This window comes from Myotis brandtii, unplaced genomic scaffold (assembly GCF_000412655.1).
Source record: "Myotis brandtii unplaced genomic scaffold, ASM41265v1 scaffold273, whole genome shotgun sequence".
In the NCBI taxonomy this organism is placed as follows: Eukaryota; Metazoa; Chordata; class Mammalia; order Chiroptera; family Vespertilionidae; genus Myotis; species Myotis brandtii.
The window spans coordinates 706,134-770,951 of NW_005360391.1; the positions used below are offsets into that span (position 1 = coordinate 706,134).

The 64,818-nt window shown below is 41.1% G+C and overlaps 1 protein-coding gene across 1 annotated transcript; it reads right to left on the reverse strand.

Annotated features, from left to right (window-relative positions):
• Positions 1–4,655: 4,655 nt before the first annotated feature.
• VRK1 (vaccinia related kinase 1) lies at positions 4,656–50,430 on the reverse strand. The gene is made up of 12 exons (XM_014541471.1): positions 50,295–50,430; positions 43,694–43,858; positions 37,900–37,955; positions 29,037–29,153; positions 22,490–22,618; positions 22,282–22,374; positions 20,230–20,362; positions 19,379–19,499; positions 18,790–18,848; positions 16,339–16,517; positions 10,134–10,224; positions 4,656–5,067 (listed from the first exon to the last, which is right to left on the reverse strand). Exons 2-12 carry the CDS (start codon positions 43,851–43,853, stop codon positions 5,036–5,038), a joined length of 1,170 nt encoding a protein of 389 aa, XP_014396957.1. The 5' UTR covers positions 43,854–43,858; positions 50,295–50,430; the 3' UTR covers positions 4,656–5,035.
• Positions 50,431–64,818: the final 14,388 nt, after the last annotated feature.

The following is a 64,818-nucleotide window of genomic DNA, read 5'->3' on the forward strand; positions in this document are numbered from 1 at the left end:
CTGGAGAGCCTAGTGGGGACGGGCGGGAGGAGGGGGGCACAGACCCGCCCCCGTCCCGCGCACAGAAGTAGATGCTCCTTAGGCAGGCGGGATTGAGGACCAGTGATGCCTGCGGGAAAGCTGAGGTGGAGGGGCCGCTCCACTCGGGGCCTCAGCACAGACGCCCTCCGTCCCGCGCCTGGGAGCACGTGCCGTGCGGTGGCCAGGCAGCGGAGGCACTGGAGTCTTTAACATCCCCTCGTCAAGTGCTCCCTGCTGCGCCTGTAAATGTCAGTCCGGTTCTTGCACGGCTGCGCGCACAGATTAGAAACAGCAGGAGAGCGGGGACTGCGGCGACAACACCAGGAAGGACACTTGTCTTCGTGGCACTGCTCAAGTGGTTCTTGGAATGCGGGGCCCCGCTGTTTTCTAATATTTACACACAACTGGAGTCGAGAGCAGCAAATGCAGTCTCCAGGCAGCGCTTCTTTTGTTAGGGACTCTTCATTCAAATGGGGAGAGCAACAGTAACACCGGGAAAAAACACCATTTTTTAAGTTTCCTATTTCCCCCCAATTTTGCTGCTAAAAACCAACCGGGTATTAGGGCGGCTGCTCACTTAGCTTGACCCCCCTGCACACATTTCTGGGTGCAGCTCGCTGGGAGCAGCAGGGGCCTGGGATCCCTGGCCTCGCCCTGGGCTCTCCTGGCTGTGGCTTCTCTGACCCCCACAGGACAGAGCCCGGGAAACCACGTGATGGAACTGCGGCCACCTCTGCCTCCTGAGCACTTTGCATGACATAGCAAAGGCTTCCCTGCAACTGCAGCACCTGGAACAGACAACTTCTGCCGAAAACCTGGTTAGAAACTTTAAAAGGGGGGGTGAGACCACTGGGACTATATGCGTGTCTTTCAAAACGTCTGCATGATCCTTCTTTAAATTACACACGGTGGGATAAATGACATATTTTTATCCTAAGCCTTTACAAATCTGCCAAGGCTGTTGGACTAGAGCCCGTGGGGCTGCGGGAGGAGAGCTGTTGGGAGGGAGCAGGTCCTACCTCTGCAGGTGCTGCCCAGGAAGGACACACAGTCCTTCTCCAGGGGTGACTGGCGCATGAGCACCAATGTGTTCGGGGGAGTTCATCACATAAAAAAGGCAGAGCTTTTACTTGGGGCGAGCAGGGGGGAGGAGAGGGGAACTAAAATGCCCAAAACACAACGGTCCTTTCTTAAGGGTCTGGAACGCGCATTTCTCCATCCAGGAAAGTTCAAGTGACCGGCCCTCTCCCCTCTGCTCACCACGCTGTGTGCAGAGCTTCACAAACAAGGGCACAGAGCAGCCTGTGCACTGAAGAAAAACACAAAACCCACAAAACTTCACCCACGCAACCGCCTGAACTGTGAAATGTAAGTCGGCGTGAAGCAGGACTCAAAACAGCACAGCCACAGGACCAGAGTTTGACTTTTTACTTTTGACGAGATTATGTGTAAACTTTTCTTTCATTTTGATTATTAATGTACATTGGTCAATAAATAAGAATTAGTAAGTTAAATGGCATTAATTAAATCAGTGTGGTGTGGGCATAAGAACAGACAGATCAATGAAACTGAACACTCAGTCCAGAAACAGACCCCGGCGTAAGAACGTAATATGTAACACAACAGACATCCCAAACCAGGGCGGGGAAGAGAATCTATTTAACAAATGAACTGAAACCACTGGTTAGCTATTTGGAAAAAAATCCGTTGTGAGTCTTACCTCATGGCATACACACACCAAAGTAAATTTCACACGGATTAAAAATTTGGACGTATTAAAACAAAAAAACCTAGAAAAAGTTATGGTACATATTTCTGATTCCAAGATGGGAAAATTTCAAAACAGTGGCAGAATTTATCATGAAAAAGATCAATAGATTATGCCATAAAAATCAAGCTTCATAAGAAAATATAATAAAAAAATAAAACAGAAAAAGTTAGCAACGAACATGACAAAGGGTTAAGATGATTACTATACAAACAGTACAGCCACTCCAAAGAGAGAGAGAAGAGAATGAGCAGATTACACATAAGAACTGCTCAGGTTTACCAGCCATTAAGAGAATTTGTTATCAAATTATGAAAACTAGTACTACTCGGGATGACAGGAACGTGAGCTGAGCACGCTGATGTACCGGGCAAGTAAGGGTCCGGGGACAGATTTTACAAGGCAATTGGATAACAGGCATCAGCAACCTTCTTCCATTCTTCTAGTCTTTGGCAAAGAAATACTTGTCCATGTGGGTAAAGGTTTCTGCCCACGTTTACTAAAGAGTATTGCTTATACTATTCCATACTGAAAACAACTTGAATGTCCAATATTAGGGAAATGGCCATGACGGTATCATAAATCCATAAGAAAAAAAATTACACTTATTACACTTATCTGTAATAACATAGAAAATATTAAAATTCGCTTTAAAAAGCAGAATATAAAGCTGTCTATCAAGTCTGGTAATTATTTCAAGATAAAAGTGCCTGAACAGACTAGAAGAAACTCACGTCCACAGTGGTTGTCGGGGGTGGTGCGGTAGTGGCGTGGCCCATTTGTCTTTGCACAGTTTCTTTCTGTATGTTCTCAATTTTCTACAATGACCATGTATTATTAATACTTCTTGATAATCAGACTAATAAAGGCCACTAAAAATAGAAGTTGAAAGGATAAACAAGCGTACAATGCTCAACTGCATATACAGACACACACCGAATGCATTCATTTACTTCTATTTCCACTGTATCACTGCTGTATCACTGCAGCTCAGGTCTCTACAGGCAGTGAACCTCGTAACTCAGAGGAAGCAGCGGGCTGGTCTGTCTCAGAGGTGACCCCTGCAGAGCACCTGGACGCTCCCTTCCTGCAGGGCTCGGGCAGCTGCACAGGCTGCCTGGCTGCTGCCCGGGACCCGTGGCGCACGGCTCCAGTGCGCGAAGGCCAGGAGCGGCACAGGTGTCGGTCCTCCACAGACCTGAGAGAATGGCCAAGCAGGTGACAAAATGTGCGAGGAGCACACGTCAGATATGGAAGCCCAACTGTGAAGGGGGAACAAAGAATGGCGAGCCCCACTGACTGCGGGGACTGGAAAGAAAACAGAAACAACGCAAGATGCACAGAGTTAGCGCAGAACTGGAAATGGCAAAAAACACGGAAGCATAACTCCGATGGCAGGGAGATTATTCACCCTTTATTTATTTATTTTTTTTAACACAGGGGGTAAGAAAAACCAGCCCAAGGCGGGGAAAGAAAACCAGCAGCAGAATCAGACTGGCTACTATGGCTACTAGCTCTCCATTTCTGCAGTCCTGCCAACAGAGGAACATTCGAGAAAATGCCAGCACTTGTAAAAACAATATGTGAGGAAATATTTGTTTTCTTAATATTTAACCAACAGGTTTTGCTATGTTTTTGTGTTTTGAAAAACAAAAAAGGCTAAGGCATATACACAAAAACACACCACACACATTTGATCCTATTTTAGGCGTCAATGTGTTTGAAACAGAACTTGAGAGTTGATTTAAGTGTTACAAATAAACTTGGGACCATAGCACTGGCGAGGACTAAATCCAACATTCTCCAGAAAGCAGAAGTCTCTGCCCAGAGCCGAGTTCCCTCTTCTGGAAAGACACAGGGCCCTACAACTTCGCGAGGCTTTTGAGACTGACTAACCTCACAGGAAAGTCTGCCGTCTGTTCCACACTCGTCAGTGTCTGACCACGTCAGGGGCACCTGCTCCAGAGGCACCTGCTGCAGGGACAGCTGAATATCCGCATCAGGGAGTGCAAGTTCCAGGCTTTGTGTTGGTCCAGAGCTGCTCACACTTGGTACAACCTGGTCCATTTTTAGCTGAAGACATCCCACCGCACTTAATATTTTCTTCCGATCAAGGCCCTTTTAAAAAACTAAAGTCCCTAAATGAGGCTTGTCCTAAGCAGTACAGAAAATCACCAGTTTAACATGCTACTCAGATTTTGAATATGTATTAGAAATAAATGCTTACAGACTTAAATAAAAGTGTGTCTCTACACCATCTGAAAACCCTGGACATGACACAGCTGGTAAGGTGTGCCAACAATTAGCAACGCCAATCCAGCCCCAGGTTCTCTAACAAAGCAAATCTTGAATCTGTTCATAAACGTTTAAATTACAAGTGTTAGTTTCCAGGGCAACTATAAAAAGTCCACATCTTAAAATTTCTAATCACCAAAACTCTCAACTGCTTGCTCTACTATACAAATATGATATGCTACAAAAAATGAAACTTTTAAGAAAAATAATCTGTGAATGAACAATCAGACATAGAGATAGACCCATCAAACAGACAGACAGACAGACAGACAGAAAGCTATAGAGACTTATTTCACAGCGTTTCCTTATGGAAGTGTCTATATATAAACGCTGTGACCGCGCCATCACTTGGCAATTACCCCATCTTCTTCCCACAGAGCCTGCCCATTTACATAATCCTTACATAACTTCGCTTTCAAGCATGTGTACTCGACCAGCCCCATGTGCTCATGACCCACCTTTTCTTTCACCTCCTTCCCCTTCTCTGTATCTCCTGCCTCATACAGCAGGTGCTTACATACCTGTGGGACTGAACAAAATCAATAAAAACCAAACATGGCCACAACAAACCGAACTTGTATCAAGCAAAAAGACCCCTTTATTTGAAGTTTCACATTTCCTTAAGAGGAAGGACTCGGCCAAACATTGGACCCTCTGGGAAATACACACAACTGGAAAGTGCACCTCACAGCAGTTCTTCTAAGTACCCAGACCTTTCCCACAGCCGGGCAGCTTAAAGAGTACATGCAACCTAAACATTCTGAAATTTTATAAGTTAGCCTTTAATAAACTGTACAAAGCATTTATTCCAGTAAAAAATTTGTTTTTCAAAGACATAGGTATTTCCCTGTTACCCCCACCCACAAGACCCACATGAAAACACGCAAAATAGAAAATGAAGAAAAAGCCGAATGACAGGAAGAAAAGAAAAACTGGCTCACAGCATGTGGTTTACTTCTGGACTCTCTTTCTCCTTTTTGAACCTTGAAGAGAAAACAAAGAAAGTTCAAACAGTAATCATTAACTTACAAAAGCAAAAGAACAGAAATGTAAGTATTTCCACACATTGTTATTAATATTTTAAATTTTATTAACCATGCTGATTAGTGGAGATGAAATTCATGCACAAAAGTGTAACTGTTAATGCCCTGAAAATGGCAAAAATATGCTAACAAAGTCTCTCTCCAAGTTCCATCGGCTCTCCCACTGGCAAAACAGTGACTTCCTGAAGTGCATCTCCCAAAGTGTATGTGCAGCAGGAACATGAAGCTCACGTACGGCAGAGCAGAACGTAAGGACTGTCTCCGTGGGCACTGACGGGTTAGGCACACTAAGGGAAGCAGGAAGGCTTATTCTAAAGGTGTTGCCTTTGACACCTGCCACCCGTGCTCTCAGGCAGGCGAGCACGGACTCCTCAACAGCTTTCCACCAGGAATGACACAGGGGCCACTGAGCAGCCTCGAGGAAAGCATCACACCTGACACGGCTAAGGGACTTCTGACAGTTCCGCCCGACCGCTCCCGGTGGCATAAACCAGCGATTCTTTACCGAGGGCAGGGAGTGCTGCTCCCCAAGGATGTTGTTCCCAGCCACCCCACGCCACCCCGACGCGAGCACGGCAGTCAGAGGGACGGGGCTGAGGCTGATCTCGATGCCTAGGACGCCTAATGTTGGGCTCTGCCAGGAAGCAGCAATGGCCCCTGTGAGGGCAGCGGGTGGCTCACGATCAATCAATGCCCGCAACGAGCAACGAAGAGATCAATACTTCCTTTCTGACAGGGACAAACACTGTGAACCTAGGACAAAGTGTCTATCACACATGACTAATAATGAATAGTGCCTAAAGGTTTTCTGATTACAGATTTATTTAGTCCCTTAACTGGAAGATCAGCAATTTAAAAATCAGTGTGTTATTTTTATTTTTCCAAATTCTAGTTTCTAGTCAATTGCCATACACTAAATCAGCGACTTCCAACTGGTGGGCCGCAAGAATTTTTAAAACATGTAGCACCTGACTAGTTAGGGGCACTGACTTCTTTTCCCTTAGATCAGTGGTTCTCAACCTTCTGGCCCTTTAAAAACAGTTCCTCATGTTGTGACCCAACCATAAAATTTTTTCGTTGCTACTTCATAACTGTAATGTTGCTACTGTTATGAATCATAATGTAAATATCTGATATGCAGGATGGTCTTAGGCGACCCCTGTGAAAGGGTCGTTCGACCGCCAAAGGGGTCTCGACCCACAGGTTGAATACCGCTGCCTTAGATTGTCAAATAAAAAAAGGACAACAGCCAACCCCACAGTAGCCATCCGGTGTGAATAAATCAAAATTATACCTATTTCTTGGTCAGATCATCAAAAATGTATTTTCTGGTGTGCTGCTGAACTTCAGTAATCAGTTTATGTGTGCTGTGAGATGAAAAAGGTTGAAAATCGCTACACTAAATTAAAGCAAATTTCAAAGGTATATGAATATCTTTTTTTTTCTGCCACTCAAATACATAATCTGTAACTATGGTTAGTTTAAACTGAGTTTTTTCTTCAATGTTTGTGATACAACCTTCTTTTAAAAGTATCCTGTGGTAGATTTTTAGGTTTATAGTTTGAGAATTTCAAAATTAATTTGGCATAGAAAACCGAGAGTGCTGTGACTCTGGGACTGGTGAAACGGCGATCCCAAGATCCAGGCCAGAGTCAGCACTGGGCACAGCAGCCACACACTAAGCACGCCGAAGCGCACACGGTTACAGCCGTGTTCAAGCAGTACTGTCCCACTAACGTCCTAGTTTGACAGGTCACTCTTAAACACCATTGCTGCTCACCCTCTTCCATCTAGATTTAAAGTTCAATGCCACCACCACCTGGAATTTACTATATAATCAGTATATGCAACTTAGATACTTTGCTGCACGTATCAATTCCATAGTTTCCTAATAATCAATTCTGATTGCTGCAGAGAAAAGTCAATTTCTCGTCTCTTTAAAAAATATACTCATTTTCATAATACACTACTAGTGGTAAAAGTTCTAATCACAAAACAAGTATGTGTGAGATTTAATATTTGAAAAATAAAATATACAAGTTTGAGATACCCTCCTATGATTTTAATAATGAAGGAAAAAACAAGTGGGAAATGTCCATGTATGTAGGGTGCCTTTAAAAATACCTCTATTTTACTAGAATATAGATATTCAAGAGGTAAATAAAAACCATGTTTTCATCAAAGAATCCTCAAGAATGATCCAAAATGCAAGGCACTTCAAACCTAAAACTAAAAAGCACCCATAAGACTTCTGTTGTGTACTGACCATTCTATGAACAGTAGGGACAAAGGACACTAGCCATAAATATCATGGTGACATTAACTAATTTTTAGTCCAATTCTGAAATCCTGGCATGGTTTTGAAATGCCAGAATACACATGGTTTTTATAAGGCTTATCATTTTGTGCAGGAAAGAAATTACTTGCAGCAAATAACCAAATTTTCTCAATTGGTAAAAATTATGCCTTGCATAAAAATAAAAGGATTAGGGCCTCTGTTCTTCTTGAAAATCGCCCGTCACCCCCTCTCCGTCTTTGAGAAAACCCACACAATACACACTTTGAAAGCTTTCAGAATGTGTTCGTACACAATAGACCCCCAACTAGTCTAAATGAGTTTAGGTGTATCAAGAAAATTATACACGTTTTAAAATGGTCTAAATAGATATTAAAGGAAAGCTGCTCCCATTTTGCTAGGCACAGCATTCTGAAAGATCACACAGTGAGAAAAATCTCTCACCATATTGTAAACCATAAATTGTGTTTGAAAATAAAATTGTTAATGAAGAAACTGACATTTCTAAAGCTGCTGTTGGAGGTAACCATTCTTCAAACACATTTATGACACAAAATCTTAAAGCTCTAAAACAGTATTCAGTGAATTGGATTACTTTTTTCTTTAAATCAAATGTAATAATGTGCCTTCTTCAAGTTTCTTTAAACTGATGAATACAAATATATATACATTTTCCTATGCCCTTAGTTTGTGTGTGTGTGTGGGGGGCGGGGGGGTTGTTTTGTTTTTGGCTAGAAGCAGTAATATTTCACCATCTCAGGTGATATTTCTCTCATTTTGAATATTTAGATTGTGAAATACCTTAACAAGCCTTTTACTTTAGAGAGAAAATGAATTACAATGGGAAAGTAGACAGCATTTAAGTAAAGCAATTCCAAGTTTATGTGAATAAAGCAGAATCTGATTATTCTTTATCTGCTTTTTTATACCAAAAAGATAGCTGGATTGCTCTCCTTAAATTAGCAATGGGATTTACTCTCTTCTTTTGTCATTATTAAATAAAACAAAAAAACTAATATATTTTCTCACAGTAAAAAGTATCAGTATAAGGACCTCTGATTAAAATTTTAGGTATAAAAAACTTATTTATAATTATACCCCAATTTAAAATCATTTAGGTTTCGAAACAAACCCCTCTGATGCCCAGCCAGCAGAGCCCAGGTAACAATGACGCCAGGCAGTGGAGAGAGGCCCGAGTCCCGGACCTAAATGGGTGTCAACCTTACTAACCCTGCAGGCCGTCTCCTAAACGAAAACCGCCAGGTTTAGAACCTGGGGGGTTTTAAAGAAAGACTCTTGCTCTACCTTTATAAACGCTGTTTAATTTTACTCCCACTCACTGCCGGCTGCTGCTCGCCTCTGGCTGAGACAGGCCTGGCTGTACTGCTCCTCAGGGCTCCTCACTTCCTAACAACACGAACACGGCGGGAGGAGGGAACCAACCGTGGAGAGCGGAGGCGGCGGCAGAGGGGAGACGGGCTATTCAGACCCAGGGACCCAGAGCGAAGGGACACTCACTCTCCAGACACCCCCGTGTTCTCCTGAGTAAATCCAGGTGGACCTCAGGATGCTCTACCCAGAACACAAGGTGAAGAAGAGGTGGATGGAAGGGGCAGAGCCGGCCCTCCTGGCAAGTCAAATGGCTGCCTCCGCAGTGCGCCCTGGGCCAGGGCAGAGGGGAGGTGCAGCACGCCCCGGACCTGGCCCAACAGAGCCTCGCGCCTCAGTGAGACGTGACCTAAAATAAGCCTTCCCATTAGAAACCAAGGGCAACGCAATACCAGCCCAAGGGCCAGGAGAGCAAGGGCACGTAGCCAGCGTGGAGTCAAAGAAACCTGGGACATGTTTCCCGTCCCTGGTCACCCTGGGCCTGCCTGCCCCTCAGAGGAAGCCCACCCGCCCGGCCTGTGGCCTCGCTCAGGTTAGCTCTGGACCCGCTCCGCCGGCAGCACAGCCTGTGAGGCACCCGGTGACTTTACACCGTGCTTTTTGGAAAATAACGATGCAAGGCTTTAATCCTTGCACCCTAAGTGTAGAGAGAGAAAGGCTGGCACTTTGTGGGAATGACCAGGCAAGCAGAGCGGGGCAGCTGAGGGAAGTGCAGGAACTAAGGACTGACCCCTGGTGCTGGACACGCGCTCCTCTCCATCCCACGCGTGGGAACGGAGAAAGGCTGAGAATCAGGAGTGCTGGTCTCCAAGGCCACCCCCTTCTCACCGACGCAGTCATCTTTGTTTAATCCTCACCTGAGGAGATGTTTGATTTTTTAGAGAGAGGAAGGAAGAGAGAGAAACATCTGTTGTTTGCCTCCCGTTTGTGCCCCCACCGAGGATCAAACCCACAACCTAGGTATGTGCCATGACTGGGAATCGGACCCGCAACCTTTAGGTGTACGGGACGACGCTCCAACCAACAGAGCCATCCGGCCAGGGCGCAACAACTCGGCCACCTGAACGCTCGGGGTCTTGGGCTCCATATCTGAAAAATGAGAGAAGCTCCCGGCGCCAACTTCATGATCACTGTGAACAGTAATAACACTCTGCGTGTACAAAGCCCCTGTGATACACACTGCACAGACGGAAGGCCTTCCCCTACGATATTGTATTATGAAGTCGAAATGTGACGACCTGAACAGCGGAGTCCTATTAGCGGAAGGAAAGGAAACCTCATTTACGCGTGGAGAGAGGTCGCAGCGAGACTGTCCACTTACGCGTCTGCATGGCTTCCTCCGTGTGCGCATCCGAGCACTCCATGTCTTCCACACCTGCTTCTGTGCTCTTCTCAGCCTCCTTCTTCCGCTTCTTACATGTGAAAATGTAAAGAGAGAAAGCTGTGGTCTAATGGTCCAAGAAGTAAATACTCAAACTCACTGTATATTAGTATACATATGAACCTATACAGGTGTGCTGTCAAAATACACAAAACACATACGAGGGCTTATGTTCCAAATCCTATATACAGTGCGCTACATTTCCCCACAAACACACACCTTTCCACTTAAAGGGAGCACCTGACGGCGTCTCCTTGGCACATCCGAATTGCCGGCACCACCACTCCTGCGTTTTGGGGCCATTAGTAAAATAACTGTGACCTGAGCGAGCACTGTGATACTGCGACAGCTGGTCCGACAACCCAGACGGCCACAGGGTGACTATCGGGTGGTGGAAATGCTGGCCGATGGGATGGCTCACGCTTTGGGCAGGATGGCAATAGTTCATGCTACTCAGAGCAGAGGGCAAGTTAAAGCTTAAGAATTGTTGATTTCTGAATTTTCCCATTTAATATTTTCAGGCCATGGCTGACTGCAGGTAACTGAACCGAGGAAAGAGAAATATGGATGGGGGCTACAATACACAACTTCAAGGTAGTGGGGGCCTAAGGGAAGGGGGGCAAAGACAATGGGATTAGAGAGCCTTCAACTATTCAGTGTGCCTGAAAGGTGGGTCTGTTTGCTGTTACCCACCTCTAACTTTTTATGCCTCACATAGTTCATTAGGAAAGCTGTGTTTTACCCTCAGGACTGGTGATACAGAAACTCTCTTAAAGCCCAGTGTTTTATAAACTTGGCATCACCCCTCTCTGAGGCCAATGATACTTATTCTCCAATTTTACAGTGTGTATCTGTGGGGGTATATTTCCTTCTGGAATGTTTTTATTAAAAGTTTAACAGGGCCGCCCTAACCGGTTTGGCTCAGTGGATAGAGCGTCGGCCTGGGGACTGAAGGGTCCCAGGTTCGATTCCGGTCAAGGGCATGTACCTTGGTTGCGGGCACATCCCCAGTAGGAGGTGTGCAGGAGGCAGCTGATCGATGTTTCTCTCTCATCGATGTTTCTAACTCTCTATCCTTCTCCCTTCCTCTCTGTAAAAAATCAATAAAATATATTAAAAAAAAAAAAAAAAGTTTAACAGGGCCAAAAACCTTGCTGTAAGGAAGGATCTTAAAAGTACACAGGTCTGCTAAAATCTCAGAAACGGTTGGTTTTCCCACCATTCTCTCAGGCCTTTCCTATTTTCTACTTATTTTTCCAGTTGAGTGTGACTTAGGAGAGTTAATGCTTATATTCTGTCACCATCCATTCTTCCCAACTGTTCATTCAATTCCTTATTATTATTTTCCAATACTATACTATTTTCTACCTAGTTCATTCCTGTGTAAAGTTTTTAAATCACCTAACATCTCTACATGCAACTATAACTATAGAAGGACCTTAGAGATAATTTAAAACTTTGCATTTTGCATGTAACTTTATCCCATGTAGTCTCAAATTTAAATGTGTTAAAATGCAAATTAAAAGTCAAAGCTTCTCTAGGTTGCCTAAAATAAGTGTGTGTCATGTAGGGAATCATCTGATACTTCGCAAGTTTCACAGATTCACATCGCATCAGAATGTCCTCATTTATATTTCCTAACAATTAACATTAAGTTGAACCTCATCTGAGAACCTTCCTTGCTTCGGGCCATTGTGCGTGTGGCTATAAGAGTGTAATACCTGCTGACAGCACATTGTTCTTCCTCCTAATGGCAACCATGGCTCTGTTCCGAAGAGAGCTGCGCAGGGAGGCCCAGCTCCGCTCAGACCACATTATCTTAACCCTCCAAACGGTCAGAACTGCTATTATCTCTGTGTAACAATTAATCCCACTGTTTCCAATGATGCTTAAGGCAGCTGTGAAAGATCAGGACTCAGATACCAGGCTCCTAAAGATAAGGCTCCACAAATACAGACCTGAGGACTGCACTGAGCTTAGGAAACCTCAGAAGCAGCATTTGCTGAGCAGCTTTGGGGAAGGAGGGACCCCTTCTCAAAGAGAGCTGCCCGAGAGGCTGCGACTTCCTACAACGGAGGAGAGAAGGGGCAGTGCCTCCCACCCTCCCTTTCCAAAGTGTCGCTCCATGATTGCCATCCCAGCCCTGCTGGGCTGAACAGATTGGTTCGATAATTACATACAATAACTGCAGTGGGCAGGTAACCCTCAGCTGGCACGGGCAGCTCCCCTGTGAGGGCTTCCATATGCAAACGGCACTGATGGAGTGCATTAGGTGCCTCCTCCCTCCGGCGCGCAGGCCTGATTAACGCCGGCCAAGACTCCAAGGTTAGCATGTCAGCAGATTCGTGATGCATTAGGCAGGAATAAACACAGACACTTTTGTTCGTCCGGGCCAAAATTAAGGAGGAATATTTCAGTACTATATTGCTTTCCACACAGGAGAAAATGCTTTCTGCAGGTTTAGGAGGGCAGATTTCTACATGCTCATCATACAGGGAGCCATCCAATACATTCTACCCAAGAGCCTAGTGCATTCATCTTGTTTCAAGCTTATTTAATAAAAAGGAGCTTCCTTCATCTCCGTGCAGGTAAATGACGCAGGAATGAAAATCAGACAGTATTCAACCGACAAGAGAAACACCTGTGATTTCAGCAGGGGCACCAGGTTAGGCCCCAACTTCCATTCACCTGCCTTCAGCTGGCGTCTCCTGCCCAACTTTCCTGACAATGCATGCCATCTGGATAGGAAGAACCAATGGTCTACAGACTATGATCTATTTTTTTTTCAAAAACAAAAACCTTCAAAAACAAAAACAAAAAAATCTTCAAGTTTAATAGTATCTAAGTACGAATTGCCAGTTACAAAAACAGCCACAGGGATGTGAAGTACAGCATGGGGAAGAAAGTCAGTACAATGCAGTGACTACCAGTGTGCACGGTGTCAGAGAAAAACTGGATAGAAACCTTGCTTCCTGCCATTGTTGATCAATTCTTATAGGTGTTACCATAACGGATACTGCTAGGAACATAGAGAAACATGTACTGAACTTATTACACCTGCCCCTTTCCAAAAGAGATTTGAGACTGAGAAATAAAAAGAACATATACATTTTTTCTTAAACTTACTGTGGTAGTTATTTCACAATATATTTAAGTCAAAGCATTATGCTGTACCCCTTAAACTTATACAGTGCTGAATGCCAATTATATCTCAATAAGACTGGAAAGACTAAAAATAAAAAATAAGGCATGAGCAAAGATTTCTATAAACGTAAATGCTGTCAGACAAAATCAGCTGAGTTGCAGGAAGCAGTGTGTAATGAAAAGAGTCAAGACACTTCAGTTCTGAAGCTTCACTGCGTAAGTCACATGACCTCTAAGGCCCTTAGAAATCTAAAAATGGATTTTCAAGAAATGAATAAGTTCCAAAGCAAAACTACAGTTAGACATGGATTATCTGAATAATAATCTGAAAAAAACTAAAAATTATGACAAAAAGAGTAGTGAGAAAATCTGCTAATTATAAAGATTAACACTATAGTTTCCATAATCAGAGAATCCTATTTAGCTGTGAGCTTCCTGGTAACCAGAGCAGAGAACGCCATCCTGATTGCATACCCCTTGCGAAGGAGGAAAGGGAATTCTAATTTCTCAAAAGAGAAGCTTTTCCTTCTAGAGAGCCCCCGCTTCTCAGCCAGTGCAGCGCTGCTTTTGCCAGTTTTAGACATGTGGCATTTACAATTTATTTGGGAAAACTGTTCTAGGGCTTAACAAAGAAGAAGAAAAAGAAAAGTTTAAAAAAAAACTGGTCTGGTGCAGTTTTTTCACTTTTATAAACAAAAAGACAAAGGGCCAACACATTGAATAACTCACCTATATAGTTACATGGCTATCAAGCAGCTTCATGATCTTACCTAATCCTAGCTGTTATTAATTTCATTTTAATACCAAGAATAGCCCTGTGTCAGCCATGAAGACAAGAATAAAATAAAATATAAAATGAAGCAGTAAACTAATAAAGGAAACCTAACAGTTCAACTTGGTATTCATATATTCCCCCTACGTGAAGCTTCAGGCATGTAGGGCATGATCCGACAGGACTTGTCCAGCCTTCTGAACTACCCAAGGACACAGGGGATCAGGCACAGATGTTAGCTCTGCAGCAGACTGACCTACTCAGCTGTAAAGTCAGCCAACCTGCAGAAACCAAATTTCTCCAGCACACAGGTCCAAACAGCATTTTGCAAAGAAGGGGGATGGCACTGAACAAGTTCTCACTGCAGCAGAGATCTTTACTTCTCAATCAGCTAAATTTTAGGAAAAACACTCTAGAAGCGAGCTATAAATATAATGTAAAGAAATCTGTCCGGCACACGAGGATGCACGCTGTGTGTTTACCCATGTATGCAAACTGTAAGTTACTGCCTCACTGAAAATTCCATCAGGCTTCCAGTCCATCCCTTCATTTCAAAGCCGAATGTAGCTGTTAGCACACTTGTTGACCACAAAACTGAGCAGATGCAATTAACACAAAACTTGCAGGGGGAAAATGCCTATGTAGATGAAATGTATAATTTTCAATTCCGTGATGAAATTAGAGACCTACTATTTGCCAAAAAGTCAAATTCATGATCCAATTTCAAAATTTCAATCTAGGAAGAATTATAAAAATCTTTTAATTTGCTGTTTCTTGTTTTAAAGAGGTAATTTGTTTTAACCCTTTTCCTCATAGTTTGGAATACACAATTCCCAAAGGAAGCTGCTGGAGCTTTCAGAATTAACGACTGTAAGACTGGTCACTAATATAAAAAATATATTTATTCTGAAAGTAGTTTTCCTTTTCCATATAAAAGCAGATGATACATTTTATTAAACGATTTCAAATTACAAAGGAAATCAATGTCAACAATTACTAGAAATAATCAATAAACCAAAAAGTTAATGCATACCTGTAAAATCTAAATATTAAAGTAATATCAGGAGTTATTTACATGGCTGCATAATACTTCCCCATAAAGTTCACTATTTAACATTTCTCTCTTAAAAAGTAAGCCCCTTATATGCATATACACTGCTTTATATAATGGCATTTTGGTAAAGAGCAAAATCATATTCAAATGGTAAACAGATCAATAAACAATAAACTTTCAAATTGTAACTTTTCAAATACCAATTTTCAAATAATAAATTCTTTGACCACGCCAACAAAGACAAGATCAACCCTAGGGGCTGACTTGAGGGGGAAAAAACAATACAAACTGTGAGCTGAGTGCCCCTACCAAAATCCCTCTGCCAGGTACCACTATCCCAAGCTAGAATCTCTTGAAAAAATTTAATCACTTGCTACTGTACATAATCTATATATATAAAAGCCTAAGCAACCGTTACGACCAACTGACTGGTGAACTGGTTGCTACGACATGCACTAACCACCAGGGGGCAGATGCAGGAGCTGCCCCCTGGTGGTCAGTGTGCTCCCACAGCCAACCTCCTGCGGCTGGCCAACCTCCCGCAGTCCCTCCCCCCAGCTAGCCGGCCCCAATCGGCCCCGATAGGGACTGGGTGAGATGGCCCCAGTCACCGGCCAGGCTGAGGGACCCCACCTGTGCACGAATTCATGCACCAGGCCTCTAGTCTATCTATATATATAAGAGCCTAAGTGACCGTTCGACCAGTAGCTATGATGCGCACTGACCACCAGGGGGCAGACACTCCGAATGGTAGGTTAGGTTGCTGGCCATGGGTTAGCTTGCTGCTGGGGCCTGTCGGCCCCGAATCTGGTTCACCTGCATCCTGGACCCAGAGAGGAGGGAGGAGGGAGCCCGATTTCTCACAGAATCGGCCATCAGTTAGCTTGCTGCAATATTAAAATATTTTTTCTAATTAATTTCCTTTCAATGTGCATGAATCTGTGCACTAGGCCACTAGTAAATAAATAAATGTTCACTTTTTTCAACCCTCTACATATTTTTCTTTATCATAAAGAGCTTAGCCTGCCCTTAGATAATGAAGATAAATATTTAATTGCCAGCAATCTGTTATTATTTTCTTTCCTGAGCTACTCACTGAGTTACTCTACTGAAATCACTATTTGTTGCAATCACAATCTCAGGAAGTTCAAAGGATAGTCAAAAACAGAATTCACCTTGGTTGTCGTTCTTGCTTTCGGAGCTCCGTTCTCCAAAGCCCCAAGTTCCAGTTTGCCATCATCCTTGCTTCCTATAGACTTTAGTCCTTGCAAAAGAATGTCTTGTAAATTCTGATACAGGGGTTTCTCATCATAGTCCAGCAATTTCACTGTTTCCAGGTATTTAGCAATTTCATCTAAAAAAATAACACAATTATTCTATAATTTTATAATCACAAATACAATATATTTATCCCTTACTTCGAAGAAAATAACTTGTGTTATAGTAAAATTAGAATTAAAATGGATATTTTGTTAAACGATCTTTTTTCAATTACTTCTTCATTGAAAATTGTGCTTCTGAACTCAGAAAATGTCAGAATAAAAAATATATTTTGAGGTATGATGTAAGAAACATTTTTGAAATTGTGAGACAATAAGAAAAAAGATATACTTAAAATTTAAACATTCACAAAAATAACTGCCATAGTTTTAAAGCTATCAAAAACACACAGGAACCTAGAATATAGATTATGAAGTAAAATGTGCTTAAGTACAATGAATATCATAGCCAACTTTTAAAATTCGGGTTCTTCATGTACATGAGAAATAAAACAAACCAAAAACAGGCTGAAGAAAGAAGCAAGGCCTGGTTTTCCCATGAAAGAGAAAAATCACCTTCTGAGTGACAGGTTAACTGTACAGAGGCAGAACCACAGCCATAAAGAGAAACCTTACTAGTCCAGATCACCACCTCTCAGCACCAAGAATCCACCTCTAGGCGACTGACTCACGCCTACGTAGCCCCAGCCTCGCCCTTGCCCTGACCTGCAGACTGGTGCACACACTGCCTCACACAGTAGCTCTAGGATGTGTAACTGTCATCTCAAATCCCAACAAATCTAAACCTAAACCCCTGACCTGCCCCTACATCTGCCCCCTGTGGTTTCCCAGTCTGGGTGACTGAGACCTCCACCCTCCAGCTCCTCCAGCCGGCACTCTTCTTCCCACACCCACACCCACACCCACACCCAACCAATACATGGCTCCTGCCAGTGCTACATGCACACGGAACACATTCACTCACTCAAGTACATACTAAGCATCCATTACGGATCAGGTAAGATTCTAGATACTTGACATACATGAGTTAAAAAGAGAGAAAACAAAACCCTCTTTTCAACTTCTCAATCTGATCGAGGGGATCTATAAACCTGAAGCATCATCACTGAGCTTGGTCAACTACTGAAAATTCCCTCGGAGAGGAAAATGTCCAGGATGTCCTCTTTCACCAATGTGTTCAGCACAATAGTCATGTGTGCTTTTAGCCAATACAGTAAGGCAAGAAATAAAAGGCACAGAGTTGAATGCCAGCTATAGAACAGTTTATTCACAAACATGATAGTGTATATAATATCCTAAGGAATCTATTTAAAAAATACTAGAATAGGTAAACATAACAAGGTCACAAAAGCAAGGTAAGTATATAAAAATCTATTTCTGTATACTAGCAACAAGCAATTGGAAAATATTTTAAAATATATATCCCATAACATTGCATCAAAAGCATGAAACACAATGAAAGATGGGCAAGATTTTTTGCAGAGTAAAGTATAAAACACAGATGAGAGAAACAGAGACGAAATCGAATGGAGGATATACCATACTGGTAGACTGGCACCCTCAATGTTGTAACAATACTAATGCCCCCCAATCAGTCCACAGTCAATGCAACTGCACTCAGAGTTCCAGCAGACTGGGGATGGGGGTGTGTGTAAAAGTGACAAGGTGGTTCTTAAATTTACATAGATATGCTAAAGACCAAGAATAGCAAAATAGCAAGGGCAAGTTTAAAGAACAGTGCTGGACAACTTAACCTTCCAGATATCAAGACTTAAGATAAAGCTACAATAATTGAGGCAGTATGGCCCAAGAAGAGGCTTTTCCCGACTTCCAGAGCTTACTCCCTAGCTCCTTCCTACAATGCTAATGGCACCTGGTCAGTGAGGCCAGCCCTGCCCACCCATTTCAAACCCCAGCCCTCCTCCCTACTTCACTCCCTAGTTCTACTCTGTGCTTTCTTCTTTTCCATTGCACCGACCACATAAGACACTGCAATGCACTCGGTTTTTCACTGTGTGTCTCTTCCAACCAGAGCGTGAGCTTCATGAGGACAGGGACTTGTATGTCTTGTTCACCGGTGTATCTCTGGTGCCTAGAAGGGCCCCTGGCACACAATGAAGCCTCAATAAAGAAACAGCTGCATGAATGAATGAAATTTGGTTCCCCTCCTAAAAGCAGTAAGTAACTGAATGAAGCTCAAGTATCCCTGTAGCCACTTCTTTTTTGATGGGAACAGGCCCCATTACAATTTCACCTGAACTCTCACATTAAGGAATATCCAATGGACATCATGACTTTCTCTCAGAAAACAAAACCCATGTGAATATGTAAGAAGTCTTATCCTACCTGGCTTATTTTTCTCAGGAAAACATTTGTCCATCAAACCTGCAATATTTTCTCTGTATCTGTTAAAAATTAAAGAATGAGACACTGTTTGAGCTTGATGCCATAGAAAGTTATTAATATTTAATAACAGTAAATAGCACTCTAAGCAGCACTGTGCTATATCCTAAATATCCTTATAGACATTCTTCTAAAATAAATTGAACACAAGACCAAGAAACCACCCTAGCCAGTTTGGCATAGTAGATAGAGGATTGGTCTGTAGACTGAAGGCTCCCAGGTTTGATTCTGGTCAAGGGCACATGCCCGGGGTTGCGGGCTCAATCCCCAGTAGGAGGCATGCAGGAGGCAGTCGATCAATGTTCTTTCTCATCACTGATGTTTCTATCTCTCTCTCCCTCTCCCTTCTTCTCTGAAATCAATAAAAACATATATATATTAAAAAAAACCACAAGAAACCTTACTATTTAACAAGTACTTTGTTATTTCTATTTTAATATCAGTTAAAGCTACAGTTCCAGTAAAGAAATTCTGATTGGAAAACATTTGCCTTATCATGAGCTTCCCAAATTAATTTGTGAGTCTCCTTTACCTAATTTTGGAATCTCTAACATAGTTAGGATCTTTCAAATTATCCTCCCAGGGCAGGTGGCCGCTGAGCCACTGGACCATGCAGTAACCGAGTATTTCCAGGTCGCCACGTCTTGATGGGGCTGTGAACACAGAAGAAGTAGATGAAGCACACTGAAATCATTCTTAAGGTGCAATTTCAATTATATATAAAGCAATAAGGTAAAACAGTCAACTCTACAGTCTTGTTTTTCATAAATTCTGCCTGCATTTAAAGAAAGTATTGAATATTGGATAATACAAAGAAATAATTTACCCCCCGGCTAATAATTTATTTTAAAACCCAAATTGGCAAACTCCAGAGTTCCAAACCGAGACTATTAATCTAGGAAATAAAATATAAAATAATGCCACATTTAATATTTAAGATATTAAAAATGCTACGAGCTATTAAGAGGCCCAGAGAACTGGGGGGTTTAGCTCCCCCACAGAAGTGGGCACAGAAAAAAGAAACAACAGCTGAAGAAAGAGACCAACTTATTAACAGGTGACGAAATACAAGTTTACCTGTTATAAAGTTGTAGCTGCATGAAAACTTAGATTTTTAAGGGGAAAAACAACCAACATTCTGATTAAGTTAAAAGCAACCGAAAAGAAACACTCGCTGCAGTGACTGAGCCACTTCGCTGCTGAGACACTGGCGCTCGGGCTCAGAGAGAGCAGAGGCTGCTGCAGGCATCCGCCTCCCCTTCCTCCCGTCCCACTTCGCCTCTTCAATCTTCTCTCCTTAGTTACGTATGCAGAACTAAGAACCGTATGGGATCCAGGTGAAATGTTAGCTGTGCATTTCTTGCTCAGCTGCTGCTGACATACCCACGCCATTGTGCGCGTCGATGCTGGTGAATTCAATAGTGCCATCATGACATCTTTTGGGGTCTTCCTTATATTCTTTATGACTTCCGTCTGGGCAGTAGCGATAAGCAAGGCCATAATCTACCAGGTACACCTATAAATTTGTAAGCGCAAATTTAAGCCAGGAGACTGCACATACCCTCCCACAAAACCACAGCATAGCACCCAGACAAGGTAGGTCCTGTATGCAAACAACAGCAAAGGCTTACTTCTGAAAGGCTCTTTACTTAAAGGAAAGTGTCAGATGACCATGTAGCTACAGTATAGACAGTATCACCTGACTTTGATTACTTTCTGGATAAGTATGTTATACTTCTCCTTAATCTTCTACTGAGCAAGGATTATAAACCCCACACTTCTCCTTACAGTCTGAAAAAAAAACCCAAAACTGAGCACAAAGCAAACCATCGTACTTGTTGAGATACAACTGCCACACTCTAGTATAATCCTGCTAACCTTCATTCCTCTGCTTCTTCACTTGTAAAATAATCAAATATCAATTCACTTCATAAAAGTGTTTCAGATCATGATTTAAAAAACTTTTAGATGAGGTTCTTATCTACATTTAAATATTATATATTAAAGTCAAGTCTTCAAAATTAAAGCTACATTTTAATGTTACATACACACACATCTGTGGACATATACATGTGGGTCTGATTAGCATACAAATCTAATAACCTGGCTTTCTCTATGCCAGAGCCTCTATTACATTCCTAGTTCTGGGAACTGTCTCACAAATGTATGCAGCTGGTCACAAGAGGGAAGTGAAGTAAAAATATGGGGATGGATCTAGCACATACATCTAATACTAGAAAAATAATCCCATCCAAAGCATATGCCCAAAGAATAAGAGAGCTGCAAAAATACTTCCCTAGAAACAAAAGGCAGCAGGTTTTAGTCAACTGCAAACTGAAATAGGCTGTACTATTATTTATGATATTGCATAAGTCCAGTCTACTTCAATTAATAGAATCCTTACCGTTTGGGGTCTTAGCTTTGTTTTGTTTGTTTCTAATCTAAAACAAGATGGCTCGCAATTCTGTGACTGCCTTTAAGCTTTCTGCATGAGCATGCTTTAGTATAGCAGCTCTCTTCTGCATATGCATACAGATCTCTATGGCCACCATAAAGGAGATGGGAGGGGAAGCAAATACATGAGTGATAGAAAAAGAAAGAGGAGCCTAAGTTAAAAGGAAAAAATAAGCAAGAAGTTAAAGACAGGTTTGAGGGAAAGAAAAATGAAGTACGGACTACTGCCATAAACACATTTAAAATGTTTAAATAATCTTTTTTCATACAAGATCAAGTTAGTAGAGAACATACAGAATGGAATAAGTACAGTAGCCCAACAGTGAAATGTCAACTAAACCTTACTTACCAAAATCATAGAAACAGTTATAAGAAAATTGTATAGATCCATTGACTCCAACTAAACTAACTCAAATAAAGGTAAAATAACATTAGCTTTTCTCCTTTCCTTAAAAAGTAAAAATTACAAAGGAAATGTAATAAACTAAAAAAAAAAAAATGCAAATTTAAATTTCAAACACTAAGGGCATACAAATTTAGACAGCTACGTTATTTCTGTAAACCAACTGATTTGAATAATCAACATGTTAAAGACCAAATTTCTCAACAGAACACTTACATTTGATGGATTTCTTGAACAAAGGAAATAAAAACATGACAAAGCAGACAGGCAAACATAATTCATTGGTGCACTATATAATTTTAAGCTCCCACCCCCAAATAGCTATTTGAAATTCATTTTGTATCACAAGCACTTCTTCTGAATATTATTTAGGGCAAAATAGCCAACTTGATAAAGTGCCAACAAATAGCATCAACAATGTAAAATGTTAACTAGAGAAAAGTGTCAAGAAAAAATATTATTATTACCGTATCTACTTCAAAAAGTAAAACTTCTGCATGGGTTTGAAAGTTCAAAACAGCCATATTTGTTTTCAAACAACAGGTTTCAAATTGTAGAAGTTAAAGTTATAAAACTACCTGGTCAGGATCCTTGCAGCTCAGAAGAAGATTTGAGGCCTTGATATCTCCGTGCACATACTCATGCTCGTGAATATATTCCAGAATATCCAGCTGAAAACATCACATAGAGTAAGTTAATGCAGTACCCAATACCAACCAGCAGAGGACCAAGCTTCAACACAACAGCTTCACTGGGTTAAAAACAAGGAACATGTAGCTCACATACAATTCTTAAGCTTAGCTGCAAGACAGTTTTCCGAGAAAACCTTTTGGCATTTGCTTCATATATTTTCTGAAGGTCACTCCCAAAGCGATCCATGACCATAAATCTGTAACTGAAGACAAACAAGAAAAGTCAATGGACAAAACAGACCTCTGGAAAACTGACTGTAGTGAGTACTCCTGTCAGAGTGATTTTTCAAGGCAATGTTTAGGAAGAAAGAAGAAAGAAAAGGAAAGAAAGATAAACATTTGAAACAGTTTCTTCTGACTATAATTCTCAAGAGCCTCCTCTTGGTCTCATCTAGTAAGAGGAGACCATATGCCATGTAATATAACGCCCACAGAGAATCCAACAGATTCATTCACAGTAAGGACAAAACAATCTGAGGGAGAATATCACTGTTTTTTTCTGACAGTTAAAGTTAATGTATGTTTCTGGATATTAGCTTCCTTCCTGTGACAGCTTTTCTCAATTTGTAAGGCACATTTTAGCAATATTAGTACCATTCTGTTTAAATCAAGACTGTCAAGAGATGCTGTAACAATAGCTAAATTCAGCCCAGCCGGTGTGGCTCAATGGCTGAGTGTCGACCCAGGCACCAAGAGGTAGCTCGTTCCATTCCCGGTCAGGGCACATGCCCAGGTTGTGAGCTCAATCCCCAGTAGAGGATGCACAGAAGGCAGCCAATCATTGTTTCTATCTCTCTCCTTCTCCCTTCCTCTCTCTGAAATCAATAAAAACATTTTTTTAATTTTTTTAGATAAATTCAATAAAATTGTTTAAATCGTGCAAAAGAACTATATATTAAATACTCAACAGACAAGAATTGGAGAAGAAAAAAGTATTCTGAAACAATGTGAAGATTTTTGGTTTTGTCCTGGCCAGTGTTGCTCAGTGGTTTAAAGTGTCAGCCTTCGGAAAGAGGGGCCACAGGTTCGATTCCCTGTCAAGGGCATATACCTAGGTTGCAGATTCAATCCCCTGCCCCAGTCAGCACGCAAGCAGGAGGCAACCAATAGAAGTGTCTCTCTCACATCAATGTTTCTCTCTCTGCTTCTCCCCCTCCCTTCCACTCTTTTTAAAAATCAATGGAAAAATATCTCAGGTGAGGATTAACAACAACAACAAAAAAAAGACAAGTCAAATAATAAATTTAGAATTCTACCCATTTTTATACTAGAAGAGAATTAGAAATCATCTTTTGTGAACATCTTTAATAAGTAATTAATGTCTATGGAAGTAAAGTTATTTGCCCAAAGTCATACAATTAGCCAGTGGCAAATGCAAGAGTTTCCAGTGCCTTAAACTCTGAGATAATAAAAAGGGAACAATAAATTTGACTGCCAAGTTCCCTTTGTACAACAGGTTTTCAAAGACTGAGGGGTGACCAAGGACACATGTACATGTTACAAATAAGTGGTATGTATACAATTATTATAAAACTAGAGGCCCAGTGCACGAAATTCATGCACTCGGGGAACGAGGGTCCCTCAGCCTGGCCTGCGCCCTCTCACAGACCGACAAGGGTCCCTCAGCCTGGCCTGCGCCCTCTCGCAGACGGGGAGCCCTTGGGCCTAAGCCAGCAGTCAGACATCCTTAGCGCTGCCACGGAAACAGGAGAGGCTCCCAACACCGCCGCTGTGCTTGCCAGCCATGAGCCCAGCTTCTGGCTGAGCAACACTCCCCCTGTGGGAGCGCACTGACCACCAGGGGGCAGCTCTTGCCTTGAGCATCTTCCCCCTGGTGGTCAGTGCGTGTCATAGCAACTGGTTGTTCTGCCGTTCAGTCAATTTGCATATTAGCCTTTTATTATATAGGATAATATATGGGTAACAATAACACAGCCTCTACTGACAGTCTGAAAGAGGGCTGAACCACAATTACTTAATTCCTGGAAACTTGGATAAACAATGCAAATAATGGGAAAATATAAATCAGTATAAATAATTTAATAATGATAACAGATAACCTTTTTATACAATACTGATACTGTTCTAAGCACTATATACATATTAATTCAAATCAGTTACAGGGAAAAGTAAAGATTTCTGGCACACAAAAAAGGATTTTTGTATCTGTACTTTTATAAGAACCAAAATGATTGTTTTTAAGAGATTCAACCTAAAAAGCAAATCAATACCTTAGAGGTGATTAATGCTCCATTTTAGGAGACACTTGCAGCCACTTTATGTGATAGAAGGAAGAGGCTGGGAGGCAAGAGAACTACTAGTAAATGGTGGTCTAAGGACTAAACCTGCGTGTCTGGTTCCAGAGTTCCTGTGCTCCACAGCACCCTCCAGTCCATGCCGGGAGTTCTCTCCTGCAGCTCCTGTCAGCTACCTTAGGGCCAACCGGCGACCCCCACCACCTCGCCAGGCCTGATCACTTCACAGGAGCCACACACACAAGCCCTGTTTAACTGGCTCTCTGCTTTATCACACAATAAGTGATAAAACTGTATAGGCAAAATGTGCTATGATAGTGTGGGCAACTTTAAGAAAAAGCACCATTCCCAAACCAAAAGAAAAAAGGGAGAGAGGAAAAGAGAAAAGGAGGGTACAAGGAAGGGAGGGAGGGAAATGATATGATGATTGCAACTAACATTTTTTTAATATATTTTTATTGACTTCAGAGAGAGGAAGGGAGAGAGAAAGAGAAACACCAATGATGGGAGAGAACCATTGATAGGCTGCCTCCTGCACGCCCCCTACTGGGGATCGATCCCGCAACTCGGGCATGTGCCCTTGACTGGAATCAAACCTGGGATCCTTCAGTCCGCAGGCAGACGCTCTATCCAATGAGCCAAACCAGCTAGGGCACAACTAACATTTACTGAGCCCATACTCTGTGCCAGTAACTCCATAAAGTCCTATTATCCCATCTTAACTTACTTAATCAATCCTTGATCTATACTATTTCTCCAGAAAATTCCATAAAAATATAGACTCTTGTTCCAGCAAAACCATACATAACAAAATATAATCTATCATATTTTGGGGAAATCCTAAGAGGTGCATGGTTCCAGAATCAGAACCTTCAAGGAGACCTCTGGCTCCCACCCAACACCGACCTCCACCCCACCTTTTCTACCCGAGCCCAGGTCTGGCTCAGCATTCCATCCCCTCCCACACAGCCAAGTGCCTCCCCACGCCAATCAGTGACCGCATTGCATGCCCGAAACTGGTTTCAGAAGGACCTGATGAAACTATGACCAAGAAAACAGGACAGGCCCTAACCAGTTTGGCTCAGTGGATAGAGCGTCAGCCTGTGGATAATTGGATAGTGAGATGCTGATTAGCCAATGGGAAGGGTAGCTCGTACGCCAATTACCATGTTTCTCTTTTATTAGTGTAGATAATATATGGGTAACAATAACACAGCCTCTACTGACAGTCTGAAAGAGGGCTGAACCACAATTACTTAATTCCTGGAAACTTGGATAAACAATGCAAATAATGGGAAAATATAAATCAGTATAAATAATTTAATAATGATAACAGATAACCTTTTTATACAATCCTGATACTGTTCTAAGCACTATATACATATTAATTCAAATCAGTTACAGGGAAAAGTAAAGATTTCTGGCACACAAAAAAGGATTTTTGTATCTGTACTTTTATAAGAACCAAAATGATTGTTTTTAAGAGATTCAACCTAAAAAGCAAATCAATACCTTAGAGGTGATTAATGCTCCATTTTAGGAGACACTTGCAGCCACTTTATGTGATAGAAGGAAGAGGCTGGGAGGCAAGAGAACTACTAGTAAATGGTGGTCTAAGGACTAAACCTGCGTGTCTGGTTCCAGAGTTCCTGTGCTCCACAGCACCCTCCAGTCCATGCCGGGAGTTCTCTCCTGCAGCTCCTGTCAGCTACCTTAGGGCCAACCGGCGACCCCCACCACCTCGCCAGGCCTGATCACTTCACAGGAGCCACACACACAAGCCCTGTTTAACTGGCTCTCTGCTTTATCACACAATAAGTGATAAAACTGTATAGGCAAAATGTGCTATGATAGTGTGGGCAACTTTAAGAAAAAGCACCATTCCCAAACCAAAAGAAAAAAGGGAGAGAGGAAAAGAGAAAAGGAGGGTACAAGGAAGGGAGGGAGGGAAATGATATGATGATTGCAACTAACATTTTTTTAATATATTTTTATTGACTTCAGAGAGAGGAAGGGAGAGAGAAAGAGAAACACCAATGATGGGAGAGAACCATTGATTGGCTGCCTCCTGCATGCCCCCTACTGGGGATCGATCCCGCAACTCGGGCATGTGCCCTTGACTGGAATCAAACCTGGGACCCTTCAGTCCGCAGGCAATGAGCCAAACCAGCTAGGGCACAACTAACATTTACTGAGCCCATACTCTGTGCCAGAACAACCCCCTTAAGAATTACGTTTCAATTTCATCTTCACAGTAACTCCATAAAGTCCTATTATCCCATCTTAACTTACTTAATCAATCCTTGATCTATACTATTTCTCCAGAAAATTCCATAAAAATATAGACTCTTGTTCCAGCAAAACCATACATAACAAAATATAATCTATCATATTTTGGGGAAATCCTAAGAGGTGCATGGTTCCAGAATCAGAACCTTCAAGGAGACCTCTGGCTCCCACCCAACACCGACCTCCACCCCACCTTTTCTACCCGAGCCCAGGTCTGGCTCAGCATTCCATCCCCTCCCACACAGCCAAGTGCCTCCCCACGCCAATCAGTGACCGCATTGCATGCCCGAAACTGGTTTCAGAAGGACCTGATGAAACTATGACCAAGAAAACAGGACAGGCCCTAACCAGTTTGGCTCAGTGGATAGAGCGTCAGCCTGTGGACTCAAGGGTCCCAGGTTCGATTCCAGTCAAGGGCATGTACCTTGGTTGCGGGCACATCCCCAGTAGGGGGTGTGCAGGAGGCAGCTGATAGATGTTTCTCTCTCGTCGATGTTTCTCAACTCTCTATTCCTCTTCCTTCCTCTCTGTAAAAAAAAATCAATAAAATATATTTTTTAAAACCACATAATTTAAGTTAATTATTCTATCTGTAAATTTAAAAGTTCAAAACACTGCTATCTTCTACATTTAATTTTGCATCAATAAGTAGAAAGTTTGCATGGTGTCCTCACACAACTCTGACAGAGAGCTGTCAATGTCAAAAGGAAGAATATTTAAAACTTTGAATTGGCTATTTTGATTGTATTGTATGCCAAACACAGTATTTTGGCATGTCTGCTTTGGTTTTCATAGAGAACAAAAATGTACTCATCTGGGAAAATATTTTTTCTACTTTCCCTCATTTTGTATTGCCAAGAAAGAGATGTCACCAATCATCATTTTCTTTGGCATTCAACAATGGTGGCTAACTAATACAATAAGTGCTTTCTGAAACTAAGATGTTATTTGAAAAGAATTATTTTTAGTGTGGAATATTAATAGCCTGTGAATTCTTTTTCCTCCTGTTTCCAGTTTCTGAGCAGTTGATGTTATCAACAATGAGAACAGAAATTAGAATGTCTGGTGAAGACAGTGTGATAACTAACTGTATAATCTGGAAATATAAATGCAGTTTTAGCATTCTTCTGGTCAAATGAAAGAATTTCAATATCAATTTATAAAAAATAGCTTATATATTTCAAAATAACTTATACCAAAGACAATTTAGAAGAATTATTGAAAGAAATCACCATAGGAAAATAATTCCAGAAAGAGAATTAAGCATGAACAAAAAATGGAATGATATACTGATATTGCATACAGATATGAAACCTTGATGGCAAACTATTCCATATTACCTATAAACAGTAATTCCCTAGTTCTGTCCAATGCAAACAGAACATAATTTTTCATAATATATTTAAATATTACCTGAAAACAATAATGTTTATGTTCAAATAAGGTAGGTGAGAATAGCATTAAAAAACTAAACACATTTCCATTTACTACAGTAATTCACAATGACTGTAATGTTCTTTTGCCCCAATCTACAGGCTTAATACCTCATCCTCAAAGCCCTCAACCAGGAAATAAAGCTCTGGGGAGAGATGGGAGGCTTCCTTGAGATTGCCAGGCCTATTCCATCCAGGAGGCTGCCTGGGGTCTTAGGTGGGAGCGGAGGGGGTGGGATGAGAGGGGAGGGGAGAAGAAGAGAAAGGAGGGAGGACAGAGTAGGGAAGAGAGGAAAAGGTCTAGAGTAGCTAGAAGAGGCCCTGCTCTTTACCTTGATAATCTGCTCTGTTTCATCAATTATGACACCCCAACCCCACCCCTGGTTATGTTCCCCAGAATTCAAAAAAAATACCCAGAAAGACTCAGAGATCCTTGAGCCATACTCATGGATTAGGAGTTTCATTCAATGTTTAACATTTTCTAAATTATACATCATTACTAATTTTAGTCTATATATCAATACAGGTAAAACCTTATAATAAACTCATTGAGAGGTCAGAATTCTTTCATACAAACCTCATGTAAATAGAACATACTTATAAAGTAACAAAGAATCATAATATGAGATGCAATGCCCTAGTCTTAGCTTAAGCAAAACGAAACAAGCGGTGGTGACGTTAAGGTGCAAACGCAGGCACTGTGCTTCTTACTTTGCTCTGGTTTGGCAGCTCGCTGGTAGAACTTTAGTTCAGTAAAAAGAGGTCCATTGTCACTGGGTTCCTTGAAACACAGGCATCAGTTAGTACGAGCAGTTGTCAAAATTACTGTTATTTTCAGCAAACTTTCAAAAAAGACTAACAAATCAACTTTTCTTATCAAACAATGTAGTTTTGATACTTAAGTTTATAACTATATTTAAGATTAAATCAAACTCTTTAGAAATGTTTCAGATATTCTCAGAATAGTCTATATTTTATTTTTCTCCGGTTCCAACTCTTTAAGTGATAAATTATACAAAATTAGACATATGACTCAGTCTTTGCAAAAGTTTAAGAAAAATCTTTAAATTTATTTTTATCTTTATTTAGCTTTCTTTTAAGAAAAGATGAGCAAACATGTTAATTGTTTCACCGAGCGGCTACAAGGTATTTCTGAGATTCAATAAAATGTCAACAATTGACTTAACCAATTAGTGGCAAAAATCCCATTCCTTTTGTGTTTCTCCTGACAATTATACATAGTTTATCGGGACTGACAGAAGCCGGCCTTCCCATGAAGAATATTCTGGAACTGCAGAGAGCAAGTACTGGCCATTTAACTGCAGCCTCTCCTTTCGGACCCTGATTCCCATGTAGCAAACTAAAGGGCCCTACAATTTACTTCCCACGTGACAATTTAAGTCAAGAGGAGCTCTGGCCGCGTGGCTCAGTTGGTTGGAGCGTCCTCCCGTGCACCAGAAGGTTTGGAGTTCAATTCCTGGTCAGTTGCGGTTTGATCCCTGGTGGTGGAGCATTCAGGGGGCAACTGGTCAATATCGGTCTGTCTGTCTGTCTGTCTCTCTCTCTCTCCCTCCCTCCCTCCCTCTCTAAAATCAATAAAAACATATCCTCGAGGATTAAAAAAAAAAAATTTGGCACTAGCTGGTTTGGGTCAGTGGTTAGAGTGTTGGCCCTCAGATTGAAGGGTCTCGAGTTCAATTCCCAGTCAAGGGCGTGTACCTTGGTTACAGGTTCCCCAGCCCCAGTAGGGGCATGTGCTGGAGGTAACCAGTCAATGTTTCTCTCTGTTTCTCTCTGTTTCTCTCCCACTCCCTCTAACCTTCCACTTTCTCTAGAAGTCAATGGGGGGAAAAATATCCTCAGGTGAGGGTTTTAAAAAATAATAAATAAATAAAACCACTCTAGACACATAGTTCTAATATCTCAGATTTCTTGTAATTCAGAAAAACAGGAATCCAAGTTAAAGTACTTACAGAAAAACTCCTAAGCCAACCTGCAGAGTCAGGCAGGATCTAGCTGAGACTGAGCATTCAGCAGCAAAGAGGTGACACACAGGACACTCGGATCAGGACCGGCAAATAACCCGGCCTGGGTGTTCCTGGTCAGTATACTTTCTCAGCCCAGCCTTGGGAGAATATCGTCACCTCTAAGAAGCCGAATCTAACCATATACCAGGGGGTGAATGCCAAATCACTAATTTTCAGTCTCAGTACCTCAGGTGTCACCGGAACCTGTGGCTCATTTCCTAGCAGCAAAGGAAGCTGGACAGACACGTGCATGTTTAGAGCTCACGACCGAACACAGGCCTTCAGCAGGAGTAAGAGACTCAGTGTAAGAAACAAAGAAACGGAAATTCAAGGGGAAGAATTTTGGTAAAGTTACTCTCCAAAGGCTAACTTTTAGAATAGCTCATTAATATAATTCAGGTTTGAAAGGGGTTTTCCTAACACAAATCCAAGCTTATTATTCATCAGTATAAAATTCTAATTTATTCAATTTCAGCCTGTGTCATAATAACTTTAATTTCAGGCTTCCCTTCAGGCAATAATTTATTAAACTTATAATAATGAGAATCAGCCTATAAAATCAGGCTATTATAATAAAAGCCTCACTACAACGAAGGCTCTCTGAGCTCAGCTCAGACCTTTCTAATCCAGCAAGATTCCATAACAACAAAATAAAGGAGCTACTTTCTTGCACTGCACTCTAGCCAAAGCTCACTGTTGCTGTTGAAGAAACTACCTTAACTCACAACTAAAATTTTATTAACATATTTCAAATCTAAAATACTTTGCCAACTCTATAATAGCCAAGATTTAGGGAAAAAAATCGGGGCTGACATTTTAACTAGAATATCACTAAACGTTTCTTTAAGACTTTTAAAGTGTCAAAATGAAGATGACAACAGAAAAAAATTAAAATGTGATATATTTCAATGGCACCATCTAAAAGCAACTGGCTGCCATTTAAAAATGAAGCTGCATAAAGTTTCTCCTTCCTACCAGAGAATTCTGATATATGAATTGGAAATTCAGGTCACTCCTCCTAACATCAGTGAGGAACTTAAACATCAGTTTGCAAAATGCTTTCCATGGAACTTCAAAATGCAGGTTTCCATCAGTTCATACTGGGAAGTGGCCATGACATAAAGAACTGTTAGGACCCCAGGCCCAAAAGCCTGCCCTTCCCCACCAGTCCTCTCTTGCAAAGGGAAGTGTAACTGAAAGAACTAATTATTACTAAATCTGTTAACAAGAAATCACAAGAGAGAACTTTCCCCCTTGGTTATCCAACTTATTATCAATCTTTCCATTTACTTTCCTGAAGTAAAGAGAGAGTGTCTCTCCCCTATCTTCAGAGGAAACACAAGTCTGCCACCTCCACCTCTGACCCAGCACCAGGACCCATGGCTGCTCCCACAGGTCAATAGGATTAAGGCTCTGAACCAGACACACTCATTTGGTGGAAGAAAGAATCGATTTAGCATTTACCTAAACATCTATCGTGAACATGTACTTCTTAACTTCATTTCAAAGTTAACTGTAAACCATTTGTGGGTTATCTATCTAGAGCTCTTTCATAGAGCAGACATGCATGTTAGCAGCAATCAGATTTTGGACAAGTCCCCACATGAAAGTGGAAGCCCTACCAGAAGCACGGGTGCCTGCATGTCCCCACTGAATAAACGGATCCCCGCCCAGCCACAGTGGCTCAGTGGGTTGAGCATTGCCCTGTGCATCAAAAGGTGGCCACTTCGATCCCTGGTCAGGGCACATACAGAAGGCAAACTTCCTTCCTTCCTTCCTTCCTTCCTTCCTTCCTTCCTTCCCTTCCTTCCTTCCTTCCTCCCCCCCTCCCCCCTTCCCTCCCTTCTTCTAAGCATGTCCTTGGGTGACAATTAAAGAAAAAGGATCCCCAAACAAAGATAAACATGAGCATGCACACATGGTTCCACTGGGCATAATTAGGTGCTTTGTGCACCAGACTCTACCAGTGGTTCTCAACCTTGATGCACAAAAGCCTCCCCTGGGAACTTTACTCACCAGGCCCTGCATCCAGAGATTCGGATGGCACTGTACAAGCGGAGCTGAGAGCCACGGTCTGATATGCTATTAAGTCTAATGTCACATTAAAGAGCAATTTGCCTTTGGTTATTTTACCTCCCTTTGACTTTTTTCTCTAAAACTAAAATTTTAGAAAATCTGAAAATATTTTGATGTTTTCTTCACATACATAGCTATTTTATAAAACTCCTTCTATACTATAATTTTGTATCTTGCCTTTTATTTAGTAACTAGAGGCCCAGATCACAAAATTCGTGCATGGGGGTGGGGGTCGCTCAGCCCGGCCTGCACCCTCTTGCAATCCGGGACCGCTGGCTCCTAACCGCTCGCCTGCCTGCCTGATCGCCCCTAACTACTTGCCTGCCTGCCTGATCGCCCCTAACTACTTGCCTGCCTGCCTGATCGCCCCTAACTACTTGCCTGCCTGCCTGATCGCCCCTAACTACTTGCCTGCCTGCCTGATCGCCCCTAACTACTTGCCTGCCTGCCTGATCGCCCCTAACCGCCTCTGCCTTGGCCCCCACCACCGTGGCTTCGTCCGGAAGGTCATTCGGCTGTCCAGTCTAATTAGCATATTATGCTTTTATTATAATAGATTAATCATAAAATTTCCCCAAAAAGTAATATTTATTCTTTGAAAACATGATTTTTAATAGCCCTTAATGTTTTATATGGTAAATGTTCATAAGTAGTTCAGGAGTAATATTTATTCTTTGAAAACGTGATTTTTAATGTTTTATATGGTAAATGTTCATAAGTAGTTCAGATTCTAATACTGAAAATATCTAATAATCATTTTATATGCTTATATTTGATGAACCATTTGAACTTTTAATATAAAGTTCTGAGAACAAAAGAATTACAGAATAGTGATGGATAGAGTTCTGGCATAGCATGTCAACACATAAAGGCAAATTATAAATGAGCCTACTCTAAAGGCACAGACAGGAAACGAAAGTGGGTGGCATGAAGACGTTAAAAAGTGGTAAGAATCATGGCTACAAAGTTTTCAAAAGAATATAAAATAGGCATTTAAGAGCAGTTTAGAGAAAACAAAGTTGAAAACAAGGCCCTACCCATGAAATAACTGAAAATCTAGTTAGGGAGAATTAAAAACAATTAGTGGCATGAAAAAGATATTAGCATGTGAAATTATAAGATAAATGGAAATAGAATAAGTGGTACAGGAGTTTAAAGTTCAGAAAAGATAAGTATCCAGGAACAAACAAGCAAACAGCAGTTACTAAACTCTTCCTTGGAGAAGAAAAAGAAAGTCAGTAATATTATTTTGTTTATGGCATTCTTTCAGGATCACAGTCAAACTCCGACACTGAAAATGTTACTGAAATATTAACTGCAAAGGAGAAATATTTATCGCTGTCCTAATTACAGAGAAGAGTAATACAGGCAAAAGGAACCAGAACTACATTAGGAGACTGGAGAGGCAAAGCACAGAACCAGGTTTAATAACAAATGGCTTTAAACTTAGAAATGTAAGGTAATTTGCTACCTTAAGCTGTTAGGAAATACTTGTTACTACACATTTTTCATAACTCTAGGTAAAAATGGTAGGAAAAGTGAAGTTACACTGAATCTCAACTAAAATACTTAGAATCACCCATAATGAAGAAGAGTATCATAACTCTAAAATAAAATGCAATTTAAGGAAGCCCGGGTACTAGAGAAGGAAGACATGACTCCACACGTTCCCCGTAAGCTATGGTGCTGGCACACCTCCCTACCAAGACCCAGAGATGGCTGTGCAGATTAGCCAACTGCGAAGCAGGCAGGCAACCATGGTTTTTACCTTGCTTTCTTCTCACAATAGAACCTTTTTAAAGATCCTAAGGAGAAACTAATCTTTCCCATAGATTTCAATATTTTAATTAGTTGTACCAAAGACAAATGCAGTTAATATTCTGCAATTCCATGCAAATGACCCAATTTAACAGTAAGAACATTTGTTCCACTGATACAGCAGCAAACCGATTATTTCAAAAGGAATATTATTCTGCAAATGAGGAAGAAGAAAAATCCAAAATGAAAAGGCATGAAGAAAAGTGAATGGTGGGGGAGACACACCAAAGTTACCAACTTCACTTCCGCTTACCAACCTCACGAAGTAGCTGGATCCAATTAGCCCTCCACTGTAAGCGAACATAAAAATTGGACAAATACAGGAAACTACTCTTTTCATACATAAGACAGAATAGGCAGTCCAGACAGTGACCTGTAACAGCTGGAAATGAAAGTGAGCCACGACAGCCCAGCTTTCTCCAGAGGCACCCGGAGGAAAAGGCAGACTGAAGACACAGCGGGGAAAGTGGGGAAACAAATACATTGTTCCAGCAGCCCTGACACCAAAGCCATAAAGGAGATTGGAACGTTTTTAATTTAGAAATATCAGGAAAAAACTAAAACCAGTATCCCTCATGAACAAAGATATAAAAATCCTTAAACTATTAGCAAGTCAATCCCAGCATTATTAAAAAGCACAATACACCATATCTAAGTGGAGTGTATGTTAAAAATACTAAGTTAGTTCAACACTATCAATCAATGTAATTACCACATTATCAGAATAAAGGAGAAAAATCCTATGACCCATCTCAGTAGATGCAGAGAAAGCATTAAGAAAGTAATTAGCCAAACTACAGAGTGGGAGAAAATGTTTACGACACATATATCTGAAAAAGGACTTGTATCCAGAACACCTCTCTTACTCCTCAATTTTAAAAAGCAAAACAACCTTGTTATTTAAAAAAAAAAAAAAAAGGGGGGGTCAAAAGATTGATGAAGGGGAGACACTACTACACACCCAACATCACGGCTAAGTAACCAACCAAGCAACCAACCCGAGGGCTGTAAGTGTTGAAAGGACATGGGGCACCCGGAACTCGCATATATGACTGTGGTTGTGAAGTGACACAACCACTCTGGAAATCTGGCACTTTCTTGTGAATTTAAATATGTACCTTCCCTATAACCAGCCAATTCCACATGTAGGTAAAAACCTACATCCATAACAACGTCTGTACAGGAACATTTATAGACATTTATTCGTAACAGACAAACACTGGAAACAATCCCAAAGTCTATCAACAGGAAACGGAAAGCAAACTATGTCCATACGATACAACACTACTGAGCAGTAAGACTGGACAAGCAACTGATACACCAACAACATGTGCAACCTGCACTAAGTCAGAGACAAAACAGGACACACTGCATACTACCATTTATATGCTGTTCTAGAACAGGAACAACTAATCTACAGTGGAAACTCCAAAGATGCAGGAAGAAGGGGTTCAACCAGAAAGGAAACAAGGAATCTTTTTGGGGTGATGGAAATACTCTATATTTTAATAGGGGTGGGAATTACAAAGGTATATATATTGTCAACAGTATTCAAATTGTTCATTTAATATCTACGTATTTCCTTGTAAAAACTATACCTGAATTAAAATATGTTCAAAACAATCACTAAAACAATTTAGGTCCAAAATAGTTCATTCATAAGGAATCATGTATATTCCTTTTGAAAAGAGAGTAAAATAAAACAAATCAAAACAAACAAACAAACAAAAAACATGGGGTAATTCTAATTCCAGAATTCTGTAGCCTTTAGCGAAAGAAAGGAGGGGTGGGAGACATATGTGGTAATTTGCTCAAATAACAGATACTGTTATCTCCTCTATGTAACAAAAACATGTCGTATAATGTCTGAAAGAACTCTGAGAGAAGGGAGTTACAAATGTTGGTAAGGAAAAAAAAGCATAATATATTGATAACAAATAAAGAGCAGTTAAAATGTCTTTTAGTGCACCAGTTTATAAATTGGCCTGGCTACTCAAGTATGCTATGTCAGATGGAAGGTTGTCGACCTTTACTCATCAATTTATATAAAACCTTAATATGCAAATAGACCAAATGGCATAACAACCGAACAACCAGTCGCTATGACGTGCGCTGAACACCAGAGGGCGCGTGCGGAACGTGGCGGGCATTAGCCACAGCGGGATGGAGGAGGTGAGAGGGGGCGCCAGACCAAGGTGGGGGACCAGTTGTTGTCATCAGGGTGAGCCTCTGGTGGTTACTGAAAATTCTTTGCTCCCATGCCCCGCAGCCCCGCCCGCCACTCACACCTGCTCCTGACACTGGAGCCACCGCTCACACCCGCTGCCGGTGCCCGGCACCCGTCCTGATTGCTCGGCACCATCAGCAGGTGCAAGCGGCGGCTACCAGCCCCAAACATCCCTGAGGGCTTCTCCACCTCCCCCTGCTCCTGAGGGGCGATTGGGGCAGCAGCCACCGCTGGCACCCACTGACAGCGCCAGCCCCGCTCGCACCCGCTGCTGGTGCAGGCCCCAATCACTCTACACCGTCAGCAAGTGCACGTGGGAGTGGCAGCGGCAGGAGCGGGGCTGCGGGCAGACAGGGGACCGGGGGCCGTGGCAGATGGCACTGAGGATGGGACAAGACCCTCCCCTGTGCCCACCTCAGCCTCGGGACCCACAGTTCCTTTCAAGGTGCATGAATTTGTGCACTGAGCCCCAGTATATATATAAAACCCTAATATGCAAATAGACTGAATGGCAGAACAACTGAACAACCAGTCGCTATAATGTGTGCTGACCACATGGTAGACTTTGGCCGCAGAGGGATGGTGGAGCAGGTGAGCTGTGGCATGAGACCAAGGTGGGGTGCTTCTGCTGCTGGCGCTGGCCCCAATCACTCCATACCGTCACTGGGTGTGAGCTGGGCCGGTTCTGTTAGAGCATGGGAGTGGTAGCAGCAGGAGTGGGGCTGTCAGCAGAAAGGGCCTGGGGGCTGTGGCCGGGTGCGGGGGGGGGCCGGGGCTGCAAAGCCAGGGCTGCGAAGCCAGCAGCCAGGGGAAGGAAGGCCTATCCTTGCACAAATTTCATACATCAGGCCTCTAGTTACAAAATAATTTCAATGTTCTCATAGCCAAAAGAAGGTTCAAAGTGATCACAATTAAATAATTTAATTTACTAAAATAGAAGGGGAAAGGAAGAAAATTGGAAATACACAGAAGTAATTGACCAAGTACTTCAGAAGCAAATGCAAGATAAAATACAATAAAATTTCATTAAGGTAGTATAGTCTTATAGGACATAAGTATAAAAAAGCATCTCATCTACTGTAAATATAGCTAAACTAAAAAGAGTGAGCTGAATATTTTCAGTCCACATCTGCATGCCTCTATGCTTTCACTCATTTTCCCCCAAATACTAGTGCCACTCTAATTCAAGACAGGAGACCGACTTTTTGAATTCAAATTATTTAAAACTATAAAACTACTTTGTGTCTCATTAAATATTTATTAACATTATTAAAAATGTAATACCTTATGGTTTAATTAATTCTAGTTATCAAAGAGGATGTTTTGCAAAATAAACAGTCCTACACTAAATCAACAAAAAAGAAAAAATATTTTCTTACCACTTTTACAACATAGGATGCATCACTGCCCACCGATTTTGAAGAATTCTTATCAGCTGTTTGAAAAAAGTGATATATGTAATATCAAAACAAGAAGTAGCATCGTGATACATAGCCTATTACTTTTTATTAACAGTTAGGTCTGTTATATCTATAATCCTTTGATAGAATAAATTTCAGTTTCCAAATACGCAGTGTTTCAGCATATCAATACAATGTATATCATCAACTTTAAGACTATTTTTTTTTAATGTTTTAACATGTCAAACTGGAATGTATCTTATAATGGCTGGTATCTTCAATATGATCATCTATTAAGTATGAAAAACTCTAAGTTAAACTTTTAACTTGAAAGTATGCATGGTCTTTGATATGCTAACATACGTTGAGAATTCCCAAGATAATAACTGATGCAATTTCTTACATTTAATAAAGTAAGTGGTTAGAGTGTTGGCCTGTGCACCGAAGGGTAGGTTGCATGTTCAATTCCTGGTCAAAGGCATGTACCTGGGTTGCAGGTTTGATCCCCAGCCCAGGTTGGGGCATGTGCAGGAGGCAACCAATCGATGTATCTCTCTCACATCGATGTTTCTCTCTCTCTCCTCCCCCCGCTTTCCCTCCTTCCCTACCATCTCTCTAAAAATCAATGGAAAAAATATCCTTGGTGAGGCTTCACACAACAACAAAAATAAATGAATATACATATAAATTATGTTTGATGGTGATAAGTGCTATAATTAAGCAGGAAAGAAAGGCAGGCAGTGCTGCAAGATAGTAAGAGAAACCTCACGGACAGGGTGTCACTGGAGCAGTGGTCTGAACACAGTGAGGGAATGAGCCATGGAAATGTCAGGGTGAAACCATTCCAGGCCAACCAGCACCTGGCCCTGATGTGGGAGCCCCTGACATGTCGGAGGAAAGTAGAGAAGCCAAAGTAGCCGGAGAAGAGTGACTGAGTGGAAAGCAGCAGAACACACACAATGAGCTTCATTGGTGACATAAAGCTGTCCCTCTATGAATGAGCTGGAAAGCCACTGGGAGTTTGGGGAAGAGGACTGGCAAGGTCAGACTCTGCCTTGTAAAGAATGCTTCAGGATGCTTGTGGAGAATGGAGAGTAGAGGGCAAGGAGCTCAGTACTCGGGTGAGGGATGGCGGTGCCTGAACCCGAGTGGCAGCAGACAAAGTGGTGAGAAGCGGTCACATTGTGGACATATTTTCAAAGAGCCACAGGCTTTGTGGGTGAACTGGATATGGAGTTCAGTGGGAGAAAGGAGGAAGGATAACTCCTGGCTTTTGGCCTGAGCAACTGGGAAGAGGAAGCTGCTACTTCCTAAGACGGAGAAGACCGCAGGAGACCTGGTGCGGTGGGGTGTCTCAGTTTGAGATGCTTATTAAATATCCAAGGTCAGATGTTAAACAGGCAGTGGGTATACGGGGTAGGGTAACAGTAGGTTTACCCTGCTTGTATGAAAATAATACAATAATTAATAAATGATAATACAAGAATAAACTCTGTTTCACATACTCATTGTAAACCTACTTTGGCTCCACCCTGTACAAATCTTAGTTTCAGAAGAGTGATGCAAGTTAAAAATAAATGAGCCATCAACCTAAGTCATCAATCTACTCACTCCAAGCCCATGAAACTGGAAGAGCTCCCCAGGAAATGAGTGTAGAGAGGAAAGAAGAAATCGTAGGACTGAACCCTAAGGCATTCTCACATCAGCAGGTGAAGAGATAGGAGGGACAGGCAAGGTGAAACCAAGAAACTCCAACCAGCTGGGAAGCAGCAAGAATACTTCAGTCTAAAGAAGAAACACAAAGTCATAAAATTGGCTAATGAGTAGAAGGAATAGCCAAGGAACGTCGCTTAAATACTGAATTAGTAATAAAGCACAGTCAGATTTTAGCAGTTAGTATACAAAATATTAAAATGAGGCTAGTATACTAATAATACCATATAATTCAAATGAAGAAAAAGGGGAAAAGAAGCTCAATAAGCCCTGGCTGCTTTGGCTCAGTGGATAGAGCATCGGCCTTCGGACTGAAGGGTCCTGGGTTCGATTCCAGTCAGGGGCACATGCCTGGGTTGTGAGCTCAGTCCCCAGTAGCGGGTGTGCAGGAGGCAGCCAATCGGTGATTCTCTCTCATCATTGATGTTTCTCTCTATATATATCCCTCTCCCTTCCTTTCTGAAATCAGTTTTTAAAAAAAAGACTAAGTTGGACCAAGACCCAAGTCTTTGGGTTTTAAAATATGTACTGCAAAATATGTCAGGCACTAAGAACACCATAAGAGCTGTCCATCATCAAGAAGCACATGTTTAACCCTGGGTGGTGTGCTACGTGGTTAGAGCACCATCCCACCCACAAAAGAATCATGGGTGCAATTCCTGGGTCAAGGGCATGTACCTGGGTTGCAGGTTTAATCCCCACCAATCCATGTGTCTCTCTCACATTGATATCTCTCCCCCTCACCCCACTACTCTCTCTAAAAAAAAAACAATGGAAAAAAATATCCTCAGGTGAGGATTAACAAAACAACAGAAAGCTTATGTTTATTCTGGAAGGAGGAAAAGTAATTTCAACACAGCATGGATGTACTATGAGAGGATGAACACAGGACACAGGAGGACCATAAAAAGACAACGCCTACCCTAAACTCAGCTTTGGAAAATCTAAACAAAAGAAGCATCACATACAAAAACCAAGAGGCAAAAGGCAACATTATAGCTGAAGCATAGCTTTTGGGAATAAAAGGGATGAAGAAAGTTACTTTGGAACCAGACTGTATGAAGGGTCTTGTATGCCATTCCAAAACTTTGTCATTTATCCTAAGGGCACCAGGGAGACATTAAAAAACGTTTAAATGGAAGGTCCTATGATCTGATTATCGGTCTGGGTCACTTAAGCCCCAATGTGAACAAGGAGATGCAAGGGGACAAGACTGAGCAGAGGATTCATTGCTACAGTGAGAATCCAGACGAGACATAGAAATGACCTCCACTAATAAGGTAGTGGCAGCAAAGGTAGAGAAATGAAGGGATCTGAGGAGTCACTCAGGTAAAGTGACAGAACTAGATGAGGTACTAGGGGTGTTAGTGAAGGAACACTTGAGAATGTCTGCCTCAAGGGGTGTTATTCATGTGGATAATCCTCTCCTGTGGGACATCAGGTCCCTTTGTAGGCCACTGGCGATGGGCCTGCACTGTCGGGGTCAAGTCCTAGGCTATAGAGAAAAGCTTTTGAGAAGAGGACTGGCAAGATCAGACTCTGATTTGGTAATCAACAGTAAAGAGACCGTCAGAGAAGCCAGGAGACTGGAGGACATCCCTCAGACAGAATATGCAGAAGAAAGGTGAGCCACAGCCCTAGCCACTTTGGCTCAGTGGATAGAGCGTTGGCTTGCGGACTGCAGAGCCCCGGGGTCAATTCCAGCCAAGGGCACATGCTTGGGGTGCAGGCTCTATCCCCAGTAGGGGGTGTGCAGGAGGCAGCCGATCAATGATTTTCTCTCATCATTGATGTTTCTCTCTCTCCCCCTCTCCCTTCCTCTCTGAAATCAATAAAAAGAAAAAGAAAAAAAGATTTAAAAAAGAAAGGTGAGCCGAAGAAGGAAAGCTGGAAATGACTAAGCACATTGAGAGGGAGGAGGAAGGCCAGAGGGGAAGGTACGTTGTCATGAAGACGATGGAAGCAATTTCTATTTGTAAAAGATAAACAGTATCAAGTCCTGCAGAAAACACCCAAAGAAGATGCAAAAGCAACTTGTTTAACTCATGAGCAGAAACTGCTGATGATCTTCGGTAGGGCAGTTATGGAGAGGTAAGCTGGAGGCAGCATTAAGGCAAACCCTTCACCAGAGTGATCAATCCAGGCTTATAGCAGTGACGTTTTGTCACAGAAATCTTTCAAACCATCAAATACAAAAAATACTATTAAATGGCATTTTCTGGTGATAAATACAAATACGAACAAAATAGCTAGCACACATGCAAAAGCAAGTTCCCTATTTGCCAAAGGTTACAAAAGTAAAGTAACTAATGCAAAATTAAGAACCAGCTTGTTAAAGACAAGTTCCCATTCCTACTATGGGATGTCCTAACCCACACATTCTGCCGAGAGACGGCCTAATAATCTACCATCTCTAAGTTACAAGGTCAAACAATATATACCTGACTAAAAAAGCTTCTAACCTTTCATGGTTTACAAGGATTTTCACGTTAAATCAGATAACCTAGTTCACTGTAATGGGTTTGGCTCTGAACAAAACTAAAGAATCAACGCCTATTTCCCACTGACCTAGAGGAATCATATTTATGAAATACTAGAGGCCCGGTGCATGAAAATTTGTACACCGGGGGGAGGGGACAGTCCCTCAGCCAGGCCTGCCCCCTCTCACAGTCCAGGAGCCCCCAGGGGATGTCCTACTGATGGCTTAGGCCCACTCCCCGCTCCTGCTCTACAGGAGGCAACCGGGCTGATCAAGGGAAGGCGCTGCCCCCATAACCCCGCTGCTGCTGCCACTGCTGGCCGTGGCGGCTGCCTGAGCCCCGGGCCTCGCAGCTGCCTGAGCCCACACCTGCCTTAGCCCCCGGCTGCCTGAGCCCACAGCTACCATGAGCCCTGGGCCTCACAGCCGCCGGGGCTCATGGCTGCCGTGACCCCCGGGCCTCGCAGCCGCTGTGGCTTTGTCCGGACAGACGTCCAGATGTCCGCCCTATTTAGCATATTATCCTTTTATTAGTATAGATTATTAGTATAGATAGTAAAGCAGTGGCTTTTAAGCTGTTTCATGACCATACCCCTAGAGACCGGCTAACCCACTGCAGCCCGTGGGTCCTGGAGGAGATACAGCTGCTCGTTTATCTCTGTCAGGGGCTCTCGAGCTTCAGCATGCATGGGCCCTCTAGTTTCTGATTGGCAAGTCTGGGTGGAACCTGAGAACTGGCAGTTCAAACAGGTTTCCGTGTGATGCTAATCTACACTACAAAATTAGTATTCTAAGAAAGATATTCCTTTAAAGAGAAAAGGGGTTCCACTACTAAGAGCAACATTTTATAAACCTCCAGGCAGAAATTAAATAATTAAATGATGGACTAGCTGAATCGAGATTAGAGGTGGAATAAGAACACAGAAACGTTATAGAGAAATATCAAAAGCAAACATGAAGTGTGTTGTATCACTATAATATTCTTGATGAAGCAGACAACTTTAGAAGTAGTCAGGTAAAATATTTTTTAAATCAACAATTTAGTTAACCTGCAGAATCTCAGGGTTCCACAGTAGGCCCCCCCAAATTTCAAGGTAAGTATGCTAAAAATAGTACATTAAATCAGGACTAACATGAATTTCTAGATCATTCTCCTAATTCCATAATTACAACTTATTAAGGTTGTATAGGAAGAAAATAAAAACCTACAATGGTTAAGATCTGAAAATTGCCAAATTAAACCAAAACAGAGGGAGTAAATCCTAATTGGGTGGAGGTAGGGGAAAAAATGTACATCAATTTCTTTGCATCTCAAAAAAGTTAAGATTATATGGAATACCTTAAAAATCCAAAGCCATGGTGCTCACTAATGACAATATTACAAATACTTTATACTCTTTCTACTGTGACTAAATCAACCATCTTCTCTTCCACTCCTGACAGAGATGCATTTTTGCCTAATCATATACTGACTGTAGTTTATTAGAAATATCCTGTAACAGCTCAAATTGAGAAACTATTTTGATATGAAGCACATAAATCTTTGGCTTGACAATTCATTAGAAGTGGTCATACACCTACCAAGATATATACAACCAAAGCCACCTTGGCCAATGGGTAATCCTAGTTTCCATTCCTTTTTTGCCAAGTCGGTGATTACCTCCCCCGCTGCAAATTGTTCTGCAAGACGTCTCTTTGCAGGGCCCTGTCTTCCAGCTTGAGCTGCTTTTACACGAGGCATTTTCACTAAAATATAAAACAAAGCAACACTGAGAATTATAATCCCAGAAGTGTTCAAAACATTTCCCATAGTACCTGTATTGCACAGCTTCTGTGCAATACAGGTACTATTCAAATTCTTACTAACTCTAAAATTTAAAGGACATCTGTTCTAATTTATAATCCTCTTGGATTATCTCTTAATTTTGGAGAGAAAACAATAAATAAAATGAGCTATGCACCCTGGCCGGTTTGGCTCAGTGGATAGAGTGTCAGCCTCTAGACCAAAGATTCCAGGGTTCAATTCTAGTCAAGGGCACGTACCTTGGTTGCAGACTCCTTCTCGGCCCTGGCCCTGGACAGGGCTCGTGCAGGAGGCAACCAATTGATGTATTTCTCTCACATCAATATTTCTCTCTGTCTCTTCCTCTCCCTTCCTAAGGAAAGCTTCTGTGCAATACAGGTACTATTCAAATTCTTACTAACTCTAAAATTTAAAGGACATCTGTTCTAATTTATAATCCTCTTGGATTATCTCTTAATTTTGGAGAGAAAACAATAAATAAAATGAGCTATGCACCCTGGCCGGTTTGGCTCAGTGGATAGAGTGTCAGCCTCTAGACCAAAGATTCCAGGGTTCAATTCTAGTCAAGGGCACGTACCTTGGTTGCAGGCTCCTCCCCGGCCCTGGCCCTGGACAGGGCTCGTGCAGGAGGCAACCAATTGATGTATTTCTCTCACATCAATATTTCTCTCTGTCTCTTCCTCTCCCTTCCACTCTCCCTAAAAAACAATGGGGAAATATCCTCAGGTGAGGATTAACAACAACAACAACAAAAAACCTATGCAATTACTTTCAAGAAAATATTTAGTTTAAAGTTTCAGTGATCTAATATCTATAACTAAAAATGCTATTTAACACACAAAAATATGCTCTATGAAGGTGAGGGGAAAGGTGCATCCAATTAGTATGCACACTTTATCATAATGCAGTAAGTTTATAAAGGTCAATACCAATGTGGTAAGAGCACAGTACAGAGATTGAAAACACAAGACAATTAACACAAGGGGAAAGGGAACGATTTTTCTGTACTTAGAAAAAAATAAAGATCACACACTTAACAAAATTCAACCCAGGATAACCAACACTAAAACACAACTTAATAAAATTACTGAACTTAATAGTAAAAGAAAATATTCTCTGAGCACCCAGGCCAAAAAAAAGGATATTTTATATGAAAAATAAAATCAGATTGTCATCACTGACAGCAACACTTTATGCCAGGGGGAAAAAAGTAGCGTATTTAAGACTTGAAGATAGAAAACATAAGCCAAAGATTTTATACTCAGTTAAATTTCAACTATAAAGACTTCAAAGTGTTATCAAAATGGAAAAAGGGAGTCAGAACTTACTAGAGAACAAGCATCACATATCCAAAATGACTAACGTAAGAACTGACAGTGAGCAGTAAATAGATATTTACTTGTAGAACCAACAAAGGCAATAAAGGAAAGAATAGAATACATAATGGCTATATGTCTGACAATTCAGATATAGTACAACTATGAAAAATCAAGAGAACATATGCAAAAAAGTAATTATCCAGTAATCATATTGTGGTGATACTTGCTTTTGTTAACTAAGGCTATTGTATGCACAAATGTGGAATAATGCAAATGAGTAATTATGTGATATTTGAATTCTATCATCCCTTTGGATCCTTAAAAATCAGGATTCAAAACTGGAAGAAAGAATACAGATGAAAGACCAAAAAGTAAGGTTGAAATGCTGTGTATCTGGAAATATTAATTCAGAAGGTATCTTATCTTTTACAAAAACCATACCAAAAAGTAAGTTTGAAATGCTGTGTATCTGGAAATATTCTTAATTCAGAAGGTATCTTATCTTTTACAAAAACCATACACACACCCCTTTGTATTTCCTAACCCCATTCACAAAAAAGCTTGGAAACAAACCCAGTAGCAATGAGCATCCCTGGTACATAAATTGTATTCTTGGAATACCAATTCTTATTAAAAGAAACCAGATTGAAGAAAGGACTGACTCCAGGTCTGAAGCTGTACATGCACAAGATAGACTTGGAACACCTGTAGTTTCTAGACGTCAAGGAAGCTACCAAAAACGACTAGCGTTATGTCAAATACGTCTAAGGAGTCAGCTTGAAAGATGTTCCCACTGACCAAAGATGGGCCAATCTGCGTCAGTAAAGATAACACCACAATGGCTGAAGACATATAAAATGGGTAAATCCAGGAGTTTATAACAGTAAGAAACCCTAAGCGGTCACCTCTAAAGGATAATAGAAAACCACTCAATTTTGAAAAGTGATAAATATAAATTGTACCACTGGGTAACCCATAGAAGATGAGAAATTTCTTCTTACAGAAAAATTTCCGCTAACAAATGACTAAGAATGGTTTAAGTTAACACCATTCCTCCCTCCTAATGAATTAATGGATCTACACATTGAGCCTTGACAGCTACAAGCATCAAAATATAACAGATATCCAGGCATTATATGCCTCCTGATAAAAGAACACAACGCTACCCATGAAGCAATCTTGCCAAAAAATAAATTAAAAATAAATTAAAAATAAACCCTGAATCTGATCAAGCCTACCAATTCACAAGCTATGAAGAGAACAGAACAACATGATAAACTGTAACACAGAAAAGCAATCTGCACAACCCTAACTGTGGAAATCTTACAATACACAGAATCCCATTTCTTCACTAAAGGAAAAAGAGAAGAGATGCAGGAAAAAAAAAAAAACCTACATTTTAAAAGGCTTAAAAATAACATGCAAAACAAAATTAAATCAGGCAAATCTAAGCTACAGTGTTTAGGGATGCACATTTGAGTGATAATTTCTATAAAGAAAAGGAAACGACTACCATAAAAGATAGAAGTTACACTGGAAAAGCATAAGAAAGTTGTGAGTAGGATGAGGGACATAGCTGGCAAAGTTCTATTTCTTGATGTGGGTGGTAATTATAAAAGTACCTTATAATTCATTAAGTCTATATTTGTTTGATAAGGTTTTCTGTATTGGTAGTTTATGGCTATAACATTAAAAAATTACTGTTCTTATAATTAACAATCATCAAGAGATCAAAACTAGAAATCTTTTCATATTCCATGAGCTTGTCCAATCACACAAACAAAAAAAGGAAGAAAGAAAAGACCCCCCACCCCCACCCCACCCCAAGTAAAAGCTGTAATTCATTTCCTGTAAACTACGGGTAGCATTTTGTTTTCATTATATTTTTAAAATTACCCCTCTGTATTGCAAATATCCTTCCCAAATTAATTGTCTTTCGATATTGCTAATTTTGAGCTTTTGGATTATACATCATCCTTAGACCTCACCCAGTCAAATTACTTTTTTCAAGTATCTCCCATGTTTTCTTTTAGTTGTCTTATGGTTTCATATTTTGCTGGTAAAATTCTGATCTGTCTACACTTACAAGGCTTTAAGACAGTGGTTCTCAACCTGTGGGTCGCGACCCCTTTGGGGGTCGAACAACCCTTTCATAGGGGTCGCCTAAGACCATCAGAAAACACATATATAATTACATATTGTTTTTGTGATTAATCACTATGCTTTAATTATGTTCAATTTGTAACAATGAAAATACATCCTGCATATCAGATATTTACATGACGATTCATAACAGTAGCAAAATTACAGTTATGAAGTAGCAACGAAAATAATTTTATGGTTGGGGGTCACCACAACATGAGGAACTGTATTAAAGGGCCGCGGCGTTAGGAAGGTGGAGAACCACTGGTTTAAGATATAAAGTAGGATTCCACCCTTTTCCAGATTATCCAGCCCCCTCCCCCTTCAAGAGACCCACAGTGTTCAAGACCTTATACTAGTGCAAGTAAACTAAGTACAAAGTTCATATGAAGTTGTTCAATGTAGGTCCTAAATTACCAGCTTCTCTGCAAACAAAAAAGAAGAAAAATATATTTATTAATGAGTATCTGAAACCAACTTGCTGCCTCGGTGAAAACCTCCCTGACAATTCGGTCCATTCCACATGAATGTGAAGAAGTCATTGAGGTTTTTCCCAGTGCAGCAAGCTGAGCAGAGGCAGCCACATACTGTGGGTCACTTATAGGTACAGACAGGTAGCCGGGAGGCCAGGAACCTTTAAACCAAATGGCAGCTTTCAACAGCATCGGAACAGGATTCAACAAGCTTCACTTTTTTCTTTTCTTTTTATTTTTTTACTTTTTTCTTTTATTGTTATTCTTTTTTGCTATTGTTTTCTTTTTTCCCTTCTTTTTTCCTTAATATTTCATATTTCTCTTTCCTTCCTAATCCTATTTCCTTTCTTTTTTCTGTTTTTATACTTTTTTTCTTGGTTTTCTTTTCCTAATCTTTTTTCTTCTTCTTTCCTTTCATATTTTTTCTTCTTTTATTCTTTTTTCTTTTGTCTTTTATTTCTTTCTTTTCCTTATTCTTTTTGTTGGTGGTGGTGTTCCTAATCTTTTTTCTTCTTCTTTCCTTTCATATTTTTTCTTCTTTTATTCTTTTTTCTTTTATTTCTTTCTTTCTTTTCCTTATTCTTTTTGTTGGTGGTGGTGGTGGTAATGATTTTTTGTTTTGTTTTTCGTTTTGCTTTGTCTTGTTTTGTTCTGTCAGCACCTGTACAACAACTTATTCGACGTGGTCAAAGTTGAGCCTCACAGTCAGCCACCCTGAGTGTCAATCCGAAACATGAACAGGCCAACAGCAATCAAGACCCAATTACAACAGGAGGGTCCGCATAACCCACACAAGGGACATTCCTACAGCATCCGGCTCTGGAGATCAAGAAGACTGCAGCACTGGGCCCACAGGGCACCTACTACATAAGGCCACCAAACGAAGAATAGGAATCATAGCAGAGCTATCTAATACACAGAAGCAAACAGAAAGAGGCACCCAAAATAGGGAAACAAAGAAACAGGCCCCAAATGAAACTCAGGAGGAATAACCAGAAAAAGAGCTAAATGAAATGGAGGCAAGCAATTTATCAGATAACGAGTTCAAAGTCATGGTTTGGAACTGAGTAAGAATTACAAGAAACTTAGGAACACAACAGCACGAACGAGGAAACAGAAACCATGAATAAGAATATTGAAGAATACCACAACATCTATAATAATAAAAACATAATATGCTAATTAGACCGAATGTCCTTCCAGACAACCTTCTGGACGAAGCTGGGGCTGCAAGGGAAGCTTGGGTCCCAGGTGCCTGCCAGGGGCCGGAGGGAAGCCTGGATCCTGGGTGCCAGAGGGAAGCCGGTGCCAGCAGCTGGGGGAAGGAAGGCCTACTCTTGCACGAATTTTGTGCACCAGGCCTCTAGTCAAGAATATACTGGAAGGAATTAAAAGTAGACTGGATGAAGCAGAGTTTCAAATCAGTGATTTAGAAGACAAGGGGGAAAAAACAATTAGAACAGCAAAAACACTTAAAAATAATGAGGATACCTTAAGGAAACTTTGGGACAACATGACACGTAACAACATCTGCATCATAGGGAACCAGAAAGAAGAAAGTGAGCAAGAAATAAAGAACCTGTTTTAAAAAATAATGACAAAACTTTCCTAACCTGGTGAAGTTGAAAAAGTCACACAAGTTCAGGAAGCACCGAGAGTCCCAATCAAGATGAACCCAAAGAGACCCAAACTAAGACACCTCATAATTAAAACGGCAAACATTAAAGACAAAGAAAGGCAGCAACAGAGAGACAGAACGTTATCCACAGGGACTTCCCATGAGACTGTCAGCTGATTTCTGAACAGAAACACTTCAGGCCAGAAGGGACTGGCATGAAGTATTCAAAGTAATGAAAAGCAAGGACCTGAGTCCAGGACTACTCTATCCAGCAAGGCTATCATTTAAAATTGAAGGCAAAATAATGAGCTTCCCAGACCAAAAAAAAAAGAAGAAGACTAAAGGAGTACATTACCACCAAATCAGCACTGCAAGGAATGTTAAAAGGAAGTCCCTTTCTCACTATGCCTTGCAAGTGTCCCTCCCTCATCCTCTAGTGACAAAACCTAACACTGCTGGAAAAGAAAAAAGAAAAATGTTTATAGTATCTAACGCAAGTATCACAAACAGAGCAAAGAAAGGTGAATTTGCAGTTGAGAGGCAATAAACTGAAAGTGTGCACAAGACTGGTAAATTTTACACATGTATATACACCTGAGCAACAACTACCTGGGATCAGGACTCCGAGAACATTTTCATCACACCATAACCTTGCCTCCAGCCCCTCTCCTGCCAACACCCATGCATTCCTCTTCTTTCAGCTGATTGGCGAGGCCACTCAGGTTGTGCCACTGACTTTGGAGAACACTACTCTGCCAGCTTTGTCTGAGATCTGCGTCTCAGACCTGATGTCCCTTTGCAGCAGCCTCCCATGCCCCTCTCTGACCTTCATTGTATTTGGCAGCCCCTCTTATTGTCTGGTTCAGGGTGACAGAAGTCTCCGAGTTTTTGAGAACAGGAAATCTGTGTTTCTCAATCTACTTATTCCTTTTCAGGTGATTTGTGAAAAGAAGAAAGTAGAATTATTTGAAACCAGAAGTTCCTGCTCAAAAACTATGATATATAACAGAACCATAGCATTTGCTTCAGTAAGTCAGTGAATTCTCTAAAGAGCTTAAAATGTTAATTTGAATTAAACAACTGCATTAGTACATTATAGGCTTCTTCTAATAATGAACCAATGACCAGCTTTAAGATTTCTATTAAACAATACATCGGAGAGCACAAACCTCAACCAAATTAAATCTTTCCACGTAATTTCTGCCCACCTGGAGCAAAGAAAATCCACTATTATGATAGCCAATTCAACAGAGATGTTGCCAAGAAAAAGTTTACCATCACATATAATCCACTACATAATCCGACCACCTCTTTTCCCACTGAAATGAAATTCAGATGCAAGTGAAAAGCACATCCAAATGCAAATCAATACCGCCCTTTGCTGGAACCACTCACTGGTATAGTCCATATTAGCATATTCACCAAAATCTAATTGTAAACAGAGTAATTATGGTGGTAAAGTTATTAAATACACAAAGCAAGCTTGGAACTATACATATTCAAATAGAAATTCAGTGGCAGATCAACTTTTATATCCGAAACAATACCCTAATTAATAGTCAGCTCTGATAATAAAATGGTTCTTTTTCAGATAACGTTTCCAAAAATATTCTGCTATGAATATTAAAATAAAGTTTTGTGAAGAGATTTTAAAATATTCCATAGCTATATTTATCACAATACGGTACTGTATTTAGACAACTGGCATTTTTCAAGTCCTGGATTCAAATTTGGAACAATTTCTTTTTTAATCTTCTGCTGAAGATAAATGTTTGAATGATTCAAACAATTCTACTGACACTTAATGAGCTCTATGAATTCCTCACAACCAAACTGGAAGATGACAATGCTGTATAAAGCTTATTACACACTGGATGCCTAGTCATGCATTTTCCCTACGATAGGTATGCACATAAGTTCCTCTGAGTGGGTCATAGATTTTCATGAAGTTTTCTTGAAAGTCATAAGCTTCTCTGATGCCTTTAAACTATGTAGCCGCACTGATTCAAGGATACTTTTGCACCATTGAACTATTCACCATTCCGTTAACATGGTACCAACATAGTCTTATCTCCACTCTTCACAGTATAAAGCTGTTTCTTGCCCTCCAACATCTACATTTACTGAAATCTTTTCCGCACCCAAATATCTCTCTTTCTCAGTCAGATAGGACCTCTGGTTTCAGCAGTGTTCTTACCTCTTATTGCATTTGATAAATGTTCCCTGTAAATTTATAAGCTCCCTGAAAAGAGAACTATCTTACAATACATTGCACTTGGTAGGAATTCAAAAACTGTGTAAAAATAAAGAGCAAAAAGTTACTTTTTTTTTCTTTGAGTACCTGAAGTCTAACTTTGGATGTAGCCACTCCTTTTAACCACTAAACAGAGAGTTACAGAATAAACTTACGAGCTTTTCTTTTATTCTTTTAATTTTACACAAGCTACGCTCCCCCCCACGAAAAAAAAAAAAAAAACACAAACACAAGTCTTCAGTGCCAAGTAGAAACAATTGATATTAGTGACAGGTGGTCCAGGAAACATGCTAATCATTTTTACTCTAGATTTCCTCCGCTCTATCTTTATGGCAATGTAGTTCACCACGAAACTAAACATTTGAACTCATTTATTCCAAAAGCATTTATAAAACACCTCTGAAATATGTGCCAAAACTGTGTGAGGGGCTGGAAATACAAACATGAATGAAATGCAACATTTGGACTCAGGAAGCTGCACTAGCTTCATACAGAAACGCCATCACACAGTTATGATTTCATATTACACTGTCAACCTCACACAAGGATCGATAAAAAGCCCTTCAGGTAAAGGATGTTTCCGAGTCCTTGATAAAACTATTTGTTAAAGACAGTGAGCAGTTGCAGACATCTACAACATCAAACTCTGTTAGTTTCATGGTGAGGAAAAAGTGCCTCTTCCAGTGATGTAAATTTTTAAGATATTAAGAGCTATGAAACTCGTTTTCTCTTTTTCAATCAGTGCCACAAAGTGCAGAGCAGACGAATAAACTCTCTTACATGCCTACCCATCATCTGCGGCAGTGCTTCTCGGCCATGGCTGTCCATCATAATCCCCAGCGGAACGTGAAATAAGGCCCTACTCCCCAAGGGCCCTGTGTCTGGATGCTTCAGTGCTGCACAGGGGCTGAGGCGCAGACTGGACCACTGATCTAGGTTCTGGTGCATCTGCCTTTCTTCATTAAGTCCTTCACTCCAAAATAACGGCTCTATTACCTACAACTCTACTGGATTAGATAATTTTAATAAAAGCCACTTCCAGTTCATTTTAGAAGTTGGGAAAATATATAAATTAGTGAATAAGTGACACAAGAGAAGTCAAAAAAAAAAACTGCCCTTTTCTCATCCTACCCCATCCCAAGCCCAAATCCTCATTTGTATTTCAAACTTATCTGGGAATAAGAAGTAATTACATAGTTTGGTGTAAATGGCTTCCTGCCAAACTACATTAAGTTAAAGAATAAAATCAAACAGGAGACAATCAGTCAACAAAGAACTTCAGCACCTATTTTGCTAAATTACATCAGGAACAATTTGAAAGCAATACATCTAAAGACAATTCTCTTACAAATGAGCCAGCTAATCAGAAGTTAATCAATGCATTTGATTAGTGCTAAGAGATCATCTGAAAAATAAAATACTGAATCATAGCCACTTCCCAATAATATAAAGGGTCTTCACATATTTACTTAATTTTGTCCACACAAATCCTACAGTTGAGACAGAACAATAAGGATAGCCACAAGAATAAAAAATATACTTATTACCAACACCATCCTCCTACATAATAAAAGCCTAATATGCAAATTGTCCCCTCGGGCAGTCGTTCGACAGGGAGACCGGAAGTTCGACCACTCGCTATGACGTGCGCTGACCACCAGGGAGCAGAGCAGAACATGGCAGGCGTTGGTGATGAGGCACTGGCAGCAGGCGGCAGTGGAGGCACCACTGGCCCCTATGGGCCTCAATGAGAGCAGGACTGTGTTGGGACGGTGGAGTAGGTGAGCAGGCAGCGCCAGGTCAAGGCAGGTGCAACCAACAACAGTGGTGGGGTCCAGGGTCGCCACCTAGCTCCCAGATATAGAAGCAGCCGGGTGGGGAGCCTGGCCCTGATGGATCGCGCCCACAGGCAGGATGGTAGAGCAGGTAAGGGGGCGGCACCAGGCCAAGGCAGGGTGTCAGGCAGGGCTGCGGGGCTAAGGGACTGTGGGGCTGGGGGCGCGAGCTGGGGCCCAATCTCTGCAGGCCACTCCAAGGGATCCCACCCATGCACAAATTTGTGCACCGGGCCTCTAGTTTAACATAAAACCTGAGACACTGGAAGGTGAACTGTGAGTTCCTGTTAGGGGCATCCAACCAGACCTCTGGTTTCACTCAGAGAACCATGCCAATGAATAAAAGTATGAAAGACATTCATGTTATATGGTACCTTGAGTAACTTTAAAATAAGAGTAACACAACAAACCATAAGAATATAGAAGTGAACCTCCTGAAATAAGATCCTATAAATCCATAAATTTATTCTGGAAAAACATTAAGCTAAACTCAAACTATGACACAATCTTTGTAGCAACTGCCACACGAGTTATTTTCACACCTAAGAGGGAAAGAACTAGGTGAAGACACTCGCTTCTAACTCTGAAACAGGAAGTATCTTCAGAGAAGAAACATTTTGTCCTAGCCATGATTACTTTCACTTGTATTAGGAAAGTGATCAATGTTACATTAAATTTTTGGTATAGTGAATAAAATTTTAAAATACAGTATCAAATATACATCCTCAACTCTCATTCCTTTAAGTGATATCTGAAAGAGGAACACTAACCGCAGAATTAGTCTTAAGGGAGAATACGGACTGTGGTACCATTTCAAACACAAGCCCAGATTGCTCACTGCCACCACTTCCCCAAATGGAAGGGTCCGTTCACTTCTCTTTCTGAGTTTTGATGCGTGAGTGGCTGATCCACCCCTGGAGTCCTAACAAGTCTCCAGGAACCAACCATGAAGCAGACACTGCTTCATTGATCCCTGCCCCCCCCCCCCCCCCCCCCGCCCCCCATCGCCATGATGTCTGGCTGCAGGGGCTCAGGTTGCAGGGCCAGGGGAGGCTCATACATGTACGGCAAGAGGGATCATACATGTACGGCAAGAGGGATCATACATGTACGGCAAGAGGGGAGCAGTCTAACAATGTGGACCTCAGCAGGCAGTTCCTGAGCCATCGTGCACTCCCTCCCTGATGTGAAAAAGCCTCATTAAAACGCCCTTCCCCGACTCTCTGTGCAGTTAAACATGTTTTCCCACAGGCTCAGGAGAGCAGCCTACCTGCGTCTGAAAGCATTATCTAACCAAGACAAGATCATCACCACATTATCCTTTGACTTGAGTCTGTGAAAACTCGCAAACATTTCTTCTTCTTACAGATACTGGGGAACCAACCAACCTGCATCCTAAAAAATTACTGCAATCCTCACTCTTTTCTCATCAGATACCCTGGTGGTTGATGGTTTGGAGGAAGCTATACAATGCGAAAGAAGAAATAAAATGCATCTACAAAAGAAAGAGACAGACAGACAGACAGAGACACATGCAGAATTCAAAGGGAAGTGGCGCTGGTCTCCTCATAGGCCCTAAAAGGAAAAAGCTGAAAAGAATGCTTCTTTATGTAGAGCGAACACTTCCTAAAATTACAAATTCTGCATTATATTGTTAATATTCTTACATAACATTTAGCATAGTTTGACAGTTTTGTAAATGATAGATTTCCCATTAGTTCTCCCATTTGGGGGCAAAATTACCTACCAAACTTTTTTTTGCAATTATTTCCCTGGGTGTTCACAATTAAGTCTATATGAGATAACTACTGAGAAACATTTCTCCTTATATATTCTTACAGCAGGCTCAAAGGGAGAATATTTCTAACTACTGAAAAGGAAATTAGGATTACCAAGTAACCAAAGTATTATCAGAAGTGTACTGCAGTCATTAAAAAATCCTTGATGAAAACATAAAAACTTTTCAGAATCTGAGACAAGGTTTTTCTAAGCAACACACAAAATAAAACACTCAAGACATTAGGAAAATTGCTAAATTTGACAAAATAAAAATTCTCCAGATAAAAAATACTATAAACAAACTCAAAAATAAAAAAATATCTACAAAATATGACAAGAGGCTAATTTTCTTAGTACTTAAAAATCCTTCATTATAAGGAAAAAGACAAAAGAAAAATGAAACGTGACATGCAGAGGCAAACTCACAGAAAAAGAAATACAAATTGCTTTTAAAAAATTCTTATTAGAGGAGTTTTTAAATATATAATAAAGTGGGCAAATGATATAATAATAAACTCCCATGTACGCATCACCTAGTTTCAACAATTAGCAATCAACACATGGCCATCTGTTTCTTCTGTAAACCCCAGTCTACAACCAAACCCCAGATATCACATCATTTCATATGTAGCGTAAACACTTCTAACAGGTACTTTTAAAAAATGTAACCACCATATATTACTGTCACCCCTAACAAAATTAATAATAATTCCTTAATATCTAATAAAATATGTTCAAATCTTAATTGTCTCAAAAAATGTCTTCTTATAGTTGATTTTTAGTCACTGCATCTGGCTGATGTGTCTTTGAATCTTTTTATTTTTTTAAATATATTTTTTAAATATTTTTATTTATTTCAGAGAGGATGGAAGAGGGAGAAATAGAAACATCAATGATGAGAGAATCATTGATCAGCTGCCTCCTGCACGCCCCACACTGGGGATCGAGCCAGCAACCCAGGCATGAGTCCTGCCCGGGAATTGAACCATAACCTCCTGGTTCATAGGTCAACCCTCAACCCGAGCCATGCCGACTGGGCACTTTGAATCTTTTTAATCAACAAATGCCACCCATCTCCTTTATTTTTTTTCCTCCCCTAGTCATCTGTTCTGTAAAATTTCCTACGTTTTGAATTTTGCTGTGTCCCTATATTGTCACTTAACCTGTTCCCCTGTAATTTGTTGGTGTTGCTCAAATTGTCCTATCTCTGGTGGCAAAGCCCTTCAACCAAAGACCACCGAGAACACATCTGTAGTTACACAAGTTAGGAGAACAAACACCATAGGGACCAGTGGTACAGCTCAGTAAGAGAATCGACTATAGGATTTGGGCCAGTTGGGTAATGTGGGGAGGATCTAGGGAAGGAGGGCTTTCTCTAAGTTGGATGCTGTCAGAAAGGGGGGTTATTTTATGTTTGGGTATCTCAAGAAACCTTTTCTAAGGGAAGAGACACTAGAAGGAAGATGAAGCTGTAATTGGTAAGGAAGCAGCAGTCACTCATTTTAGCCAAGTATCTGGTGGGTGGCCCAGCAACCTTGGTTTTACTCGAGCTTTGTCTCACTTTATCATGCACTCGGAGGAACCTTGTCTGCAGTAGCTGGGGCTGTTTATGTTCAACTGGAGAACAACATGGTCTATCATGGCCATGCCAGCGTCTGAACACCAGGGCTGCTCCCTTCTCTCTTCCTTTGCACTAGGCAACAGAAGTCCTTCAAGTTGGCCACTGTGTCCTTGTACATGACCCCAACAGTCTCAGGTATTTTCCTTGCTTTCTAGCACAAGATATTCCAGGTCCCTTCTATACTTATGGAATGGTCTCCAAGATAGTTAAATGAAAAAGTGCAAGGGAAGAACCATGTGTAAAACATTCGTATCTATCCTATATAATAAAAACATAGTATGCAAATTGTCCCCTCGACTGGGAGTTGTCCGGGAGTTCGACCAGGGGGCGGGGCCGGCCAGGGGAAGGGAGGGAGTGCCTAGCCGGAAGCCAGTAGCCACTAGGGACCCTACCCGTGCATGAATTTCGTGCACTGGGCCTCTAGTATAAAATAAAGAGACCTATTATACATATGTATAAAAAAACCAACATTTCAATAAGGAAAGAGGGATAACCCAATTTGTTAGCAAATGGGAAGCCTTGGCCTGTGTGGGTGTGGCTCAGCTGGCTGGGCATCATCTGCAGACCAAAAAGTCATGGGTTGATTCCCAGTCAGGGCACATGCCTAGATTGTGGGTTCCATCCCTGGTGGGGGTGCATATGGTGCATTCTGCATGTACGGAGGCAGCCAATGGGTGTTTCTCTCTTCCCCCCACTTCCTCTCACTCTAAAATCAATTAAAGCATGTCATTGGGTGAGGATTTTTTAAAGGGGGGGAGGGAAGATTTGACAAGCACTTCATAACATAGGCTATCCAAATGGCTAACCAGTATATGAAAAGATGCTCAAATCACTAGTTATCAGCAAAATGCAAATTAAAGCCACACTGAGATATTCCACACAATCACAGAATGAAAGGTTGTAAAATATTTAATGTTTAACCAACAGTACCAAGTGGAGGCACGGATGCAGAGGAGCTGAGACTCGGACACTTTGCTGGTCATAGCTGGTATGACGACTCTGGAAAACTGGCAGTATCTCTCTATTAAAGCTAAAGATACACATACATGCCAGCAACTGTACTCTTCGATACTAAAATGAACACACGTGAACCCAAAGATATGAACAAGAATGATTCCAGCAGCATTATTCATAAGTGCTACAAATTAGAAACTATTCATTCACTACAACAGAATGGATAAATACATTGTGGTATATAATTTGTGGTGATTTTTTTTATTTAATGGCCAGAAATTTTTTGACACACCTCCCATAAAGACCTGAGGTCTATGTTTCCTACCCTTGAAACCAGGCAGGCTTGTGTCTATTTCAACCAAGAGAGTCTAGTGGGAGTGATGTGATGTGACTTCTGAGAATAAGTCACTCTCAGGAAGCTTCCTCTGGGATCCCAGCCAACATGCTGTGAAAAGCCCAGGCCTCATGCAGAATCTGCAACCAGGGCAGAGCCACCTTTAAAGCAACAACAGCTGGTGATAAGAGGTGAGTCTTATTCCCAAAACAGAAGAGAAAGCAAATGCACTGAAGAAATTATACCACCAATTTAAGCCACTACACATGCAATGTCCAGTTTAAGCTCGGTGTCTCAATTACAAGGGCCCAGAGTGGAAATGCAGGAGCTCATCTCCAAATGCTGTGACTTCACCCAATACCAGAGAGACTGTGCTCGCCTAGCATTTCTTAAAACTCCTCTCCTCCTCCCCTCAAGGGAAGCTCTGCCTCTAGACACTGACATGACCTTCCTCTGGTCATGTACGATCATCAACCCCATGACAGCCTTTCAGTAGCAATATCTGAACACTAAACAGTCCACAGAGGACTCAAAAGTTGCAAAGAAACAAAGCAAGTTTCAAGTGGAAGTTCTGTCTCCACGGACACGGTGTCTAAAATGTCACTAGTCCGTGGCTGAAAAACTCCAGAGGTGGAGTTCCCTGTCATTGGAGATATTCCATTGTAGACAAGATCATGTGATAATATCTAATATGTGGATTTCAAGAATGATGGGAAATGGGTTTTTTGAAAAAGATTATCTGGCCCAGGCAGTGTGCCTCAGTTGGTTGAGCGTCATCCCATGCACCAGGAGGTCACCAGTTCAATTCCCGGTCAGGACACATGCCCAGATTGCGGGCTCAATTCCCAGTAGCGGGGTGTGCAGGAGGCAGTGGATCAATGATTCTCTCTCATCACTGATGTTTCTAACTCTCTCTCTCTCCCTCTCCCTCTCCCTTCCTCTCTTTGAAATCAATAAAAACATATTTTTAAAAAAGACTATGTTTCAGGTAACTCTCCAGAGAAAAACAGGGATGTTAAAGTGATGATGATAAACATTTACTGAACACTGACTGTGGGCCAGACATTATATCAAGTGACTAGTGTACATATTTCACAGTTAATTCTCACAACTACCCTATGAAACAGGTACTGTTTTGCCTTGATTTGATGGTAAAATTAGGTTGCCCTAATGTCACATATCAGTCAATATCTGAACTCAGAGCTACCTAACTCCAATTATATACATCACTGTCCAAACCATAAATATTAAATGACTGACAAAGCTGTGCACTCTAGACAACAAACAAAGCCACGCATGTTCTAGACGTAGGGGGACAATGTCCGAACAGGTCTGTACTCACGGCAAACCTAGTTGGCTAGGAGAAAGGGGAGATTATTTGAAGTAGTCCTGAGATGAAGGAGAGAGAAATTATCATGACTGTCCCCAATTGCCTACTTCTGTGAGAGCCACGAAGCTCTTATACACCACGGACTCTCAGTCAGAAGCTGAGATTAATGATGACATCCCTTTATCTATAGGCGTAAAAGCTCAGGATGGACAGACGTTTGAACAGCCCCGACTGGGAATCCTGCCCTTAACAAATACACGAGATGCAGATACATGGTTTCTTGGCTGCCTACACTCACGCCCATCTGTCAGGATGGCACTGTGCCTGCTCACATGTTGGTCAAACTGTCACTAGGGCATAGGTGCCAAGCAATGATAGTTTTAAATGGGCAGCTTGCATTGCACTGTAAGAGCCTGCTCTTCTACAGGAAGAAAAAAAAAATTCTCTGTGGTAATACTGAAGGCTTACAATCATAAGTGAAACATTCTTGGTCAATCTTAACATTTCAGTGGGAAAAAGATCTAGACTGGTAGAAAAGAATCAGATGAAGGAAAATTAAATCAAACAGAAAATACGTGTCGCAGTAATCTCTTATGCAATAAAATCCTTTGCTCAACAAGTCATCATTAATTTTTAAATGGGATAATACACTTTTCCATGCTCTAAATTAAAAAGTAGAAATGTACTGATATTTAGTAGTCTGTTTGACATTAAATAAGTTCTATTTTTTAAATAACAGAAGTCTAATCTATATCCAAAATAGTCATTTAAATACACAAAAGAAAGCAGAAACCAAATGAAATTCCCACAGATACATACAAAATGAGTATAATTTGTTTGGGGAAAGAATCAAGCAGTGACATGGGTGCTGAGAATAAGAAACTGAGTCTTTTCAGTCACCATGAATTAGGACTGAGGCTGTCGCCTGTCACATCCCCCTGCTGTAATGCTCCTAACCTACATCTAGGTTCCCTCTCTGCCTTTAGAGACTGTTTAGATCACTGGATGAAGTGTCTAACGCCCTATTGCCTGCAAATGCTTCCCTAAGACTAAAACTGAGGACGCTGTTTGAGCCGTTTGTCCTTACTCAATCCTCAGTGGTTCTGAGGAACAGCTGGCCATCATCATTCTCTGCATAGTTCTTCACAGACAGTATCAGAACACACTGATTAAATAACCCCCAAGTCTCCTCTTTGCCATCATAAATAAGAGTGATTCCATTAACATTTCCTCTTTGGAGCAATTTATCAACCCTGTTTTCAGTTGCTCACCTCTTGGACCCTTATTAGGCCTGATAAGAAATGTCACCCACGTCAACAAGCCAAAAAAAAAAAACAAACTTCCTTTCTTCCCACATGTACAACTTATTAAAAGTAGAATTAATATGAAGGAGTTTGAAAGTTCAGCAGAGTCCTCAGTATCCATCATTAGGGTTAGACAAAGAGCTCTGAGACATGCATGACACCAAAAACACAATCCACATATACTTTTGTGCTGCAAAAGACACTGTAAAAGAATGAAGAAAAGCCATAGACTAAGAGAATATATTTACAAATCGTACATCTGGCAAAGGCCTTGTATTCAGAAACATGAAGGACACTCTAAATGCAACAATACGGAAACAAACAATCCAGTTACAAAACAGGCAAAAGATATGAATAGACAAGTCACCAAATAAGATATTGATGGCAAATAAGCACATGAAGAGATATTCAACATCATTAGCCATTAAGGAAATAAAATTCAAGCCATGATGAGCTACCACAACACACCTGTTATAATGGTTAACAAAAAATATCGCCAACACCAAATGCTGACAGATTCAAGGAAACCTTGTGTCTCATACAGTAATAGGACTGTAAAATGGTACAAATACTCTGGGAAAGTCTGGTAGTTTCTTAAAGATTCAAGGAAACCTTGTGTCTCATACAGTGATAATAGGACTGTAAAATGGTACAAATACTCTGGGAAAGTCTGGTAGTTTCTTAATAAGTTAAGCATACACCTATGTCTCCCAGACAGTTTATGAAGACTAAAAGTCTAATAGCAGTTTCTAACCCAGCCGTGGGCAAACTACGGCCCGCGGGCCGGATCCAGCCCGTTTGAAATGAATAAAACTAAAAAAAAAAAAAGACCGTACCCTTTTATGTAATGATGTTTACTTTGAATTTATATTAGTTCACACAAACACTCCATCCATGCTTTTGTTCTGGCCCTCCGGTCCAGTTTAAGAACTCATTGTGGCCCTCGAGTCAAAAAGTTTGCCCACCCCTGTAACCCTTAGCACTGTGAAATGTGGTCACAATGCATTTATACATAGTACCATCAAACAATGACATTTGTTCAGCTGTCACTTGGAAAAACAATTTGAGAAAAGTAATTAACCTGAAATACAGCTAGAGTTATCTTAGATTTCTACCTTCATGATTTTTAAAAAAAATTTTAGACATAACTGTCAATTAGATAGATAACAGGGTATCTTTTGCGTTCTTGAAACCAGGAGGTAGGTCTAGAGCAAACTTATCTACCCCACATGCAAACAGCAGCAAGCCCGCCAGTCTGCAATGAGAAAATAAAATAAGTACACGGGAAGAAATTATAACAGAGTGGGATGGCGCCGCCCTCGTTCCTAGTAACTTTCCAGTTCTCATTTAGTCCCTTGTGGGACCAACTACATTGTTCCAGATATTGAGCTCCACAAGATAAATGTTTCCTTCCAATAATGTATAATTTGCCTTGAAAGTATATGACAGAACACTCCCAAATCTCAAAGTAATAACCTTGCAATTATATGATTTCCATCTAGTGTATCTTCCCACTTAACGTACATGGCTTACTGATAAGCATTTTAGTATGGGTTTAATATTCATCCTAAATATTTGCCAATGTGCAGTGTCTTAATTTTCAAATCCTAGAGTACTGGTTCCCTTTCTATGGGCCAAAGACCCATGGACAGATGGGAGTTACTGCAAAGAATCATCAAAACCCAAGTACCTACATGAAGACTACATAAATAATATGACTCACAATGCATTTTTCCAGCTGACAACGCTGATGCTATGGCTAGTAAAACTCTTAGTAAGTTTACTGAAGAATATTACCAAAGGTCGTTTGTCATTAGCATTTGTTTATTGGTGAGTATTAAAACTCTAACTCCTATTAGGGAGGAAGGCACACCTCATCTCTCTCTAGAGAGGTTTTTTAGAATGTTCCCCATGTCACCCAGAACAAGAATAGGACGTGCTTATGTTTGAGTGCAAAGATTCGCAACAACATTGGGAGAGATGGACAGGAGTAACTGGGAAAGTGCATGAAATTACTTCAAAACAGCAAAACACATCTTTGTTACACCACCTAGCTAGGTGTTTTGTTGGGATCCTATCACCTTTCTAAATTAATCTTACATCCTTATTAAAAAGTCCATAGTTGCTATACTTTATCAATAGTGTAGTTTTTCAAGTGTGTCCTACACATTTATTGACTTCTTGTGGGCTGAGTGCTAGATAACTTAAGCAAAAAAGAATGACGTCTATTAATTTAAAACAAAGGAAACTTGCTTAGACAAAACACTACAAGAGCAAGAATAGACTGCACCTAGCAATTCCTGACACAGTAGGCACGTGACATCTGGTAAACAAATGAGTCCATTTCCACTCACTCTGAAAAATAACCTCAGCAAGTAAAATATCCGACCAGTTTGAACAATATTTTCCAGTCCTCTTCAGTTACCAATCCAATCTCAAAACCCATCCAGATTAATTTTCCTGAAAGCCACACACACACACACACACACAATTTAATTCCTATTAAGTTTACTGCCTGATATATGGAGATATCAGCATTTGAACTTTTGTATAAATTCAGGAGTCATCTTTCATTTGATATAAGGTACACTGTAAAGCTCTGCCTCATTTTCAATAAGTTTTATTCTTCAAGTCAAAATCTATTCATAGTAAATTATATCTTAGTAGGGATGGCTTTAAGGAAAAAAATATAGTTGTCAAAATAAAAAGCTTTTCTCTTTTATAGACATCTGGGACATTCACTTATATATTATTATTTCACATTAGTGCTTTTAAAAAAAATAAAAGCTGGCCTCTTCAAGAAATTTAATTTTAGGAGCTGTCAACATTTTGGATGCATTACTGTTATTTTTAAAATATACACTTGCACCCAGGAATAAAACCGAGCATAAGCTTTTCATATAACCATAACCGTTTCCTGGGCACTTACTACCTTACTCTATGCCAGGTTCTCTGCTTGACACATTACTCCATTATCTCGTGTGTTTAACAAATACCCTCTCTTCATTTTTGCAGCACTGAACGTAAGAAGCCATTACACTATACACATGGTACGACTAGTACTAGACACCAGCACTAAATTGACAGTAATGCTTAACACAGGTTTACTGTTAGGAAATTGAGTTGCTTCCCGTATTGAGACAATGTGGTCAGCAACGCTGAGCTGCAGAGAGGATGCCATCTGTGGGAGCCCAGGCAGCGCGAGCCACGACCGACCGCGTCGGGGACATCCCCTTCTTAGGCAGCAGGTGAACACAACCTCATCTACCCAGAAATGTAATCCCAGTTCCTCCCGGCCAAACAGCACAGGCACAATCTGCACAAAAGGATCCTGCAAAGAGCCCTTGCTTCCCTCTGAAACCGCTTGAAAATGGTAGACTGAATCCTCCCCCAACACGACCGTGCTCCGCATGTCATAAAAGGAAGGCGCCTGTATTCAGAACTCTTAACAAGTGCTGCTCTACAAGTTATTTATTTTTTTTACGCTTACACATTCCAGACTCAACAGATGGGCAAGTCCAAGTTTTTAAAAAAGGAGAAAGGGAAATAATGAGAGATGCTCTTCCGCGGCGGCTCCCTAAAAGCACCAACCCCAACCCCACCCCCTTGGTCTTTCCAAGCTGTTCCCCCAAACAAGGCAGGTGGGGAGGGAAGTACAAAGTCAGACAAAAATGGTTGGCTTGAAGGAGAAGTCAGAAAAATGGGTGGCCTCAACAGGAACCTAGTGTCCCTCCCCCTCCCCCCCTCCCCCTCCCCAGAGACTCGGGTGCTGTTTGTCGGAGCTAATTAAGTAAGTCACCTAGGTCCTAGGAGCTTTGAGACCAGGGCCAAAACCTATTCCGACGGTAGGAAACACTGCTTGTTGCCCTTGAACACCGTAAAGGGTGCCGCCCCGCCGGCTCGGGAGATGGAAGGCCGGAGAGCTGTCCGAGGGTTACG

Coding starts and splice junctions, on each gene's coding strand:
- VRK1 (XM_014541471.1), bottom strand. CDS start 43,853: ATGCCTCGTGTAAAAGCAGCTCAAGCTGGAAGACAGGGCCCTGCAAAG. Junction 16,518..18,789: donor TCCTGAGAAAAATAAGCCAG/GTAGGATAAGAC, acceptor TTATTTTTTTAG/ATGAAATTGCTAAATACCTG. Junction 10,225..16,338: donor AAGCAAGAACGACAACCAAG/GTGAATTCTGTT, acceptor TTCACATGTAAG/AAGCGGAAGAAGGAGGCTGA.